This window comes from Atractosteus spatula, chromosome 2 (genome assembly GCF_055471065.1).
Source record: "Atractosteus spatula isolate fAtrSpa1 chromosome 2, fAtrSpa1.hap1, whole genome shotgun sequence".
Lineage (NCBI taxonomy): Eukaryota > Metazoa > Chordata > Actinopteri > Semionotiformes > Lepisosteidae > Atractosteus > Atractosteus spatula.
Window position 1 is genome coordinate 44,964,062 of NC_142707.1, and position 72,089 is coordinate 45,036,150.

Here is a 72,089-nt window from a genome sequence, read left to right on the forward strand (position 1 = left end):
GTTGCGAACTCAGCAACCAGAATTACTCCTGTTTTGGAGACCTTGCACTGGCTTCCAGGTTTTGAGTCAACTTAGTACCTACTGTCTTTGTATTATCTGTCTACTTGTGACATTTATTCAACTGACTTTGACTTCTGTTTGTCTCCCAATCTCATTTATGCTCTAAGCCATTACAAGGCCTTCTCTTGCTGTGCTGTAAAGCTCTGGAATTCTATCCTCAAGGATATCTGAAAGTCATGCACCCTGTGTGCAGTTAAATCTAGACCTTTCTTTTCAGAAAAGCTTTTACTTAACTACTGTCTGTGTCTGCTCCATTTTCTAATGAATAGGTATGTTCGGCTTCACCTCTTTTTGATTGAGTTTCTTATATGTTTCTTCTGTAATTTGCTCAGGAAAAGGGTTGTCATACTAAATCAGGATTGTCTGGAGGTATTATCACCACGAGGAGTAGGGTATCCCTTGGTAGCAGCAAATGTTTTTCCTGCAGCTGAGAATAAGGAGTCTAGATGACATACTGTAGGTCGAGTCCCAAGTGCTCTGTGCCTTGACATCAGACAGAAAATCTTCATAGAGTCAAATAGCTTCCGGTTGATTACTTCTGCTTACCTTGATCACCCAGGCATTCCCACCTCTCATTCAAATCATCGGAGTTCCAGAAGAGGGAATCGGATGGGCATCTGGAGTATATATGAACTTCATCCAGGGAAGGTCAGGGGGAACAAGTGTTCACTATTCCTCTGCCTTGTTACAGTATGTTGCACACAGCTGGTGCTGGGGAGGTAAAACAGAATCGTTTAGTCAAGCCTGGATGTTAGAGACTGCCAAGGTAGCGTGCACAGATCTTTTCTTCTTGGGTGCAGGAGGAGGAGGCAAGCCTGGATGGCCAGACTGGGCTGACTTGGGAAAGTGGTGCTTGTGGAAGATGGTTTTAGGGGATTGCAGCATGTAGGTAATGGGGAGAGAAGAGGGACTCTATGGTCTGCACGGAACGTCGTTTCCTGCCTTGCTTCAGTAGTGTAGGGGCTAAAGTGTTTGCCTCACACGTGAAGGCTCCCTGGATAAAGAAGAGAAATTGCTACACTGGAATCTGTCCAGAGAAGATCTTCCAAAATTCCAGCGCTGAACGAAATGTGCCTCACTGACAGACTGAAAACATTTGACCATTTTAGGCTACGTGCGGACCTTACGCAAGAATTCAAAATCCTCAAAGGCATTGACAAATTCACCTTAGTGTATTTCTTCAGAAACCAGTGGAAACTACAACTACATTCAATACCTGGAACAAGTTGTCCAACATTACCCAGAGGGTAGTATGTATGGAACAAGCAACCCAGCCATATTGTTGAAACTGATATCCTGGTTCCTTTTGAGAAACAACTGGATGATATCCCTGGGTCAACTAAGTTCTAACAACTCCTTTTCATTTGAGAAACATGGATACTTATTGGAATTTCAAATACCCTGTATTTTTATAATAAAACTGTAAAATAGTTTTGCACTGGAGGCTCTGAGAGAATTGATACCCTGTGCAGGGAGAAGGATCTTAGCACCTGTAAAATTACTAAGTGGCCTAGTCAACTAAAATACATTACCTGCAAAATGCCAATATGGTGGCACATTCTGTACCATGTTTTCTACAGATGAAGAAATCAGAGGGGTGAAAAGTGTGTATATGTCTTTTATGTCAACATTTGCACCAGTATCTTATTTACAGCCTATGTAGTTTTTTGGCAACACATATTTCCTCTGGTTTGTAATTGCAAACAAATTTACCTCCTTAGCTCACAGGAAGTTTTGTGAAAGCTGGTTGTATCATTGAGTCCCATCAGTGAGCTCTGCTCTGACAAGTTCAGAAACCTTCTGTTTACGATCCCTGCCTCCCGGCAACGGAGGCAGAAGTAGGCGTAGCCCCTATCCATCAGTTCACCTATCAGTTTTCCTATTCACCACCACACCCCCGTCTCATCCTACTTAAACACCTGTCTTTCCCTACCTCTTTGCTCAGTATTGGTTTTTCCTTTCGAGCTTCCTGGTTGCGCTACTCCTACTTCTACCCTGTGTTCGTCTTGGCTTTCGGTTTTCGGTTTTTCCCTTTGGACTTCGGCTTTTCGGATCTCGGCTTGGCTTGGTTACTTACGCTCTGTTTCGGATCACTGGCTACCCCTGGATTATCAGATTGCTCTATCGTCTACAACTTCGGATCACGCTTCGGCTTCGGTACTCGTTCCCTTTCGGATATCTGGCTTCCCCTGGACTCTCGGCTCGTTCCTTCTATTACGGATTGCTTTTGGATTACGGCTTGGCTTTGTTCACTCCTGCAAGTGGGTTCACTCACTGGTTTCGGTCCCTCTTACCGAATCCTTAACAGAATACTGAGCCTCTTAACATGGACCCAGCGGAGCAAGAGGAGATTCGCTCGGCTTTGGATCAGCACGGGCAAGCCTTACTCCAGCTACAGGCTTCCGTCCAACAGATCTCTGCGCACCTGTCTGCAATGCCGCCCATCGGCAATCGAGGAAGCAACGCTGGATCTGCCGCTTCGGCTCCGCCCCCGCCAGCTCCTACACCTTCCCCTCGACCTCTTCCACTAACTCCACCTGACAGGTTTGACGGCAACCCTACGAAATGTCGGGGCTTCTTAGCACAGTGTGCGCTGGTTTTCAGGCTCCATCCGGAAACTTTTTTTTCTCCTCAGGACAAGATCGCCTTCATAGTTTCACTGCTAACTGGCCGCGCTTTGGAATGGGCTACTGCTCTGCTTGATCGCGGGGCTCCTGAAATTCAGGATTATGATCTTTTTTTAGGAAAATTTAAGGGTTTTTTTTGTCGTCCCGTAGTTGGCCAAGACTCTGCCTTCCGCCTCTCCTCCATCCACCAAGGCCGCCGGTCTGTACATGATTATGCTATAGATTTTCGAGTAGCAGCAGCAGAGACTCACTGGGACGATGAGGTCCTTATTTTTCTTTTCCGTCAAGGACTCAGTGAAGAAATAAAGGACCATCTGGTAAATATGCCGCAATTGGGCAATACCTTGGAGGAAGTTATTTCACAGGTATTGGAATTAGAACTCAGAATTCGTCATAGGAGTGCTGAGAGATCTCGGTCCCCAATACTAGAGGCTCCTCGGCTATCACCTTCCAGATCTGTCGACTCGGAACAACCTATGGAAATAGCCCGCACCCGGTTAACCCCTGAAGAACGAGAGAGGCGCCAACGAGAGGGTCGCTGCATGTACTGTGGGAAATTTGGACACTTTAAAGCGGCCTGCCCTGCTTCATACTCATCCTTGAGGCGCCGCCCACCTTCTCAAAATCCTAAGGTGAGTGAGAATACTCAATTCCCTCAGCTTTCCTCAGGATTTTTTATTCGTTCTACACTATTCTGGGGTAATGAAAGGAGACCTCTTCTTGCTTTTATAGACTCGGGGGCGGCAGGAAACTTTATAGACGCCTCCATCGCTCGAGCTTGGAAATTACCCTTGACCCTGGTGTCTACCCCTCTTCGTGTTCAGTCTATTGATGGCTCCCCCGTATCTCCAGGACTTATTAGGTGGCAAACTGAAATTATAAGCCTGCAGATTGGCGCCACCCATGTTGAAGACATCTGGTTTTATCTCCTTGAGACCCCAACACATCCTCTGGTGCTAGGCTTTCCTTGGCTACAGCAGCATGACCCTAACATTTCTTGGTCCCGTAAAGAAATTGTAGCTTGGGGACCCAGATGTATTAGAAATTGCTGTTGTCTACCAGTGAAAATTGCACTCACGGCGACGTCCCCTTCAGGGGTTCCTACCATACCCCCTCAATATTCTGATCTACAGGAAGCCTTTAATGAGCAGGAGGCCTTGGCCCTCCCCCCTCATCGACCATACGATTGTGCCATTGACCTTTTGCCAGGTACTATACCTCCGAAAGGTCGTATTTTTCCACTCTCCAATTCTGAGTCTGAGGCCCTGAAAGTCTATATACAAGATTCTCTGAAGGCTGGACTTATACGTCCATCCACTTCACCAGCATGTGCCAGTTTTTTTTTTGTGGAAAAGAAGGATGGTGGGCTCCGTCCCTGCATCGACTATCGTGGCCTCAATGAGATCACAATCAAGAATCGGTACCCTTTGCCTCTAATTCCAGCAGCACTTGAGTCTGTGCATGGAGCCAAGATCTTTACCAAGCTGGATTTACGAGGGGCCTATAACCTAATCCGCATTCGGGAGGGGGATGAGTGGAAGACGGCATTCATGACAACCCATGGACATTACGAATATTTGGTCATGCCCTTTGGTTTGGTTAATGCTCCAGCAGTGTTTCAGTCTTTTATTAATGACATCTTTCGTGATCTCCTACAAAGATTTGCCTTGGTTTATCTAGATGACATACTAATTTTTTCTGATTCCTTCCAGGATCGTGTTCTCCATGTCAGAGAAGTACTCTCCCGGCTCATTAAGAATAAACTTTATGTCAAACTAGAGAAGTGTACCTTCCATGCTTCGAGGATTCATTTTTTAGGGTACGTCATCTCTCCAGAGGGGGTGGAAATGGATTCGAGTAAAGTCTCGGCGATTACTGATTGGCCCACTCCCAAGAATCTCAAACACATACAACGATTTCTCGGCTTTGCTAACTTTTACAGGAAGTTTATTCGAAACTTCAGCTCGGTGGTCACTCCCATAACCTCTTTGACCCGTAAAGGACCAAGACAAGGCAAATGGACCCCTCAAGCCAAAGAAGCATTTCAGCGTCTGAAACACCTGTTCACAACAGCCCCCATCCTAAAACACCCTGATCCAACTTTGCCTTTTGTGGTCGAAGTGGATGCTTCTGGCCATGGTGTGGGTGCTGTTCTCTCTCAACGTCATGGAGAAAAACAGATTCTTCATCCCTGTGCCTTCTTCTCTAAGAAGTTATCCCCTGCCCAAATGAACTATGACGTTGGTAACCGTGAGCTCTTGGCCATTAAGCTGGCATTGGAGGAATGGAGGCACTGGTTAGAGGGTGCTCATCACCCTTTTTTGATTTATACTGATCACAAAAACCTGGAGTATCTGCAGTCGGCCAAACGTCTTTGTCCTCGCCAGGCTAGGTGGTCCCTTTTTTTTTCCAGATTTAATTTCTTGATCACCTACACTTCAGGTTCTAAGAACATCAAAGCAGACGCCCTCTCACGGATCCACGACCCCCCTGAGGCCGAATTGATTCCAGAACCCATCATCCCGTCTGGTAAGTTCCTGGCAGCTGTAAGATGGGACATTGAGGTAATTGTCCGACGAGCCTTGGTTGGGCAGACGGTACCTCCTCAGTGCCCTCAGGACAAGTTATTTGTCTCTAATCCCGTCAGATCGGCAGTTTTACAATGGGGACATGACTCCCGTTTCGCTGGACACTCTGGATTCCAGCGTACCTTGGATTTCATCTCCAGAGACTTCTGGTGGCCAACTATGGCCAAGGATGTCAAGGAGTATGTCCAGGCCTGCTCTATCTGTTCCCAAATGAAGTCTTCCCGGATGAGGGCAGCGGGCCTTCTTCAACCCTTACCCATCCCAGACCGTCCTTGGACCCACCTCTCAGTAGATTTTATTACTGACCTTCCACCCAGCCATGGACACACGACTATTATGGTAGTGGTAGACCGTTTCTCCAAATCTGCTCATTTTATTCCCCTACCATCTTTACCTACAGCTCGAGAACTAGCAGAATTGTTCGTACTGCATATCTTCCGACTGCATGGCATCCCTAAGGATATTGTTTCAGATAGGGGCCCTCAGTTTGTCTCCTGATTTTGGAGGGAATTCTGTAAGTCACTGGGCGCCTCAGTCTCACTTACCTCAGCTTATCACCCTCAGGCCAACGGTCAGACAGAACGCATGAATCAGGAACTGCTGACCTATTTACGGACTTATATCTCCTCTACCCATGATAATTGGGTGTCCTTGCTCCCATGGGCAGAGTATGCACACAATTCATTGTATACCACATCTACTGGCATGTCTCCCTTTAAGTGTGCCTTAGGTTATCAGCCTCCTCTTATCCCTGACTCCCATCCCAACACAGAGGTACCTTCGGTTCAGGACTACATCACTAACCTGCAGACCTTCTGGAGGAAGGCCAAAGCCACCCTTCTTCGCACCTCAGCTCAGCAGAAGAAGGTGACTGATCGGCGCCGTCGTATCCCACCCAGACTTCGACGTGGTCAGTTTGTTTGGTTGTCTACCCGTAACCTTCCTCTTAAGCAACCTTCTGGCAAGCTTGCTCCCAGGTACATTGGCCCTTTTCGTGTCCTCGCCCAGATTACCCCAGTAACTTACCGGCTGGCCTTGCCTCCTACCCTTCGGATCCACCCTACTTTCCATGTTTCCCTCCTTAAACCCTTTCACAGATCCACCCTGTCTAAACCGCAACAAAGACCCCCACCGCCTCGAGTAATTGATGGACTCCCTGCTTAAACGGTCAATAAAATCCTGGATTCCCGATGGTCTCGTGGATCCCTACAATATCTAGTCGATTGGGAAGGCTACGGTCCGGAGGAGCGCTCGTGGGTTCCGGAGAAGGATATTCTGGACCCCAACCTCATCCAAGACTTCCACCTTAACTTCCCGGATCGTCCCGCTAGGGCATCAGGAGCCGCCCGTAGAGGGGGGGGTAATGTTACGATCCCTGCCTCCCGGCAACAGAGGAGGCAGAAGTAGGCGTAGCCCCTATCCATCAGTTCACCTATCAGTTTTCCTATTCACCACCACACCCCCGTCTCATCCTACTTAAACACCTGTCTTTCCCTACCTCTTTGCTCAGTATTGGTTTTTCCTTTCGAGCTTCCTGGTTGCGCTACTCCTACTTCTACCCTGTGTTCGTCTTGGCTTTCGGTTTTCGGTTTTTCCCTTTGGACTTCGGCTTTTCGGATCTCGGCTTGGCTTGGTTACTTACGCTCTGTTTCGGATCACTGGCTACCCCTGGATTATTGGATTGCTCTACCGTCTACGACTTCAGATCACGCTTCGGCTTCGGTACTCGTTCCCTTTCGGATATCTGGCTTCCCCTGGACTCTCGGCTCGTTCCTTCTATTACGGATTGCTTTTGGATTACGGCTTGGCTTTGTTCGCTCCTGCAAGTGGGTTCACTCACTGGTTTCGGTCCCTCTTACCGAATCCTTAACACCTTCACGTCCAAATAAGGAAGAAATAATTCATAAATTGTGTGTGCGTTTAGAAACACCATATTTCTACAGAACTTTAATTTCTAAATGATGTTGAGCTGTAATATTTTGTTAGTCTTTTGGACACATTAATAATGAATACGCCCCTTTATCCTTGCATACTCTTGTCATGTCACCCAGAAATAAATCTGTGTAATATGTTTTTTGGTGTGTTTTCCCTTCAAACATGTTATATGCCTCACAAAATACAGACCCATTTATGTTATTTTGATATGGACTAATAGTTTATATTACGAGACTAATATTTAATATTTTACGAAAATATTGAGCTATCAATGTAATAAGCAATTATACTACTTGTATGAGCAAAATCGTTGGGACCGGAACACCAATAGAGTATCAGTACATACAGCAGATACAAAAATTATTTGTTTGCTTGCAATATTTAGTAAATGTGCTTGCAAGAGTTGCTGTTTCACCCATTGGTGTTGAGTGTGTGTTTATATTCCTAGCCCTGATGATCAGGGAATGTTACTGTAGCAAATATACAGTAGGTATTAATATGGCAGTTTTAATAGACCGGCCAGCTGTGTGCCTTGTCATTGCACATGTAAACTGAACTTGAGAACAGTGAAACCACAACCTAACTGTTAACCACAGCACTAAACCAGAATGTTTCATACTCTCTAGTGTTTCTTCAAACAGTATAGCTCTTTGCAGGGTAAGCTGCAGCTTATTGGGAGTTAAGCTACAGTTAATTGGGAAAATGAAGTAAAACCTGCAAAACTAAAACTTAACCTGCAATTTGGTGACCAACGAAAGTTGTTTTCAATAGCTGCTTTAAACATTCAGAAGTCTGAAAGTGTTTCAGAATACCAACATTTCAAAGAAATGTTTGAAAGGTATCAACAGTCCAAATATTACTTTAGCTCAGTGCATCTTATGATATCCATTGAATTGGCTGATTCCACACAAGAACATTACAGCCTCATACTGTATCATACACCAAAATATCATATCTATCATCATCTCATATCTGTCATATCACATCACATATCATACTCACTTACAAACTGAGCTTCTAGTGGCAAACAAAACAAAGAACACTGTACATTGTTGAACATACATTGTTCTTTATAAGCATGCCTAGCAGTTTTGAACTGAGAAATAAAAAAATAAAACTGCTGCCATGTTGTGGTGCTCACACAGAGAAAGGCATTTGTTTCAAATGTCAGAAAGCGAATCTGTGTTGTTTAAATATTTAAGGTGACTGCAACATGAAACTGCTTTTGCAATTCTTATACAGAAACATGAATCAGAATCTTGTCAGATGCGAAGTATCTATGATATATACCTCAGAGAGTAAATCCCCAGAAACCAATTGAAATTAATGAAAATAAGACAGATATGAGAAAAACCTACGCTTTTCTTTTGTGTATGATAATGTAGCTGCAGCAAGTTAGTAATTCGAATGCATAGGACCTTATGAGGTTGATTTGGAAATGTAAAGGCCTCTTTTTCAGAAACCTTTATTTTCAATAATGTGCATCGAGTTTTAATGTTTTTGATGACAGTACTTTGTATTATGTATACCTACTACTTTCTTTACGGTGTGATAATTTTTGTGTGATAATTTCTTTTAGACTGAAAATTAATTTGTGATACCTTTAGCACCCTTATGTGCAAACATGGGCAAAAGATGTATCCTGTTGTTCTATACAATTTCTCTTAAGAGAAGGACCCTGGTGTGAAGTATGGAATATGAAAAATGATTCACTGTAGCCATTTCTGTTCATTGAGACAGCCAGTAACTTAATTCTTTAGCTTTAAAGAAGACCAGTAAAAAATAAGATATTTCTTGATACAAATGGCAAATGTACATTTCTAAGAATATGTACAGTGTAGCATTGTAAAGAGCCAGGCTGAATTACCATTAAACTAGTTTCACTAATGTAGTAGCCTTGAAAGCATCTTTAAAACACACCAACCATACCAACACTGAAGGAAAATCCAGTTATTTAATTTTAGTTTTTTCAGTTTCTGTATGGACCTGCTATACTTGAAACAGAGGGAACTAGGAAATAGTACAGTATATTAATAGCTTTAATAATTTTAATTTTAAAGTGCCTTTCAAAACCCAAGGATGCTGTGAAATGAAGTATATTGGCATGGTATATTGAATAAGTGAGTACACCTGATCTTTTTCTGACTCTACCAGGCATGCTTGAATGTACAGCACATTTGTTGCCTATGCCATAGGATGAACTGAATTTTCTTGGTTCAAGACAAGTTTTGGCACAGTAATTTTGTTTTCCAACCCTGAATTGCATGAATGAGAAATCCGATAAGCTGAAGAAAGTTGTTTTTCCAGTAATTTATTCAGTTACAATAAAGTGAGCATTTACTCCCTGATCTCATTATTCACACATAATTACAGAAAAACATTAATAAACAATGCTATTTATACAAAAAATATAGGTATATTTTAAATCACACCAATTTAACATTTTTTTTTTACCATCTGCAGTTTCTTATCCAGTACACTCTTAGAGCTGTGTACAGTACAGTTGATTTTGGAAAAGGCAGAATGCCACAGAGTTCCCATAATTTTTGTAAAAGAAAATCATAAAAAACAAAATGATCATAACTTCCTTGTTATTTAAATATAGTAGATAAATGGTAACTCGTAAACCAGCCCTTCATTTTTCAGATTCATTATATTCATACTTATATGTATATATAAGTGACTATTGAAAACTAAGGAAACTCAAGGCTTGGCAAGGCAAGGTCTGTATGTAAACGTTTATATCCCACTCATATTTGGCCATAATATTTACATTTAATATGAATTCTATTCAGTTAATAATTAGCTACTATCCTTATGATTCTTTTCAGTTTAAAACAAGCATAGGCATTCACAATCAGCTGTTCATCTGCTGCCTAAATAAGACGACAATAACATGCTGTACACAGGTGAAAAAAAGAGACAAGTGTCCTTTGCTGGAAACAAACATAAAATGAGACAGTCAAATGAGCAGAGTATGTACATCCTTGATCCATGTCCTGAACTTTCCGTTGTCAAGCAACTGAGAAGTCTGATGGTACCTTTTTCTGCCTTGTTGATCACCAAGCCTTGTTGATGGGGTAGAGAACAGCCTGATACCTTTAGAGTTAAGACACTTCATTCCTCAAAGTGACACTCCTCCTGCTCTCTTTGTAATCTGGATTTTGCAGGCTCTTCCTTCACCATACCCCCCCACCCACCACCACAGCCCCACCCCCACCCCCAATTCAGAGACTTCTCCTACAATTCCTGTTCATATCACTTGCTCTTTGGATAATTTTGTTTCCATCTTCACCGTGGGGGATGTCAGAGTTTTGGGTGTCTCTCGCGACTGCGGGCTTTAACAGCGCAGGCGGAAGATGGAGGCAGAGACAGCGAGAGGGAGGAAAATGGAGAAGGTGTTTGACTGCAGAGCGTTCCCAGCCCCCAAGGGGGTGGTGAAGTTGCCTGAGCTCGCGCTGATGTAAGTGCTGGTGGTGGCCGTTGTAGAATTTCCATTCTGAGCCAACTGGGTAGCTGTGCTGACTGTTGTGGTGGCATTAGTAGTAGCAGTAGTATTAGAGTCAGCCTGCAACAGACAAAAACAGAAGAGAGAAAGAGCCAGTTGACATGTGTGGGTTAGCTTTTTCTTGCATGTACTGGCAATGCACTTCAATTTCAATCTTTTACTGCCATAACAACAACTAGCTGCATGGAATTTGGTTCAGTGACCTCACACAGTTAAAGACATACACTAGAATGCATGTATACAACAAAAAGAATAACAGAATGCAACACATTCACACACTATCCCAAACACGCTCCAGTAACAAAATCATGTAACCAGTAAAAAAAGTAACGGCCTCTGGGTAGGTGCTGTTACAGAACTGGTAGTTCTTGATGGACCTGAGCTGCCGACCAGAGAGGAGAGAAGTAAGCAGAGGTTGGGCAGGGTGGGAAAGGTCGGCTTTAGAGCTTTGCCTTTCAGTCTAGACAGTTACAGTATGTATACACATGTACTGGTGGGCTTTTGTGAAAACAGTCCAGAGAAAAAACATTTTTGCAAGTTTTCTGCCTAGCTGTGCACGCACATTACCAGTTTGCCATGGCCCTTGCAAATGCTTCACTGGGAAAGTGCATTTCTGTATGAGATTTGGGAAACGCTTGTGAAACTTATGCCAGCTCTAGTGTACATGCCAATTGCATGTGGGGGTCTGGAACTGCCCACCCAGCCGTGCCATCAAAGCTAACACCCTGGCATCTTTCAAGAAACCGGATGAAAGAAATGCATCTTAGACATTGGCTGCAGTTACTTTAGGAAAACTGGATGAGCCAAAAGGACTCCTCACTTGCAAACTATAACTTAAACTTTACCATGTAAAGCCTTGCTTTGAGTAATTGGTAAGTACCCTGCCAGCACCACAACTAATTACATCTTAAAACCAGTGTGGACAAAAACACTCCCACATATTATTAAATAAACAGGCACAATGCATCAGCAAATCTGAGCTTTCCTTTTCATTTACATTAAAACTTGGGACACTAGGATTATCTCTTCTGAAAGCCTTCTCTACACATGTGAACAGTTCTTTGGGGATTTGCAAAGTAAACTGCATTAGAATCCAAGTGGGCGGTACACGTGGCAATTTTAAAAATTACTTCCCCCTGCTTGTTTGCTTGGCAATTATGGAAAAGGAGACATTTCAAGGAAAATGAAAGGCTTTGCATGTGAACATCAAAATGTATCAAATCTGCTTATTTTCCATTCCATTTGTTTCTATCTGCTTTGTCCAATACTGGGTCACAATGTTAACTCTTAAAAACTGAAAGAAGAAATCTAAATTACAGCTCTAAAGGTTTCTGGAGTGTGATTAAGCTCAAGGTTTCTCCAGAACATAACATTTCAATCATTATTATACAACTAAACTATTATATTACTTTTATAACGCCCTTCCAAGCTATGTGCCTCTTAATGACTCAAAGTACACTTTATCAGACGTAACAGTGTGTTCAGTATCAACCAATAAGAGCAATACTTGATAAGCAGTAATATGAGCTTTAATTGTCCAAATCTCATTCATAATCATTAATCATGGCTTTATTATTGAATAGGCATATGTCAGTAACTTACTTCTAATCTTTCAAACCTTCATTTTAATATCATTGTGTCCATAACATATAAGTAGTGTAGATCAACAGGCTAGATGGGTCTAATATACTCCTTTCCTGTGTAAGGTTCATGATTTTTAAATCCTTTAGAGTAATATCTCTAATACACCTTTTTATATTTCCATTGTTAACTCTGCAGAAATTAGTCACGCACAAGCTGGCTATACTGCAGTAAGGTTTTGGCAATCTATTTCTGGGTCCCTTTAATAAAATCCATAGACCTGTAATTTGCATGATGCTTGAAAAATGCCATAAAGACAGGAATCAACAGTATTTACCCCTCCCGCCCCGAGCAAGAAGAAGAAGTCATCACCAGAAATCGAGCTTTTCTTAGTCAACAAGACACTTCCTTCTCATTTTACGTATTACACCCCACCCATTTCTGGGCAACACCTGTACAAATTTATTTTTTTTCCAATGGAACTGGGTCCTGCGAGTCCTTGCTCCCCTGGTATAAACTCCAAAAAGAACACTTGAAAAAGACTGTAGGCTTATTATTATTGGCAAAAATAACAAAACTGACAGCACAGCTCAAACAGCTATGATGTCACAGAGGAGCAGAGAGCCCAAGAGCCTCACCCTCTTTTCACCAGAGTTCCAGTCAAAAGGTGCATTTGAGACGTACAGTAAATCATACCCCTGGCCCACGAGCACAGAGCTCTTTATGAGATTGCCATGAATGTGGAGATTGCTCTACCCCGTACTAACAATACAGTCAAGATTTAGGTCTTTCTGCTTAACTGCAACTGTGAAATAGCTGGTCAAGCTCTTGAAATGACCTGTCACTGAAACTAACCAACACAGTAAGTGAAATCCAGACCCTTACTGAATCCTGGAATCAGAAATTGCAACCCTCAACATTTCTAGCAGAAAAGTAGGCAAATTATCAACAGCAGACACTATTAACTGGATAAATAAATAGAAATGTTTAGCCCAAATAATTTGTACTCTCCTGAACATCAAGGCACATAGAATAGTGATTAGGGAACATCTCAGCTGGATATGTAGCATTCAAATGCTTCTGTACAGTAAATGATTAGATTCACCCACCCGAGAATGCACCAATGGGAATGTAACAATTGAATTAAAGAGGGCAATATTGCCCTCGGGCCCTTTCGCATATCCCTACACACATTATACAGTATAGGAATGCATCAAATATTCCACATACTGTACTCACATCTCAAACCTCAACTTTTCCTAGATCGCCTAATTTTCCTTGCCAGTGCACTAGTTGCTGTACGTTCACATCAGTTTTTCCTTCAGCCGGGAGGAGGTCATCAAAAATTCAGTTTGCTGTGGGTACAATATATACTGTAGATGTTTTGCTTCCTAAAACAAGAATAATTTACTTTAATTCAAACATTATAGCGTCTATTTTCAAATAAAAATGACTTTTTTAAGAAAAAAAGTTTTCATCATAAAGTTTAGGGTTTCCTGTTCTCTTCATATTCTACTTCACAGATAAGGTACTGTGTGAGATTCTGACAACGTCACCCGCCATCAAATTTTCCTTCCCTGGTCTTTTCCAGAGTTGGAAAGGTGACTCAGCGAGGCGAAATTGACGAATTTCTGTAGCTATGCGTCTACACACTCAAAGAAGCAACTGCACAATTATATCCTTCAACAGGTTTTCATTGGAAACATTTAAAATAATATAGCAAGGATACAGTACTGTGCTATATAGCAGAAGATCCGTAGTCACTGCCAAGCACCTCGTCTTTAACAATTTTAATCCCACCACACCAAACCAATGAAAACCGATGTCTGTCTTGGTGTGTTGCTGTCGTTCATCAGATTGATTTATTTTTAGAATTCACATCAAATCAAAATGAAGACAATTCAATCGAAAAGTTACCAAAGAATGGTCGATACCGTTGCTATTATAGTTTTCAATTGGTTATCTACTACACAGGCAAATGTATGGAAGCCCGTTTTCGCCAGGGAGTAAAACAAAACGCGCTATGGTATCTCAGAATTGCGACTTAGCATCTCAGAATTCCGACTTCATATCTCACATTTGCGACTTCGAAATAGCCCACATTTCATTGTCTGTCCTTTTATTATTGTAACGGATTCGGGTTCTAGGGCTTGTGCCTCACTGCGTTGGATCGAACCCAGGTCTTGCCAGCTGAGCTAAAGAAGACCTTAAGTAAAAAAGAACATACAATGGAAATATGTAAGAAGTATAAGTTTCAGCTTTTATAATTGTGAATTCCTCTGGATGTGAAGTGTCTAGTTCTGTATCTTATTTCATATTCTGTCTCCGTTTTTGTATTTCTGGTGTTTAAATAAAAACTTTTTTAAAAAGCCCACCGTCCACTGTTCCATCCAGGTACTATGGAAGGACATATTTTACTGTCTGTCCTTTTGTTATTGTAACGGATTCGGGTTCTAGGGCTTGTGTCAACGCCGCTCCTACCTCGCCTCACTGCATTGGCTCGAACCCAGGCATGAACTAGGGTGGGAGCGGCGAGGGCACAAGCCCTAGAACCCGAATCCATTGCAATAACAAAAGGACAGACAATGAAATGTGGGCTATTTCAAAGTCGCAATTCTGAGATACCATAGCGCGTTTTTTTCTTACTCCCTGGCGGAAACGGGCTTCCATACAAATGTGATATTCAAGCCAAACGATATCGGTCAAGATAGACCGCGGGATCTGTACTCAGGTTTCTCTGTGCTAATTTTACAAAGTAACTATACCATTTGTGTTAACTAGCTAGGCAGATGCGGTATATTATTTGTCCAATGTATTGGAAATGTAAATTAAAAACTAATATAATTGATATGTTTAGGGTTAAATCTTACAAAATATGTTTTTTTTAATTGCATTCACAATAACTGAATATCAGCAAATAATAAACTTCAGTTGCTGGTGGTTATTCGGAGATGCGAGCATGCAAAAAAAAATAATTGACAACCTTAGAGTATTGCATTTTACGCAAAACCGCAAGTCCAATATACACTTCAAAGAAACTGAACAGTTAAAAATAATACATTTGTAGAGAAGTACTTTGTTATTTTTTGAATACTTGAAATTAGTTATGAAGCTGTATTTTGTGTTTATATTGCATTTTAATTCCCATTAAAAATATATACTTAAAAAGGGCAATTTAGTACCTACAGTCGTACTTTCCAGATGTTTGTAGTCTGACAAGAACATCACTCCTAAAAACTCAGCAAACAAGCTCACCGCATAAATTTGACTTCTTTACTTGGGTATTTCTTTTAACATTTTAGCAATATAAAACTTTAATTAAAAAAGCAATAGGAATCATACCTGTGTTGATACCAAACATACGACAAGCACGACCGCTCCAAAACACGCAGCTGTTATTTTAGTCATTTTGTTGCTTTTGTGGCTGAAAAGTTGCCCCTTCACCAACGCAGTGATCAACGCTCCCGCAGACCTCTATACAGGATGGAGAACCTGTTGGTTTTTATATCACCAGCATCTGTGATTGACATATCACGCAGGCAAGGGGGCTGCCCCTAGACTTTGAGACTTTGAAAACGGCAAGTGGGAGGTCATATGCGGTCTGTGTTTACGGTTTTGAAATCAGAAGCAAAGGTGTTTTGTTTGTAATTTAGGTCACATATAATCAACTTTGTGTGTCCCGCAAAGCGCACCAGGACAAGTGAATGGGAAATGCATGTGCATGGGTTTGGACGGACATGCCCTGGCAGCTACTCCTAGCAGTAGTACAATAAATGCGTAATAGTTACTTCATATTTACCATGTTTAATGTCTTCTAATGTGTTGTTTATACAAAAAAATGTTATTTAGCAAGTTAAGTTAATATACTGATATCTAAAAATTCCCCCATGAGCAGACGTTTAAAGACGATTTTGAAAAGGACGATTACAGCAGAGCTCCCTCTGACTTGTGTATCTATATTTAAAAAATATTACATTATATGTTTCACTTGACAATGAATCTAAGTTTAACATGTACATTTTTCAGAAACGTGTTTCTCGATCTTGTTGCGACCTCCAGTGGTTAAAACACAGTACTACTAGTGATGAAGAACAGGCGAGGTAAATAGATGATGAGAACTATCGTTTTACAAAACGCATTTTCTAAGCTTTAGACTTAGCCGTAGCTTTTCTTTTTTATGTGCGTATGTCCCTGTAATTCAAACCTTTCCATCCAACCGCTTTGTAATCTTACGTTCACTCGCCTTAATGAAAACTTTGCTAGAGGAAGCAAATCAATATTGCATCGACACTTACTTTAAATAACTGGAATTTAAAATAATATAGTTTTACAGAAACGTAAGGAGAAAGAACATGTTAAAGCCCTTTACAGTCAGTACTGATAGGTGGAATGTGAACGTTTGAATGTGTTTTTCATGTGTTTAGTACGGGGAAACACAAAGTTTATAAAAGTTTTAATTTGTAATTTTTTAGATTAAATACATGATTAGCCCTGAGTCGAATAATAGTGTACAGCAGATTCATTTTTAATCAGTAGTGGTATTAAAAAATTACTAGTGCTATTACAGAAATAGTTTAGGTTACATTTTAAATTATCACAGGCAATATAATAATGTCGTTTTCAGATCTACTATGTTCCTAGAGTACAATGTACAGTGTCGGATACTGCATTGTATGGGTCCTTTTGTAGTTGAGTATTAAGCGCTATTCGAAGACTTTATTTTTGTGTGTAAATTGTTAAAAATGGTCGGCAAGCTCACATTATGTCATGTGCTATTTACGTATTACTTTCTGGTAATTGTATACATTTTTTATGTTATTTTATATGTCTTTTTGAGCCATGTCACCCTGCAACTCACAACTGGCAGCCCACTGAAGCTAAGCAGGTGGGAGCCTGGTCAGTACCTGGATGGGAGACCTCCTGGGAAAAACTAAGGTTGCTGCTGGAAGAGGTGTTAGTGGGGCCAGCAGGGGGCGCTCACCCTGCAGTCTATGTGGGTCCTAATGCCCCAGTATAGTGACGGGGACACTATACTGTAAACAGGCGCCGTCCTTCGGATGAAACGTAAAACCGAGGTCCTGACTCTCTGTGGTCGTTAAAAATCCCAGGGTGTTTCTTGTAAAGAGTAGGGGTGTAACCCCGGCGTCCTGGCCAAAATTTCCCATTGGCCCTTATCAATCATGGCCTCCTAATAACCCCCCTATATGAATTGGCCTCATTACTCTTCTCTCCTCCCCACTGATAGCTGATGTGTGGTGAGTGTCCTGGCGCACTATGGCTGCCGTCGCATCATCCAGGTGGATGCTGCACATTGGTGGTGGTGGAGGAGAGTCCCCATTACCTGTAAAGCGCTTTGAGTGGAGTGTCTAGAAAAGCGCTATATAAGTGTAAGCTATTATTATTATTATTATCCTGTGGGACTAGGCAAGAAGTTCAAATAGTGCCAGAGATGCCGCACATACACCTGACTCTAGGGGGCGCTGTAGCTGCGGGCTCAGTTTCATTACAGCAACTGTAACTCTTTCACAGCTGTCCTGTTGCTCTCTTTGGTTGGTCAAGGTGAAAGAGCGAAGAGAAGGAGAGAGGCAAAAACATATTAAAGGTGGGAGGGAAAGTGTGCTTGCCGCCTTAAATTCCAGAAGTTATTGAAGTGCTGCCGTTTTCGTAGCTCTGTAAGTACACGTTAACTATTTGCGTGGACCGATATTTTTATATAAATGTGACGCAAGTGGGTTTAATTCATATATGCAGCGTGTAGGGGACTGCATGGATTTATGGGAACAGAATTCAGGTGTGCTTAGGATCATGCTGAACTCAGGTTCAGCTGACGAGAATAAAAAAATGTTTTAAATACATTTCCAATAAGCGTCTTTTGGCGAGTTACGAGTTATGTACTCAGGTGCGTCAGAAAATATCAGTAAGTAACCATGATGTAAAACAGCAACAAGAACGACATAGGGTTAATAGTCTGAGAACAACTACTGGAAGACTGAAATTTAAAAGAGCTGTCATTGTCAGTGAAGTATAGTTTAAAAAACATTATTCATCTGTAGAATCGAGGTACCAGTACTTGCGTTGCATTTCTTTATTGTGTTGAATGTGAAGGTTGCAAATGAAATGTTGCAAAATTATTGATGTTTTTGAACATCTCTGGGATTATGACTAATTCCTCAAACTAATCTGCCTATAATTAAGAAAATCCTTTAAAAGGTAACAAAGATGAACTGAAATTAAAACAAAAATGTGGGAAATCCACATGCTTATCCAATCATTTGTATGCATCTATACAGTATATGCCTCACACCCATTCACTTACACTAATGTAAAGTAGATTTGTTTTAATAGGGGCTTCGTTATTTAGCTTCTTGAGTGACAGGCTCAAGTTGTAAGTTCTTTCTTCTTTTTTTCTTTGCATATTGGTCCTGGCTGATTTCAGTGGATCTGATCAGCTCCTGACATGGGTGGTATAATGCTGGAGGCAACTGATACATGCTGAAATCTGGTTGTCAGGAGCCACTGCATTGATAAAATCAAAACTTGGCAGATTTCATTAATGGCCCGTTCTGTTTTAGACTTGAAGCTCAAGTGTTTTTAAATTCTTGTTGGAGTGCAAACAGTACCTCTAACATCTGTTGAAAAGCTGGCTGGCTAGCTGATTTCACACTTGGTAGGTCATTCTTATGACAATAAAATTTGGAAAAAAACGGGCAACCTGTATAAACCAAAATGTCCACTATTTTATTTTCAAATGTCAGACTACCTTGCCTCCAAACTGGTTTAAGCAGGTGAAATCTATTTTTGACAGACCTCATCCTTTGCACATTATATTTTCAGTTTTTCAGTATGGTCTCGCATAACAAAATGGAGGCATCAGAACCAACCAGATTGTTGTGTACACTTCTTTAGGCTGGTGGGCTGAGCTCAGTCTTTGTAGGTATAAGAGGTGGTTATGGGTAAACTAAGATGACCACCTGACTTGCCATTGGTCATTGGCACTTTTGTACTCTCAATATTCAGACTGCTAGTGACCAAACATTGTCAACCAGTTTGCTTTAGAGCTCTCAGGAATCATTCTGCAACTGTATCAAACTCTTCATTTTCACAAATGTTTTAACCAGTTCTAACAAATATCCACAGCTTTCACTCCTCCATCAGCATGACTCAGTATCAACTGTTGTGATAACATCTGAATATCTGTTTAACCCACTAATTAAACTTAATCATTTTACATAGGAGCATATGCAATTATATTACTGCAGAATTGTATATTTTTAATTTAATTAATTTACGTAGTTTGTGCTATGATGCACAGTCGAATTCAAATATTCAAAACCTGAACCTTTTTAGGAAAACCCCATTTTGAAATTGATAATGACATGGGATATACAGTGGTGTGAAAAAGTGTTTGCCCCCTTCCTGATTTCTTATTTTTTTGCATGTTTGTCACACTGAAATGTTTCAGATCATCAAACAAATTGAAATATTAGACAAAGATAACACTAGTAAACACAAAATGCACTTTTTAAATGAAGGTTATTATTATTATTAAGGGAAAAAAAAAATCCAAACCTACATGGCCCTGTGTGAAAAAGTGATTGCCCCCTAAACCTAATAACTGGTTGGGCCACCCTTAGCAGCAACAACTGCAATCAAGCGTTTGTGATAACTGGCAATGAGTCTTTTACAGCGCTGTGGAGGAATTTTGGCCCACTCATCTTTGCAGAATTGTTGTAATTCAGCCACATTGGAGGGTTTTCGAGCCTTAACCGCTTTTTTAAGGTCATGCCAGAACATCTCAATCGGATTCAGATCAGGACTTTGACTAGGCCACTCCAAAGTCTTCATTTTGTTTTTCTTAAGCCATTCAGAGGTGGACTTGCTGGTGTGTTTTGGATCATTGTCCTGCTGCAGAACCCAAGTGTGCTTCAGCTTGAGGTCACGAACAGATGGCCGGACATTCTCCTTCAGGATTTTTTGGTAGACAGCAGAATTCATGGTTCCATTTACCACAGCAAGTCTTCCAGGTCCTGAAGCAGCAAAACAGCCCCAGACCATCACACTACCACCACCATATTTTACTGTTGGTATGATGTTCCTTTTCTGAAATGCTGTGTTACTTTTACGCCAGATGTAATGGGACACACACCTTCCAAAAAGTTCAACTTTTGTCTCGTCAGTCCACAGAGTATTTTCCCAAAAGTCTTGGGGATCATCAAGATGTTTTCTGGCAAAACTGAGACGAGCCTTTATGTTCTTTTTGCTCAGCAGTGGTTTTCGTCTTGGAACTCTGCCATGCAGGCTATTTTTGCCCAGTCTCTTTCTTATGGTGGAGTCATGAACACTGACCTTAACTGAGGCAAGTGAAGCCTGCAGTTCTTTGGATGTTGTTGTGGGGTTTTTTGTGACCTCTTGGATGAGTCGTCGCTGCGCTCTTGGGGTAATTTTGGTCGGCCGGCCACTCCTGGGAAGGTTCACCACTGTTCCATGTTTTCGCCATTTGTGGATAATGGCTCTCACTGTGGTTCGCTGGAGTCCCAAAGCTTTAGAAATGGCTTTATAACCTTTTCCAGGCTGATAAATCTCAATTACTCTGTTTCTCATTTGTTCCTGAATTTGTTTGGATCGCAGCATGATGTCTAGCTTTTGAGGATCTTTTGGTCTACTTCACTTTGTCAGGCAGGTCCTATTTAAGTGATTTCTTGATTGAGAACAGGTGTGGCAGTAATCAGGCCTGGGTGTGGCTAGAGAAATTGAACTCAGCTTTCCAAAGATGTGATAAACCACAGTTGATTTATGTTTTAACAGGGGGGGCAATCACTTTTTCACACAGGGCCATGTAGGTTTGGATTTTATTTTTCCCTTAATAATAAAAACTTTCATTTAAAAAACTGCATTTTGTGTTTACTTGTGTTACCTTTGTCTAATATTTCAATTTGTTTGATGATCTGAAACATTTCAGTGTGACAAACATGCAAAAAAATAAGAAATCAGGAAGGGGGCAAACACTTTTTCACACCACTGTACTTTTAATTGCTGCTGTGGAAAACCATCTAGCTATATGCTTGACCTGTATAATCACAGGGAAGTGCAATTTAAAAATGTGTAATGGTTATGTTTTCTATATTCTTTTATCACAATGTGAAGATATCTTTACAATTAGTGTCTTTCTGTTCAACTATTTCCTTCTTTCTTTACTGCCCTCTTGTGGTTATTGAATTGGACCAGTTTTACAACTGGAAAGATAGATGCTTTATTGATCCCGTGAGGGAAATTGCAGATTTTCTCCATCACATTTTTTAAATCAACTTTTGCTTCAAAAATCTTGATTTGACACTTACCGCAATTAATTTTACACATGGGCCACAGCCACATTGCGTTCATGTTTAGCATAGCCAATATCAGTGTAGTGATATTATTCACTGCTATTATTGCAGTAATTGTCAGGTTTATTTTGGAGGAAAAAAAATGAATTTGTATAGAAACCTACCTGCAATTTTTGCTTTGCTATGGTATTTCGTAGTGGAGATTTTTGTTGGTCGTGATTTTCATATTTCTGAAGACAGTTCTTATCCATTTTTTTCTTTGCTGCTAACATCCATGTAATAATATTTTAAACTTCTTTGCTAAATTTATTGACTGTGGATGTTTCTCTTAGTTGTTATCAAACAGTTTTCTGGGCAAGGTCCTTGAATGTGTGTTTAATGCAAATCATCAGCTTTTATTCACAGCGTTCACACATCATAGAGAGCGGCACAGTGGTGCAGTGGTTAGCATTGCGGCCTCAGTTCTGGACCTGGGGTGCTGTCTGCATGGAGGCTATATGTTCTCCCTGTGTTTGTTTGGGTTTCCTCTGGGGGCTCCGGGTTCCTCACACAGTCTTAAGACATAGTGGTGGGAAAACTAGTTTCTGGGAAGACTGGCGTCTTGTCCAGGGTGCATCCTGTCTTGTGCCTCGGGCAAGGCTCTGGTTCCCTGTCTCTGACTCTGAATTGGAGGAAATGGTTAGAAAATGGCTGATTGGACAAATCCCTTAAATGTGTGATCCAAAAAACTGAATAAATCACTGCAACTGTGTGTGTCTCCCGTGCTTAGGTTTGATCATGAGGGGGTTGTGGCTGCAAGTTCACACATGGAGAAGGTTGAATGGACTTTTTTCGCTGTGGAAGAACACTTCCTGTCATGTGACAAGCAGGGTGCGATGTACGGGTGAGCTGCACAGGACAGTACATGATCGCCGGATTTCGAGCCCACGTTTCTTGCCATCATCAGTTTTGGGGATACAGGGTACAGCCCAACTTGGAGGTCAATATCAAAGCTCGTTTGTGCTCCCTGTGAGGTTCAAAGGCAGCAAAAGTGCAAAGAAGAGCAGTAAAAAGAAGACCCAGGAGGTGGAAGAGGAGGAGGATGAGGAGACTGACCCAGAGGAAAGTGACTATGAAGAGGAGCTCCAGGATGACCCTGGCCTGCCCAGAGACTACAGAGATTTAGAGAAAGCGGTGCAGTCCTTTCGTTATGATCTGATCATGAAAGCTGGTTTGGACATGGCTCGCAAGTGAGTGATCCCATCACAAGGGCTCAGTAGAAAGCTAGGGAGCACGTGAATCAAAATGCACAGCACCAAATAAATGGCCCTTTATATGCGTGTCAGTGCTTTTCAGGTTTTATCGGGAGTCTTAAAGGTAATGAGTTTGAAAAATATCTAGGTCCCAGTATCCCCTGTGAGGAAACTATATGATTATTAATTATTTATTAATTTCTGTGGATTGAGCAGTTTACCCGCAGGGAAAACCAGTAGATCCACTCGTCTTTTAAAAGTATTTAGATAATTTTACAGGGGAACATTTTGTGCATGTTGCATGGCTTTTATGACAAATGGAATCTTTAAAATCATGGGTTCAGAAGGTCTTATTTTTAATTTTCTAATTTAATTGATGATTATTTCTATATCCATACAACTTTAATATATAGTATATAAATAATTGTATGTAGGTGCAATATGCTTGAAATCCCAATCTTGAAAATACTTTATCTATTATTCTAGTTTTACATTGAGTTATTGTGTAAATTAATGTCAGTATAACCTAGGATGTTATTAACATAACTTCTATCCCTGCTTTTTCAGCAAAGTTGAAGATGCATTCTACAGCACCAAGTTAAGGCTCAATGGACAAAAACTTATTAAAAAAAGCAAAACGGTGAGTAATTATTTCTTATTATCAAGCAGTAGTTATTTTACGTATTTGGCATTCGATTACAAATGTATCTCATGTTTGCCGTGAGCATCTTAACTGAAGCATGTTTTTATGTTTTAAAGTTCCAGATTTCTTGATAAATGTCACTTTTTTATAAGCTGGCATTTGAATGCATTAAATGTAAAATGTCAAATAAAAAAGATTTACATAATCATATAAGGTGGTGTCATCATTTGTATATACTGCTGTAGTTTTAGACAATGATGAGTTAGAATACACTGTATGTAATGAGCATCTTCAGTTTACTTAAAGCTTCCACAAATGTTTTCAAAAATTTTAATATTTTTGACTATTAGAATAGTTTACTGTAAGAGGAAATCATGCTTGTCATTTAGCAGTCTTTAATTCCTATTAATTGCTGTCTTCAAATACCTGTTTACGTCATTTAAAGGTATACTGAATACGGTATGTGCAGCTAACATGAGTTGTAGTAGATCTTCCATCACATTTATAAAAAAAATCTGTTTAGCGTTTCTCCTCTTTAATTATCATTAGTTCCTCTCTATACATCCAGAAAGTGGAAAGGCTGCTTTCGGTTTCACAAAATATTAGAATTACAATTATAGATTTATAAGGATTAAATACTCACTTAAAACTAAATAGCTATTTTTTTATTTTCAGTGTAAATGATTCATTTCTATGTAAAGAAGGAAAAACGTTTAAGTGAAAAGAGTAGAACAATGCCAGTTCTACTCTACTTCTTCTCCTAAGACTTTTTACAGTATTATACAGTATGCTTAAGAGTTTTCTCTAAGGAGTAAATACAATTATGTTGTTACTGTGCCTTTAATGGTATCATGATAAATGAAATCACTTCTTAGTCTGTGTTTCTGTGTGAAGGAATCTGTCTGTATTGACTGAACATAAATCACGTTTGCTTTAGTTCTGTTTATGTTTATAGTAAAATCTAAATTCCGGAATGCTAATTTTGTTGAACCCATGAAATGTGTGTATGAAATACAAAATCTTTTCCCCATGAACCTTAGAAAATGTTTCAATAATTATGACCTTTTCTCCCAAACTAAGCTCTGGATCTTAATGATTAGGCTTAATTCTCAACTAAGATACAAGAGACATTGAAGCTCCTGGGTTCAATAAGTATCCTGCAGCAGCAGACTAACATAATTTAATCTTTTTAGTTCTGAACAGAGACAACTATGAGGAGACCTGATTCAAGTATTCAGAATTCTCAGAAACACTGAATGGAAGTACCTTTGAAACCAAGAACAGGAATCACTTCTTTACACAAAGGGCTGTAGAAGTATGGAACAAGCTAGCCATCCATGTTGTTGAATCCGATTTTCTGGGCTTTCTTCCAAAAACAGCTGCATGGCACAGCTGCACCTACTGAAAAAAAAGTGAGGCCTCTACTCATTTGTAATTATTTTAATATTGCTTTCACTACAAAAGCACTTTGATTTATATTTAAGTCACAAATGTAAAAAGCTTATTGCATTTATAGCCAGGTGTACTAAAGAGATGTAACCACATGGGGTGGGCTCTGTGCAAATGAGGCTGCTCAAAAATTAGATTCAGCTATAGGAACTGTCGATATATGACTCTTCATTTACACAAATGGTAGTAATTCTTACCTGTGTTTTCATAGATTAAGCATTTCATGTTACTGTTACGAGACGGGCTCCTGTAAAGCATTACCAAAATTCTTTTTTTCAGATAAGGAATTTACTTTTTATTACATTTTAATGTTTTTTTTATAATAAGGGCTTGTATGTGTTAAGTGCATACTGTACAGGATAGTACCTAACATTTACTAATGACGCAAAGGAACAAGTAATAGGTTTATTCCATGCTGAAAAAAAGAAGAAAGAAAACACAACGTTTCGGCCGTGGAGCCTTCTTCAGGTGTGAGGAAGAACGAAACCTGGGGAAGCCTGAAGAAGGCTCCATGGCCGAAACGTTGTGTTTTCCTTCTTCTTTTTTTCAGCATGGAATAAACCTATTACTTGTTCCTTTGCAGCCTACGCATGCTGACGCAGCTACCCACCTGATTTACTAATGACTGTAATAATTACAGGACTGTACCGTAATGAGCAGGAGTTACTGTTTTCCTATCCGTTGTTTTTGCATCAGCTGATGATTTTAAGCATATTACTCAAATTGATAACCAGGAACGTTATTGCTTTCAAACTTAGCAACCATTCTGTGCTATATTAAGGTAAAGTCTGGGTATTGGAGAGAAAATGTTCTGTAACCAATTGCACATTATAACGTGGGAAGTAATGGGAATTTTGTTTATACAAGTTTATACTGTGTGAGTAGTTTGTTAGGAATGAATTAAGCTCATATAATGAGAAATTACAGAGTATATAATATATTAAATTGCAACACTAAAAATGACAAATATTTAAGAACTTGAAATGCATATCCGATCAGCAAACCTTTAAAAGTCATTGTGATAATAACATCTCCTGGCTATGTCTGCTTTAATTGTCAAATGAAGGAGACATTGACTTTGGTAACAATTAGTGCATCCTAGTACAACAGATGAAATAGTGTTCAGTATCCTTACCACAATCTTCCAATTATGTGAAGACCAAATTAGGAACGGGCACAGACTTGCAAGCCACGTGATGTGCAGTGTCCAACTCAGAATGCGTTATCAATACTATCAACCCAATGCCAGCATGTGCTGATATCTTCCAGTCTGCATTGTCTTATGTTTTATCAGTTATGCTTATTTATTAAATGCAAGCATAGAGAATACAATACAAGCCTTGAAAAAAAAATACATTTCTCATTACACCACTATAAAAGGAGTAATAAGCTACACATGCAGCTAAAACCTCAAGCAGTTTCTCAGAATCTGTACATAAATAAGAATCAGTCCTGTTCCGTGAATGTACATGTGGTACATGATTCAAACATGTAATTAAAAACATCATAGCCAAGCATTCGGGGTTAGTCCATGATATGTTTACTCCTAAGTACAGATGTTTGTTTTTAACCTTCTGAGGGAAGAGAATTATGGGATTTCCAATTTCTTCTCTGAAAAGGAAGCATTGTAGAGGAACATTTTGAAATGCCCAATAGGGCACTGCTGTTGTACCCTTCAGAAGAGTACTTCAGTTGAATTGCTTCAATGAAATCGCCCAGCCTTATGGAAGTAAGTTAAATTGGATAAAAATGTCAGCCAGATAAATTAAGATATGTTAGAAAAAACTGTTGTCTTTTCATTCCTCCCTTTTTGACATTCATTTCAGGTTGTGGTCCTGGTGTGATAGACTGGGGCATTGTTTCAGACAGGAGCAGTGTAGCAGGCTATACACATCCTGTTAACAACATCGCTCATATATTGTTTCCAACAGTCTCTCACACTGTTGTCATCACTTGCTAAAATCTCACAATAGATATTTAATATTTTAAATGTAAATAGTATTTTGCAGCTCTTCAGTACTTTCTTGGACATAGCAACCAGTGTTTATAAATGTGCTGCAATGCACAGTATGGTACGTTTCAGCTGCAACGGGTCTGTTTTGGTACATCTGGCAGTTAGTGTCTTAATAATGGTTGTGTTACAGTAGTTCTGCAGCTGAAGTATTGCAATTCAGAGCTTTTGTTTTTATCTCTTTTGTAGGTGAAGGTTGGAGACATATTGGACCTTGTTGTTGAAGAAGACAAAGATACTGACACCGTCACGCTCATGAGGGTGATTTTCAAAAAGGTGTCGGGAGAAACCAAAGACAGTGAAAAATACAAGGTTATTTTGAGGCGCTGGAAAAATCTAAAACTTCCAAAAGAGGAGGCTTACAAACAATAAGGTTCTTCCAGAACTGTTTCTTATTGGTTAAAAGCAATACTTGCAAGTATTGCTTTGCAAGAATGTTGAAGATCTCTAAGACTAAGGTGCAGATATTTCAGTACCTTTGTTTACAAAGATGTGCTTAAAATTAGCAGACATTATATAAGGGGCAGAGATTTCAATAGAATTGAACTGGTGATTTTTTTTAAATATTAAGGTGATGAGTTATCCCTATCCACTAAATGTTTTTTTTTTTTCCCCACTGAATGTTGAAAATGCTTTTCTATTCATACAGATGGTTCGAAACTAATGTGCATACCATCACATAAGCTTTGTCTAAATATTTTAGAATAATAAGATTTTATATTAATACTATATCTCATAATGAATGAATGTTCACAGAAGGTTTAACAACCTTCTGGTTGATGTGAGTATACATAGAAGACGGAGACAAATAGATGACTATTCATCTCAAATAAACAGTATGTCCTAAAGTATGTCCTGTTTGCAGTTTAACTGAGATAGAGTATTTGGTGTGCTGCTTTTTAAAGTCAGTAAGTTAGTCTAGGCCACTGCAGTGTATCCCCACGGAGGAGACTCAAGTGATGTTAGTTGAGGTCCATCAGATTAAAGTTAAAAAAACATGACATCTGTCATCAAGTGATTTTGTAATAAAATTCTCCGTCTACATTCTTTTATAGTAATACAGCGAAATTAAATTTGAAAATCTTTTATAAAGCACAGAAAATATGCTTTGGAACAGTCCCAGCTCAGCTGCAGGGTCGGAAAGCTATAAAAATAAGCTTCAGTTCAGTAAGATACTGGGAGTTTTTTTTATTCATTTAAAGATTTTTGCAGGTATACAGAAGTGTGCCTGTGATTTAAACATTGAAAAGTCATACTTAATTTAAAAAATACGTGCAGTCTGTCCTTCTCTTTTTAATTCTACAGTCCAGTACCAAGTGTTGTTCACATGGAAATTTTAAACCCACTGTACTTTGTGGATTAGCCTAGACTACTACTGCTCGCAGGCATGTCTACAGTTAAAAAACATGGATTGGTGATATGGTTGGCCAATATAGTCCTCTAACGTGGACATAAGAGAAGATATTAAAAATAACTGTACTGCAAAGATTTGTATGCTGAAGGTTGAGAGTGCCTCGTGAGTTTCAAAGTTTCTGTGGCTTGGTGTATGTCTTTTTTTACCATTACGCATGAAATAAATATGGATGCATTTTTTTGCATTTATGTGTTAAGTCTTCTGTTATCTTGAGGACACCTACCTTTCCCTGAAGGCCAAGTAAATGGGGCAAGATGGAGATGAAGGGATATTTTAATTGGCCATCTCTACAGCCCGTTAGTATTCTCTTGGAACTCATCATGAGTCTCCCAAACAGTTTACGTATATTGTGCAGAGCAGTGTTTTGCAACACAGAATCCACCTTATCAGGGTTATTTATGTAAATAATGAATAAAGAGCAGATTTTTTCTAGTTTTTTTTTTTTTGGAGTGCTGTTGGTTTTCAGACATTATTGGTAAGAGGATTAGTAATTAACAAGTGATCTGACAAGCTTGTTAAACAGCAAAGGTTGAAAACCACGTTGGAGCAACTGGGTAGAAATGTTTTGGGTCCAGATTCAGTGATCAAAGCGACTGTAAAATGTACCTAGGTTTACCTTAATTAAGTTCTGGGTAAATTATTAAGTGTCGATCAACAGGCTAGAAAGACACCATAGAAGATCAGATCAAGACACGAGAGAGTGGAGACAGAAAAAAGAACATAAAGCGTGCCACGCCAGAGGTTCTTGTCCAGATAGTCCGAGAAGACCCGATTGAAGCTATCTGAACCTTGCTAAGAGAGCTTGCTATTCTGTAGTTTTTTTTTAGAAAACTTGGGTTTCTCGAGTCCCCGGGCTTAAAACGGCCCCTCTAAGTGAGTGCATTTTAGAATATGGAGATCATTTCCCATGTATTTTGTGGCATCCAGGTTTGCAGAGAGATTTAATCACTTTAGAAGGTAGCTTGCGTCTTATTTCGGCCTCTGTAGGCATTACATGTATTTAAGAGTCGAATACCTGGTAAGAGTCTGGGATTTTTCTGGGTGGTTAGGACATTTAGCCTCTGGGACACCTCGTTTGTAAACTTGTATTGTACATACTGTAGGTTAACGTGTGCGTCCTCCGTTAATGTTGTGTACGACCATTGGGTACCGAGATTTATTGTCTGCTTCTAGTACCCAAAACACTGCTGCCTCCTCTGTTATTAAAGAACTTTGTGTAGTGTGTGTATTGTCATTGTCATTGTCAATAAATATTTGTTTAATCAACTGTGCCTGAATTATTGGCCTTTTTCAGCAAAGCTGTGCCAGAGAACAACAAATTCATGTGCCTCTAACAATACCAACTGCTCAGGTATAGTCTTGGCAAAATCCTTACACATTGGGGGTTATGATAATTTATTTTACTTAGTTTATCCACTCAGTTATTTCCAGATTCTTTCCTCTTATATTTCTAATTTATTTGTTGCATCATTTGGGACACTTTTTTACCCTTTGATTTTCTTTGAGAATCTGTGTAAACTTTTGCTTCCACTCTCCACATATTCTGTATCTTACCACATATTTTAGCTCATAAACTGTGCTTTAATTCCTTTAAAAGAATTTCCTCAATTGTCATTGTAAGCTTTAGACATGGGCTTAACCTGTACAGTTTCACGTATCCTTCAAAGTATAATCAGTTTCTGAATGGTTTTGTCTTCTTCATTCTGATTCGATTGTTTGAAAAGACAATTACTGTATAAATAAAATACTTGTAGATCTTCTTGCAAAAGTTCTGTCAAATTCAGTAACAAAGAATTCATTACCCAGTCTACCATTTAAATTTCTGGTCTTGACATTCCGTTAGGTTTTTCTCAGGCTATGTGGGGAAAATTGAAGTTTCCCATAAATACTATTGATTCTTTTCTACCAAAATGTGTGATTGTATAATGCAGTACAGAATTACAGTTAACATATGTATTTGGCTGTCTATAGGATGACCCAGACGGTTTGCATCAACACATTTTACATCCATCTCTATAGTTGTGATTCTATAATTCCTATTATATCATTGTGTGCTGATATGATTGCCTGTGTCTTATGTAATTTGTTTCTTACATACAGCTTTATAAGACATATAGTCTTATAGTTTATAGAATTTAGGTATAAGCACTAAAATACTTTGTTTTATTTTGTCTTCTCCTCCTTTCCTTTTGAATGTAAATGTTTCTTTCCATATCCTTGTGCCCAGATGAGTGGTGCCCATTTCATTCAGATGTCATCTGTCATATCTGTACAGACAGCTGAAGTCTTCCTCTGGACTCCAGGTCCTCATCCATAAGGATGTTGTGTTGACTGATCATAATTTGAAGTTTTTCAACTATGCCTGGTGCTGGTTTAGTCTTGCAGGTTCAACCAACCATCAGTTGCCAAGGTGCTAGAACGTCTTATGGATGGAAAGTGTGCTGTATATATCAACATTATTTGTATAACAACAGCCGATGGTATTAGACACTTCTGCTCCAGGCATGCAGCTTACTGTTCACGCCTCACAGTCCCTGATGCATATTTCTGTAGTAGTGTTCTGGAGAACAGAGTCTCCACTACTTTTCTTCTTTCTTTCTACTGGCATTAATTGCAGTCAAAATCAGTGTCAACGATGATCCTCATCCTGGGAGCCACTCTTTTGAGTTCCCATGCCCTGGCTGTCCCATTCCAGGTGCTACAGTGGATCACCTTTGTTTGGTCAATTTAATGTTCATATTTTTATATTGTGTAGTTGTATATCCTTTGACTACTTGGGATCAGCTTATCTCCATTTCTTTGTCATTTGTTGATGTCCCCCTGATATTGATTCTATTAGACGTTTAATCTCGTGGAGCCCTTTGAGTTCCTTCTCTAGTGCATTAATTACACTTAAAATGTAATTTGTATTACTATTAATATTATTTAGATAACTGTAAGAGCTGCACACAGCACAGGGGCCACAACCGGATTCCTTTGAGTATTCACTGTTATATGGACATTAATAATTAATGGTCCGTATGTGGAGATTAAGCAAGAATGTCTGAATATTTTCAGTTTCATCAAGAAATTAAAAAATTAAAACTTTATATTGAGCAAATATATTAGCAAATGTACTTAACACATTAGCAAAGACAACAAGAAACAAAAAGTTTTCATTTAATTTTCTTAATGCTGTTTTTAAACAGCTATACTGTAAGCATGAAATTAGCTTTAAATGTTCTTTTTTATTCACACTGTATGATACCATCTTGAATACTAGATATTGCACCTCATTAATGGGGAAAAAAAATTCTACTGACACTATACGTTTGAAGCGCACATTATAGTCAGGTGGAATTAAGACCAGTCATGGTGCACATACTGTAACTGAATGAGTTGTATTGCATGTGTATAATAAGATTGTGCACAGATGTAACAGCTGGTGGGGTGGCTAGCATAGCTGGCTCACAGAGTCCTGGGTTTGATTTGGGGCTGGAGTGCCTTCTGTGTGGAACTTGCACGCTGGAGCAGGTTGCCCTGCTCAGCGGACAGGATTAGCTGCTTAATTCTGTACAAGATCACTTACTGTGCCAATTGGAAAATAAACTTTCAGATGGTCACTCTGAAGAAGAGGCAGAAACAAGAAATGTTCAACTGGATTTCATCTAGATGCAAGTTATATTTAAAATATTCCTGGAAAAAAAGTCATAGCTAATGTAGTCATGTGGTACAGTTTATACTAAATGCCTAATTACTTTTAAATTTTTTAATACAATGTGTTTTTTTTTAACTGGATCTTCAAACAAAATTAAGCAGAAAGATTTGCTGGACATTTAAGAGCTATTAGTAAATCTGCCACAACTGTACGTCTCATGTCATGGTGTCCACTAATGGCTTTTTTATTGTTGTTGTTTTTATGAGAGCACAAGTTAATTTAGCTAGGGGGAACAATTACACCAAATACTGTATGTATGTGACATCCTCAGACAGAAATGGTTTGGAGTGTAAGACTCTATGCCAACCTTTTTTTCGTGCATGCATTAGAAAAATAAAAGGTTTGCAATACATTTTATAACAAAATGACTAAGCTGTAGTGTTTCTATGAAGGGGTATTACACCACATCACAGAGGGATGAAAACCAGGAAGGGTTTTTGTATTCTAAAGGTAAGGTGTGCAACAATGTCGTTTTTTTCCCCTCATATATCATATGCAACATAAATTTATTAATATGTGACTCTTTTTACAGCAGTTAGACTGAGATTCTTTTCAGACAGTAGTCTGACCACAGGTTGTTTCCTGAACTGTTGTGCAAAGTTCTAAGTTGTTTGCTGCAATAAATCTGCTTAAAACATCCTAAGATTTTTTGACATACTGACAAGATTAGACTATTTTTTAAGATGTTTTAAAAGGCTTGATTTTCCTTTTAAATGGAAGAGGAGATTCATAGCATAGAAAATTCAAGATTTTGCAATTACTGCCCATAAAATTCCAGTGATGGAAGTAAAAATCTTTGCCAAGGTGTCTTTTAAAAACAGTTCACAATGTGTAAACCACAAATGCAAAGTATGATTTTTTTTACAGTTTGTTTTATTCTTAACACTTTGAGAAAGTATCTAGGAAATTATCTGCTTGCTTCGTACAAATGAAACCACTTAGTTTCTACAAGGAAGGGTTTTTACTGTAATAAGCAGGGCCTTTAAACCAAACAGACACAGGCCTAAATGTCAATGGGATTATCACTTAACTAATCACAAAGCACTACAATAAAACTGACCATATCCACCACTTGGTTCAGAATGAGCATTCTAACTTCTAACTTTTTAATAACAGCTTACCATTTCAAACCCACATATTTTTGTTACAATTACTGTCTTCCTGAAAAATACTGTATTATCATCCAATTCAATGCAAGATCAATTTTAATGCTTTTGCTAATTAAAAGCTGGCCAGAAAACAGAAAGGAGCAAGGGTGAGGCCACAAGTCACAGCAGAACTTCTGACAAAGATGCTTTCAGGCAGCTTCAATAGCATAAACAAACATATTAAGGCCGTCATGAAAGAAAATTCAAGCTTGAACATCAACGATGATAAGTATTTTAATCTTGGTTTTCCAAGGGAGCTTACAAGTAAATAAAGTCGAGTGACAGAACTGCGCCACATAAGTATTGTAACGCTCCAGGGTTCACGTGGGTATGCGCCCTCGCCGCTGCCGCCTCAGGTCGGCCCCCCACTGTCGGGAATTCAGACCCGGGCCTCCGGCATCACTCAACAGGGACCCAGCCTCTTGAGCCAAAGGGAAATCTCCCGGCAGACGGACGGCTGCGGTCCCTGCTATTCACAGGGAAGGGCGGTGACGTCACCGCTCTGGTAAGCCGGCTCGAACAACCTGCAATGGTGGCCGTATGCGTTACAGTATTAAGTCGAAAAAGGTTAATACGGGGATTTTATGTGAAGGGCATATGTGCTTGACAATTCGGTCCATATAGCAGTGTCTGAATAATATAACTGCAATATACAACTAATTTCTTGCTGTTAATTTAACCTAGACCATAATATTGTAATTATGTTTTGATAATACGAGAAAGGAGCTAACAATATCTTAGCTACACATCAGAAAATATTCATAAAGCTCAGTTAAGGCTTAGGACCCCCCAAATTCTACAAATACAAAAACTTTAAAAGCTGTCATCACGTAAAGTAAAAATGTTAAGATATACTTTTTTCTAACTGAATATTTACCAAATTTAGGAATATTTAGGAAGATAATTTTGCATTGATTCATTCCATATATTTCTGCACTCCAAAACAGTTTCTTCTCTTGGCCTGCTGTCAGTAAACAGGCTCACTCTGAGCACAAGATGTCCGCGGCACAGTATCGCCTAGATCAGTGCGAGGATCAGTGAGCCAAGACACTTTTGGGCTCCTCCCAAAATGGCATCCCCCGACACAGAGAGGGACGTGTCTCCCAGCCAATCAGAGCTAAGCCTCCTGAACATCGCCGTGGAGCTTGTGACATAGCAAAGGATGATTGGTCTGATGGGCGGGACTAAGCAACTCCGCCACCACGTGGGTACAGCGCCCATCGCGTGAGCCAAGACGTAAAGAAAAATTGGCGAGTCTGAATTGTGTGGGTGTGTGATAAAAAAGGCGATTCTGCTTTTTAAAAATATATATATATTCCTCTTTTAAAGGAACATAATCAGTGGCAGCAACAAACAACTGGCCATACTGTAACAATCATAAGTATGTGATGTATTAATACTTCTGTATTACAGCTGACAGAAAAGTTCTTGGGCAAGTTTTATTTCACACAAGTTGTACAGGCATGGGATTTAATACATTAAACTAACATTTTTGACTATGCTAATACTAAGTAATTAATATTAAAATTGACTAAATATAAACTAGTTAATAAATACATATAGGAGGGTGAGTCACTGCTGTTGAAGTTAGCTTATATGCAGCTGATCCTTATAAGATAGACAATGACTCAGTTATCTAAATTAATTTCCTAGCTGGAATCCAGCTTCATATATCCTAACAAATCCACGATATGGAAGAAACATCATACAACACTAAGGCAAAATAATGTTTTTTTTTTCTCCTGTATAAGAATAACCCAATGCTTGTTGCATTATTAATGTCCATAAAAACTAAAAGTTACTCCAGCTTCAAGTCTGACAATAGCGTAACAAGGACACATAAAATACTAGACACATAAAAGGTTAGAATTTGCTAAAACTATTAATTTGGCATAAGATTTCTACTATAGATAAAATGAAAATTATAATACTCTGGCATTAGCCATTGTAGTGCTATAACTTTCATTTAACTCACACTTAAGCTTATGTACTTGTGCATTTTGAACATGTGCAAATTATATGTTTTATATAAATATGTTGACATTCATAAATATGAAACAGTATTGGCTCTCTTAGCTTTCTTCAGTATATCACACTTTTTTCTATTAGGTCTCCTACACCTTTCGTCAATACTAGGTATGCACTCGTAATGCCAGACCTCCTCCATCTTGTCCACAGGGTACACAGCTTCAACATAGTGGCGGATCAGCCTCAGTCGAACCGGGTCCAGCTGTTTCTTGTTACAGGCACCAGAGTGGTTGTACTGCAGTCTGAGGTTTTCTTGCGTGAACAGCTCGGGAAAGAGTCTCACTAGAAGACGAGCTGCAAAGTTGCCAACAGACAAGCTCTGCTGGACAATCTCCCTGATCTCTGTATCCGAGAGGAGGTAAACGGGAGGCACGGGGAAATCGGGAGAGGGCACAGCCAACTCCTCCAGGGGGATTTTGCAGAAATCTTTCGTGCTCCTCTCTGGGGGCAAAGGAGGCACCTCAAACTCCTCTCGGAATCGATCTGGGTTCAGCTGGCAGCCAACAAAGTCTTGGTGTTCCGGTTCCGGAATGTAGACCTTGCGTTGCTGCTGATATGAGCGCCTCTGCTCGGTATCTCTTCGACGGCACCTTTCATCCAGTTTACCAACAAACTCTAATGTCCACACCCGGTCATTCTTCGCTCGAGGGTAGAGCAGCTGCACGTAATGTCTGATCAGTTTTATTCGGACAGGATCCAGCTGCTTTTTGCCCAGGGACCCACTGCAATTGTAGTGCTTCCTCAGGTTTTCGTAAGTGAAGAGCTCAGGAAACATCAGAACTAACAAGCGGGAGGCAAAGTTCCCAATGGACAGGCTGCATTCATAGTTATTCTTAATCTGTTCTTTTGTAAGCACGTATTGCAGAGGGACTTCGAAATCCGGAGGTGGTATTTCGATTTTATCGAAATCGATTGGAACCAACCAGATTTTCTTGGATCTTCGACCTGGTTTCTCATAATCACAGAAGTCCCCAACTTTTACAACCGATACGTCATCAGGTAAGCTGGACGAATCGTAGCTCTCATCCCTGGCATTTTCAGACTCGCTCCCATTTCCATGTGCATTTTCCAACTCCTCCTCCATCCTCTGCACACACAGCTGAAGCCAGCTCTCTTCCTGAATATCTGGAAAGTACGCCTCCATGTACTTCCGAATTATTTCGAGCCGATCAGAATCGAGAATTTGTTTCCCCATACCGCTGTAACAACTGTAGCCCTCCATTGTTTTTCCTTGTTCAAAGACCTCGGGGAAAAGGCGGTGCATTAAGAAAACTGCAAAATCCCCAGGAGAAGACACTTCATCAAGATATTCCACAACGTCCTGGGCATCCAGCATTAGATCCGAGGCGGCAATGTTGTTGCTCGAATCCAATGACAGGCTCTCATCCTGCCCTTCGTCATCAATGTAGTGACAGCTCTGGCTCTGATCGGGCTCGTAACCATGAGCTCCCGGAGTCACCTTCTTACACACTTGTCCACTCTCCATGTCCTTCTGCGCCCAGAACCGGTTGAAAAAATCATTGATTTGAGGCAAGCACTCCACCTGCCAGACGCTGCCGTTCTTGACCAAGGGGTAGCAGACTTCCACGTAGTTGCGGATTAGCTGCAAATGAAGCGAATCCAGTTTCTTCTTGCTCACTATCCCACAGGCGTTGCAGTTCCTGTTGTAGTCTTCCACTGTGAAAAGCTCAGGGAAAAGCTGCACAAGCAGCCTGCAGGCCAGCTCCCCTGCCGACGAGGTCTGATCCATGATCTGCTTCAGCTCCTCGGTGTTCAGCTGGTACTCGGCGGGGGGCTGAAACTCGGCGACCAGCTCGGAGGGATTGATCCGCTTCTTAATTCTCGTCACTTCCAGCGAAAGCAAGTCTACCTTGCTATGAAGTTGGGTCATGCTGGAGTTCAGCGTGTTGAGAATAAAAAACATTTTTTCTATCAAAGAATAAATGTTAGACTCACTTTCGCTCGTGGCAGCCATGGCTATGGTGGGCTCCCTCCTGTTCGGTTCCCCAGTGATTTTGGGAAATAAAAGACTGCTGTAGTTCCCTCGGTCTCCAGCTTCGTGCAGTGAATGCTGATCGAGGCCAGAAGTGTTTTTCTTTTCTGTGATTTTGTGTGAAATGCTGTACAGAGGCTTTCTATAAGATGCTATTGTTTTTTCGGTAGAAGAGTCCTTGTTCTCACCAGGTGACATCACAAGTGAAGTCTTCGATTTGCCTGTGTAGTCTGCGCTTGTCTGAACTTCCTGCAGGTGGTCTGTGCTTTTACTCCCCTTCAAAGTTAAAAACAAATTAACACTCTAGGACAAAAACTGGCTTTCTGATGCAAGCTGAAATCATTAATGTGTGTGTGTGTGTCGAAGTGTTGCTTTATGGTACATTACCAATCATCTTCAATCAGAATTATTTTTACGCTCTAAAAGACAAGAGTTTTCATTTAAAAGGAGTGTGATTCCAGATGTGTAATTCATTATGTTGTGGCATGAAACATTTCATTTACAAGGACAACTTAATGTGAAGCTTATCTAGCATGAACACACATCTCTGCCGATTATTTCTGTATAATCTCCCATGACTCTTCTGCTTTTATCTAGAATCGGCATAAAATAAATAACCCTGACCAATTCTGAAAAGGGCTGCCAGCACAGCCAGTTTCCTTTCTCTATCACTTAGTTCTTGTGCAACACTATGCAGCATGAAACCACTGCTGAAGACGTGGAATGACTGAACTGGTGTTTTTCCCGCTTACCTCTGCTGAAACTTTCTGTCTTTTTACGCTGGTGGGCTGTTCTTGCTCACTGCTCGGGCTGTCTGCAACAATCTGGGTGTTGGCCCTCTTGCCCGTCGTCTCCACACTGCTGCACAGCACCTTTTCCATGCTGCCTTCAGGTATATTACAGCCTGCGGACCACTCGATAGCTGCCTCTTCCATGACTCTCTCCATTTTCACACAGCGCAGGGGTCTTCTTTCTGACGAGAAACACACAAACACAGTCATTCTTTTCCTCAGTGGGCAGTACCTGAACACGGGGCTATTTCAGCATTAAAGAACTGCTTTCATTTTAGGAACCATGTTTTATTGGCTATAGGTTTTGGACCTTAAAGTTTAACATGATAAAACTACGAGTGCTTGATGCATCACAAGGAATATGTTTTCCCCGGGTTTAGCAAAAACGTGATTAGAAAGCAGGAGGAACAACAGTCCTTCACAGCCATGATCCTTCTGCTGTATATTCAGAGCAGGCCGCTTGCAAGAATCGCTTCGTCCCTTTTTTTGGCTCATTAGGTGTCCCTGCTCTTGATGATCATATTTCATAGTGAGGCTGCACCAAAGTAATTGTTATAAGGAAACCGTTTGTGTTTTTTAGTGTTTAAACAGGGTTAGTACGAGAAAGATTTTTCCCAATGCTTTTCTTTGTATGCAACCTCTTCTTATATTAGTTCTTAATTCTTAGAAGCAGAGTGCTCTGTATCTTTTGTTTTCCAAAACCTGGAAAAATAACACAAATGTGCTGAGAACGGACAGAAAACAAGGCAAAGCTCCCAGGGACAGTAGTTGGCCACTCTTGTTATGACTGTACTATACAACACAGTCAAATACAAGTCTATTAACCTAGTCAGTCCCAGGATTGAATAGTTTAGACAATAACACACTTAGGCCATTTGGTGCAAAACCAATTATTGGTCTGGCATATTAATATAACAGTCTTGCAAACAGTAATGTTACATGCAACACTCAAAGCATAACGTCATCATTATTTTCAAACTATTCAAATAATTCCACAAAATAACCGGCACAGTTGAAGTGAACAAATTCATCCAAAATGTCAGATTAAAATACTGTTCCTGCCAGCAGTTATGCAAAGATTTGAGTGCTTTTAATATGTGTTTTAAATGAAGTTTAAAATTTATGAAAGCACTGCAGTTAAAGATTTTAAGGTACAGTATGAGGGTGCAAGTCAGAGCCTGGACAGAGGAGATCCCAGTTTCATTGAAATTATTTAAACAGGGGGCTGCATGGTGGTTAGCCTCACAGCTCTAGGGTCCTGGGTTCGATTGAGTGCCAGTTTCCTCCCACTGGCCAGACATGGGGGATGATTAACTGGTGTCTCTGAAGCTGGCGTCAGACTACATGACTCTACACGACTTCTAGTCGGAAAGCATGTCAAATTTCACGACTGCAGTTGCTGAATCTCGCTGCCTTTTCTATCCTAGAGGGAGTCAAATTATATGACTAGGAATCGCGGGTGGTGACTAATTACACGATTCCCTTGCAACTTTTTGTCACGGTTCCAAATCTCATATTGCGCCACGAAATTACCGCGAGGTCGCCTCATTTTGGCAGCCAAACAATGTGGAGCACACCGGAATAAGAGGAGGAGCACCGCACAAACAACACGGAGAACAAGCATGTAAACATCTTGAAAATGTAACATCGTAACATCAACTTATCATAGCGAGTCGCAGAGAGTCATAGGGGCTGTTAAGAGCACTATGACTGAGTCGCTGGGGGTGTCGCACTACACAACTGACACAACGGGTGCGCGCTGCGACTCTAAAACTCGCTGTGATTTTCTTAGAATTCTGTAAATGAAGGCTACGACTGGAAATCCTAGGAAAAGCCATGTAGTGTGACGCCGGTATTATCCGCCTCTCTGAGTCCGAGTACCCTAAGATGAACTGGAATCCTGTGCGGGGTGTTACCCTGCACACACCCTTGGCTTCAAGGAGTGGCCTTCTGATAATGGACGGATTTCAAAAGGTTTTTTTTTATTCCAATGAGGATCTATCCCAAAGGATTTAATTTAAATCCTACCCATGCTTTTCGTACAATCTCTTGACAAACAAGGATGTGTATCCCCACAAGCTGTGGTTTGAATGATGAATCCTTATGCAGTAGCCGGTCCTTGTATTGTAGATTATTTGCATTGTTTCTTACTGGCACCACTGAAACACCTACAGCACACAGGCCTTCAGTCTTGTCACGCGACTGGGTCAGATGATGTACATGCTTACCTGTCTCTGATGCCTCACCATCTGAAGTCTCCCCATGCTCAGAACAGTTCATAACCTAAAATGACACCAACCACAAACGCACAACACTGAATCACAGTTCGCCTACAGGACTTTACTGACATTTAACTACGTACTATAGCCCCTTTCATCTTAATCTTCATCACCAATGTGATCAAGGTTTCAGGCCTTTTGTAAAACCACATTCATGTACTTCTCACTTATGACATAACAGTACTGGTGTTATGCAGGGTACAATGCTAAATTCCACATCTGGTAATCCACTTTCATGCTGTATTTATGTATGAAATTAGGCAGAGAATTAACATTCAATGGTGAGAACTTGCTGAGCCTATTTTGTGTGTGCGCAAGGGGCGTTAATCATATGCATTTCATTTTGGAGTGCTTTTGAGGATCTAAAACAATATCTATGATACCATGGCCTTATAGATGAATCTATAAAAATAGTGAGGTACAGGTAAAGGTTTATTCCATACTGAAGGGAAAAGAAAAGACACAACATTGTTGTGTCTTCTTCAGGTGTCACCTGAAGAAGGGTTCACAGCCGAAACATTGTGTCTCTTATCTTTTCAGCATGGAATAAACCTTCAGTTTATTGAATTATGTTATGTGCTTATTTATTCTGCAGTAGAAATGCCAGAAATTTCAAATTGCTTTCAAATTTAACTTTCTCTGTTAAGGCCTTCAGACTATGCCCACAAATGCCTGTGGCAGATCTTTACTGGACTCAATTTTTGAAGACAGTAACAACAAAGACCTAAGAGATACTACAGTAGTTCTGTAACCCTATGTCAATTCTCTTCAATCATGGGTTACACACATCACATGGTTTTAGTTTTAAAGATTTCTTTATTTATACACATTTTATGATTTCTCTCTCCCTGAACTCAAAGTATTTTGTAGTAATGCACAATATAATCCAAGATAACACAAATATGTCAACAGCAGATTTGCATACAGAAAGTCGGTTACACTATGAGTGTGCATGGTTATCTAAGCAGAAACATTTTTTGGACTACTGTCATTCTTAAACATAATTTTTATATGTTCCAGAATGAGAATTTATTTCAATTATGACTAACTCCCCCTAAACTGCCAACACAAAATGGTGCATCTCAATGTAAGTCTTCATCATCGTGCATTTCAATATTTGGGTTTATTTTGTACGTGACCTCTGTCTTTAATAACACAAAAATATGCAGCATTAAAATTTTCAACTGTTTTTTGGGGGACTGTGGAATCATAGCAAAAATATCACACCTGTTAATAGTAACAAAATGATACAATACAACAGTTCTTGCCGATTACAGAAATAAACCGGTTCACACTTGTCTGCTAAGCTTACTTTCACAACTCAAAGTTTGACAACTCAGCTGGCATAGAATTTGATAATTATATTGTTGGACTTAATTGTATGAACGTGTTTTACAAGGTAATTTATTACATAGGAAAAATACCGTTATCCTCGTTAGCATGGTATTATAATTCTATTACCTAACAAATAGTTAATTGCAAAGTATGTTTTTAGTACAGGAGTGTTTAACGAGCTTTTTGCTAATGTTCATTATACAGTTTGGTAACTGTAAGCTTAAGTCGTGTGCTTCTGCTTCTGTTTTGAATTTAAAATATTTTTTGACATTTTAAGCATATCAAAACATGATGTCGACTCCTTAAACACGAACCTCTGTGTTCGACGCAAAAAAGGATATAAAATGTTCTTCAAATTAAGATTTGCGATATATTATGCACAGATCCCCTAAACCCAGAAATCGGTCATAAATTTGACTTTTTTCCTCTAGTTACGCTTATTTAAATGTTATGAAGGGCTCCCTAACTGAAACATGACCATTTGCAGTACCAGTACGTTCTATTCTGTACTGGCGCTGCAGTAAGCGGATCTCCTCAGCAGAGCCGTGGAGGCGCTGTGACTCCACTCACACGCACACAGATGAAACTCGCCAGACTCCAGACCACTCCACTTCCTCATTCTTCCACTAGCAACCCACGAACCGCAACAACCCGAGAGGGATATCCTCTCATCGCACTTTTTCATATTTTCTACGACATAAAACTTGGGATACAGATGTTCCAGAGCACGATCCGTACCCAAAACGACAGTGCAGAAGCCCACCCCACGCCCACTTGGTCTTTTTTTGTTGTTGGGTTCTGTTTTAATAATGGAATTCTCTTTGCGTGACGCGGCAGGAAAAAGATCTACGGGCGAGTTTTTTCCCCTCTTTGATTTATTGCACAGCGCTAAAGCATTGAGTAGTTCCAAACTCACCTTCGAACACTGGCGTAGCCTGCAAACTAATAAATTCGGCGAGCATGTCCGATTCCTCGCATCACGGTATATTTTTTACACGCCTGAGTGTCGTCCGTGTTACTGTCCGCCGTGTTTTTCTTGTCTGTGCCCTCTCGAGTGACGTGACGGCACTCGCCTGCTGTGTCATTTCCGCACAGCTGTGGGTTACTGTGGGCAAGCCAAAGTTCTGGTCACGTTTGCGTGTGGGAAAGAATAAGGATGCTAAGTAAAAAATGTACATTTTTTTTTCTTTTTGGGTTTTGCTGCATATCGTTTCGATATAGTGACACGCCAAATATGCATTTTTCACATTTCTCTGAATAGTTGATGCAGAAGTTGTTTTCATTTATGAGATAATCTGACTCAAAAATTGATATTTGCCATCACTTCATGTCTGAGCATCATGCAGCGTGCGTTCAGCTGTGTTTGCAGAGAGGAAGACATCACTTGGGGGAAATCCCTGTCATTTTGACAGTGCTTACGCGTTTGGAAAGATAAGATGTGTATTTCAACTATTTGGACCGACTTTTTCACAACAGGTGTTCTGCCTTTCTTGACACGGAACTGATTTAGCGGGAAATGTCTTACCTCTCTTGTCAAGGTGAAAATTACTCTTTAATCATTTACGGGCGTCTTAAAACCCTGGGGTTTTGTATTTTTCTTCTTATCGACGCACATCTTTCTTTTTGAGTCGTCTTGTTTAAAAAATATCATTCAAATACTATAGTTAAATTAAAGAACTAGAATGGCTTGCACATCGAGACTTGTATATGGAATAACAACTAAAAGTAAAAGTAATTAGTCTACACTGTGGCTGCGGAAAAGGAAAATCTAGACTCCATGTGCCAATGTAGGTTCCTCTTCATAACATAACCTGAGATTGTGTGTGTTTGTTTATGCAATACAGTAGGAGATCTTTTCAGGCTTCTAACACACTAAGGTAATACCTTAGTATAGGTTATAAGTGTTAGTCTGTATTTAAATCCTAGATCTTCAGAATGGATTCTTCAGCCTATACTGTATTATTCCTGTATATTGAATGTTTGAGTATACCATATCCTTCTTATCAAACACACAAATAAAAGAAACCTTATTTGAATTTCAGACACAGCTGACTGAAATATGCATATCAAAGCAAAACTGTGATTTGGCGATAGTGTATTGCCTGTGGGTGTACATATTTGTTAAATAAAAAGAGTTAGCCACAGAACGTGTCCAGATCAACATGAGTTAACAGCTGAGAGGTGATAATGGCTGTAGTGCACAAAACAAGACCCGGCCATTTTTCTTTCTTTTCGGAACCAAGTCGAAGTGGGGATTCCAGGCAGGCCAGTCTCCCTCCACGCAGTACAGTGTAATTTGAGCTGCTCTGCCTGTCATAGTCTTCCATTCAACATTCTGGCAGTCTGGCATACAAAGAGAAGGATAGAGTGATGGTATCTAAGTCAATTGAATTTGATCATGAACAGTAACTCAAACCTGATGAATCAAATGATGCTTGCAATATTAATTATGTAGCATAAACATGTATTTTCTTATTAGTTATGAATAACATTAGTGGTCTTATTTGAATTTTGGCCTGGTGTTACAATTTCTTAGTCATACAGTAAATATGGAACTGCTTGTTTTATTTCAGAGCAAGATACTTTGTGACTGCTGTACAATTTCTCTGTTGTTTTTTTTCTACACCGGAAAACCTAGTTCCTAGAAGTGGAGAATGAATCCCACGTCATAGACAAGACCCAATTTTTGGAGATATGCTGCATTTATCTTGGTCTTTTTTTAGCTCAGTTTGTCTTGTTCAACTATGCTGCAGTGCCCTCCAAAAGTATTGCAGAAGCAAAGGCAAAACTGTTATTTTTGTCTTATAGTCAATACATTTGTACTTTTAATAATGATATTAATGTGAATAATATGTACAAGATAGTATCCATTTTTCTTTTGCATAATTTCATATATACATTTAGTAATATTAGAACAAAAGCATACTTCACATTCATCCCAATGATTTCAATAAACCTTTAGATTGGGGTCACAATAACTTCAAATTTTAAAATTCAAAGTGTTAAAGTAGTCCAAGTAGTTTTGAAGAGCATTGTAAGTTAAAAAGATATGAAAATTAGTTAGTTATAGATGCACTGTAATAGACTATGATCAGAAAAACACAGGCACATTAAAATCAAAGAAACAATCACAAAGAATTAGATACAGTAGCTCACAACATTGTGGTAAAGCACATTAGTTTGATTTGTAGGTTGGGTTATTTTCCATATGTATTATATAATATAAATAAGATAATACCATAGTGGTAGATTTCTGTCAGACAATTATGTCAATATTACAAAAGCAATTTGTATTGAGAAGGCTGGGCTTTAAAAAAATATATTGACATACTGGAATGAGCTCATGAAGGCACTTCATGGTAGGTCCCTTCATTGTTAGAATTTCCTCTTCTGTTTTCATGTTCCCAATTTATTTAATTCACCATTCTCCCACTCCTCTCTCCCACACAACTACACATCTGCATTTTTGTATTCCTACGTTAGGAATAAAGCAAGAGAGCATCATAGTATAGTAATGCCTAAGTGTCTGTCATCCATTTGTCCCTTTAATCATACGTCTAAATCACACTATGGTTTCAACCGCAGATAAACACGTCCTTTTTCTTCAATCCCATTTTCTCGTAACGGCCTCAGCAAGGAGAGACAGTAGTGGTTTAATCGTTTCTCATACTCAAAGGGATTTTCAGAGTCCATCATCCACAGCATCCACTTGGGTTGCTTTGCTAGGTGTCAGTCTGTTTCAGGCTGCACGCTGAATTATAAGATCACTTTATTGGCCATATATAATTCCTTGCATGAGGAATTTGACTTTTTGCATACCCCAACTTGCTCTCCATGAGACACACAGACAGGGAGAGGGAAGCTTGTGGTCAGAGCACAGGATCAGCCATTTATACAGCACCCCTGGAGCAGTTGGGGTTGAGGGCCTTGCTCAGGGACCCAACAGAGCAGGATTCCTCTGCCGCCTGTGGGAGTTGAACCTGCAACCTTCCAGCCACAGACACAGATCCTTAGCCACAGTGCCACCGCTCCGCCCATGGCTAAGGAATTGGCAGGAATCCTATGACAAATGGTCCTCCCTGGCGCTACGCAGCCAAGTCAGTCAATACCTACTGTACGTGTCATGTAAGAAACACTTTCAGGTCATGTATTTGTATATGTTATGTTATATGGTAGTGAGAAGCCTTCACTTTCTTGTAGTATATAAATTGGTGTTTTTCTTCCTAAATGAAGAACAATCAAGCTTATTATAGATTTGTGTAAATCTGAACTGAATCCTGACTTTAATGAATTGCCACAGGACATAATGTGATAAAGAGCCTTCCTTCAGTTTATACATTTTGTATGATTTGCTAAGCTTTTCCCAGAAAGAAATCTCACCCATTGGTTTTCTGTAGAGAATCCTAATGTTGACATAGTGTCCTTTGTGTTCTTAGCTAAAGTTTGGAATAATGACAACAAATCAGTCTCACCCAGCTGTTCTAAACCATAATGATTCCCAACATTAACTGTACAGTATATCTATCTAACTCAAACACCTCTTTTTGCACTTTGTCTCATGCATCCCTCCTATACCCCATCTCCACCTTTGCAGCTCCCCCTTACATAGCATGAGGGTCACAGCCTCCTTGACCTATGACCAAGCAGGTTAGGCCAAAACTAACTGTTACTCAGAAAACACTTACAGTACATAGTATCTGATTTTTGGAAGTTGTTATTCCTTGTGAACGTGTTTTCAAAAGGCAGTGATGTGACTAGTAAGAAGGTTGCCCTGCTTCAGGGAGGATTGAGAAGACCATAAGGATAATATATTGAAATCTGATCCCTAATGCTAAGTACATAAAAACACAAGGAAGATTACAAATGAGAGGCAGCAATTCAGAGCATTTAGGATATTTGCTTAGCTGCTAGTAGCTGATCTGAGGATCTTATCCCCCTGTTTCCTGAAAGGTGCCAGGAAAATCAGCTTCAGTGACATACTGGGTATCAGGTACCAAACTCCCACAACCCTCTGCATGCAGACATTCCTTCTGTTCTCAGTCTTCATTCCTCTTCAGCCTAGAGTTTCCTGAAGAAATCCACTGACTGACTTTGTCAGTGCCTTCAAGGAATCTGAGCAATTGAATTGAATCCTCTTGTAGTCTTCTCTGTACAAGACAAAAAAAAGATTCAATACCTTTAGCCAATTAGTGTAATTAATATATATATATATTTAAGTCCAATCATATTGTATAATTAGTCATTCTTGTCTGTACTGATTCAAGGGCGGCAATGTATGTTTTGAAATAAAGATGCCACAACTGTATACAAAATTCTAAATGAGGTCTTACTAATAGATCGTAACTTCCATTGATTTAAATTCTACACTTCTCACTGTACATATTAACATTTATGTTGTCTTTATAGTGCTCCCCCTTCTTTGCCAAGAGGAGAAAAATGGTGCATCAGCAAAAACACAGAGGTTTCAAAACATGATTAGACCTTCGTTTCCTCTCACTGCTCCCTGAAGTGCACAAAATTTTGTGAAAAAGCTAATGCAAGTTTAAGTGGCACCTTCATGAGAAACTTAGTGGTTATAATTTGAAGAGCAAGCACAGTTGGATCCATTATGGTATAAATCCTGTATTTGTCCTTTTTAAGACTTCAGGAATAATAAAAGTTTGTCTATTCATAAGGGATAAAGATAAATTAAATTAAACAGAGGCATTTACCGGAGGAAACCCACTTGTAGCTCTGTGTTTGAGATTGCACGGGAGCAGATGTGAACTGATAAATATCTCAGTGGGTAGATAAATGGTTCAGAGAACTGAAGTCAGCAGCAACTATATCACATAAAGTGGTAGGCAAATGTCTCCATCTGGTGGACAGAGAAGTCACAGTTCGTGCTAGCAGAGCCAGAATATAAGTTTAAACTGAGAACATTTGGAATACAGGCAAAATAAATCATTTGTAGTAGGAGATACACACAAATATCCTGTGGAAATCAAATACAGGAAATATTCTAAAATCAAGTTTATTTAATGGGTTCACTAATACAACAGAAATACAGAACTGTCAGCTGTCACTTGGTATGAAGCATTAGCACAGCAATTTGTTTTGCTGTGATGAAAATGTGTTCTGATGTGTTGTCGTGCAGAATGATTTTCAAACGGCATTATACATGGATCTATGAAGGAATAAATATGAAGCAGTAGATGCATTTAATATCACATGCTTTAGAAGATTTGTGCAACACCTTTGATAGCAATAATAGTTACACACTAAATATATTTACACACTAATATTACAGCACATTTCACAGCATTAATGGCCTGGCTGCACCTACACACTCCCCTCTAGGAAGCAGGTCAGTGACAATCCTTTCGGCATCAGCACGGCCCACTAGACATCCTGACCATGGAAAGAGGGACCAGGGAAATATGTCTTTATCCAGCAGTGAATCGGCTGGAAAATCTGTAGCTGCTTATTTCCTGGTGATTTTGCTGTGATGGGTGGAACGGATTTTAACACCTATGAACCTCCTGTGAAGTTTAGCAGGCGTTTGGTTCTGCTTCTGTGGTTGTCTTTGATCTTCTCAGCATTACTGAATGTTTTTCTCTCTCTACACAACAGTATATAAGACTGACTTCAATTAGCCATTGACTACTGGGGGCAAACCTAACAGGGTGCCAATACTTTTTTTCAAGTGATTCACCACAGGTGATCTTCACCGGCAAGCCTGTGAAGTGCACACAGCCATTTCTATCCATTTATTCTGCACTCATTGAGATAAAATGCAGCAGGAGACAGAGGTGCATCAACTGCAGTAGCTCTGCTAGGTACATTTGAGAATTTCTAAGCAGAAAAGTACCAATTCATTAGAAAGCCAGCAAATAATTATTAGCAACGGAATTAGCAGGAGAATCTTCCATCACACCGTGGATTTGAAATAACAAAAAAGCAAATAAGATTTTATCAGCATACAAAAGTGTCACCCCATGATTTACAATGATAAACAATCTGATCAAAAGCAACAGAACTTTTTCCGGGTACGACGCTAAGTTCCTTGGATATGACTTTATTTTTAGTGGAAATCAAACAAGGCGAATTGGAATTTTACAAGTAACTAGCAAGATACATAAGTACTTTAAAAAGAGCAGCAACTCGTTTTAATGGGGGTTAAGAGTAGCAGAACCATTACTCAGTTAATGGTCTGTTTCAGTGGCAGCAGAGGTGGCAGCATCCAGATACTTCAACTGATGAGGCATGAAACACGCCAGGTACAGGGAGACGGAAATTACACTGATGAAGCTCTATGTTCAAATGCTTGTCATCCAACTAAATGATTAAACGCATATTAATTACATTTAATACAAATATACTATATAATCTAGATTGCGACACATTTATAGATGCTTGTGGCATTTCTCCATATCGCCTCCTTACAGAACAAGTAAGGGTTAATTCCAGGCTGAAAAATGGAAAGGAGAAACACAGCATTGTGTTGTAGAGCTTTCTCCAGGTGTCACAAGGCTGAAACACTGTGTTTCTGTTTTCTATTTCTCAGTGGTGAATTACCCCTTACTTGTTCACACGTACGTGCCTATGCTCTGGTCTCTGAGGCTTAGATGCCCATGTTGTTGTCTCAGATCATCCCGAAGGCGTTCCACATGGCTCAAGTCTGATGAGCATCATGTTCGCATCTCTCAAGAAAAGGTAAACAGCACAAGGACGTGCATTGTCCTGCTGGAACCTGTCATGTCAGGGGGAGCCCGCAGGAAGGGCAGCAGATGAGGTCCCAGGACTTGATCAATAATGAGCCGTGCAGTCAGGTTGTCATCAATAATTACTCGGCACTCCTGGATAGTCCGTCACAGTTGGATCTCCCCACCAGCCTTGGTGAGGTCAAGGCCACTCAGGTATTTAGCAAGATCATTTAGTGTTTATGCAACAAAGTAACTTGTGCATGTCACTGTCAGTCAGGAATGATCAATTGATCAAAATAGCCACCCAAAACTTTTAATCAATGGTCAGATTATTAATTTCTTGACAAGCGCACATGCTTAGAGTGTTTTTTTTTCTGATCCTCAGAAAATTTGCTTACCACTCCATAATAAGCTGAACAAAGAAGGAAAACCACAAGGAATAACAAAAACCTCTATCTCTAGTGTACAGAATAAACAGGCCATCGTGCGCAATTAGAATTCGACAACCTGCAGACTAATTTATAATGTCGAACTATATTACAAAAATCAGGAAATAAAAAGAAGCACCCAAGGAGTGTGATGGGTGAAGTAATGCACCCATCTGATTGCAGGTTTAGAACTGGAGCAAAAAAACATCCACAAGTTAAAATATGGAGATTTATTTCCTTCTCATGTTTTAAATCATTCAGTTAGTAGTAACACTGGAAGACGTTTAAGGAACAATGCATCCCTATGACGCCCTGGTCCTCTGTTGCTCAGAAAGTAACCCCTCGAAGTGTTTGAAGGAATAGTGTAACAAAATCTGTTTGCTGTGCTAGCTGTCTCCAGATTGGGCTGTAATTACACCACAGAAGGAAGAAAGGTAGCTGAATCCCAATCTAGATCATTTATGTAAACTCAGCCTTCTTGTCAACGTTCCTCTCAGGTTGCATGCATGCAAACCACAAAAATCATCTCTATGAACAAAATAGAGACAGTGTCAAGTTGCAGACTCATGATACACCTTATAGTCTTTCTGTCATTGGCGTTCTATTGTTCAAGACTTTTAAGTCTGCATCCTAACATTGAGTGTATTGTGTAGAACAAAATCGGAACTTCTCACAAAGCAACAGAAAAAAACAAAATCTACAAAAATGCCTTCTACTAAAAACGATTTACTTGGATTTACTTTGTTAAGATGTGGGAACAAAGCAGAGCATAAACCTAGACCATGTATACACAATAAATCAACAGCTTAAACGTTTCCTGGGTCATCCAAAAAGCAAAACTTTGTTTCAGTGTAGAACTCCTTTAATGTATTACTGCACTTAGACATCCTTAGCATTTTGTTTTTTTTTGTCCTTTTTTGTTTGTACCATTTACAATTCATTTACATTTCCTAAGTTGCCTTAAGTCAGGGAATAAATATTTTAGCAACTGCCCGAGGCTCTTTTTAAGTAAAGCTACATGTTCCCCATTGGTATTAAGCAAAAGCAGTGTAGCGTAACTTTTACAACTGGATATATAAAGGCACCAGAACAGAATGGTACTTCTTAAAGTACTTTTTTAACATCTAAAGGAAATTGCTGAAATTATGTTTGAAAGCACCCGATTATTGTGTTTTTTTTTGTGGTTGTAAATTCTTCCTCCGTTCATTCATTGAGCTGTCCTTCATATTGATAAGCGCAGCTGTTACCACAGAGCAATGGAGGGGAATGAGACAGGTTAGCGAGTGTTTCCAGTGACACCTGCAGCTTCACACTCGCTCTGTCCTCGTGAGTGCAAGAAAACCACAGGCCACCACACTGGCGCCAACCCGGGCTGTGTCCAATCAATACGGACTTATTTCCTGTCCATTTGCTGAGGTCACAGCAGCGAGTCTCATTAATTATTTCTGCCGGTGCAGCTTCAAGTGTGCTTCTGGCATGACAAGTGAAAGCTGTTTGACCTTTTTTGTGATTTTGTTGGCTCCCACATCAAAAATAAAAGCTATACTCTTGCACGGCCTATTGTTTAACAAATGAAACAAAAAAGAGAGAGAAAGAGATCAATTTATTTATATAAACATTTTGTATTTATTTTAAAGGTCCACTGGAAAACACATATACACAGTATACATCCTCTGCATTTTTATAGAGGTGGAGTTCTCCCCTGCCTCCATCAAAATCTGGTGACAGCACAGGCAATGTTTTCCAAAGCTGATCTGGCCTCAGAGGGAGGGAAGCACTTTATGGCCTCAAGTGCCTTGTTTCCATGGTAACAGCACAGGTCGATAACTGCGTTCACACCTTGGCCAGCCTTGATTGCTCCCCACAACTGTCACAAAAACAAAACGAAACATAATTAGAGAAAAAAATGTTGCATTGTGCAAAGTATCAGGCAACGTGCAAACTGAAAGTCTTCAAGTAGATGATAGCAGTCTGTATCAAATTACATATTTTGTCTTTAAAAAGAAATAAAAAAAACACTTTCTAATCTGTCCAAAGCGAAATGTCCTTTAAATCAAATGTATTTTAAAAAGTATTTATTCTTAGATGCTTTGCAGGACAGAAAGGTTTAGTTTAATAAAATTGGTAAAAATAATGTTTGAGCTCAAACTACATTTCTATTTATTAGCATAAGTACAGTATATTCATGACTATAAAGCATTACTATTGCTTATAATAATATTGCTTAATATAATACATTATTTTTATTCCTGCCTATGAATATCATCCTAAAGTTAAATAGCAGAAAATAGCACCTGAAGAAAGGTGAGGAGTGCCAAAACAGTGGAATGAGGATGTTACAATCAACACCTACAACTTGAACCTACTATTAATTAAAGTAACTTGAGATTCCTTTTTGCACAACAGATTTCAAGATATTCTGGAATTTTATCAGATATTTTTTTAAAACGTCTGCAAGTGTGAGAAAGTACACAACTAGCTTAGAATTCCATTCACCAGTTACGTGCCTTCGTAAGTGTTGAGGGAAACACTCATATTTAGCAAACACAGAAGTGAGTCAATGCAGAATTTAATTAAGTCTGACAAATAACTTGCATATGTTGTGTGTCTTCCCTATTCTGTCACACACGTGACGACCCCCATGAGCATTGTTCTTCTTGGTGCGCTGATCTCTTGCACTCTATGAAGGCTTCTTCTTTTAAATGTGAGGTACATGGAAGAAACCTACTTCCTGTTCGTTAAATTCCATTCCTGCCTTGCTTGCTTTTGGTGAATAAAATCAGCCAGTCTCTGATCTTTGAGTTTGTGTCTCCTACTGTTCTTGTTACACTTATACCTAAAAAATCTAACCAGGTCACTGAAAATTTAAAACCATCACAGGCCTGTTTCAGATTTGCCTTTGTTGGCTAAAATGTTGGAATGCATCACAGCATTATATTAATACAAATAAACTTCATGTACCTTTTCAGCTCAGGTTTCAAGCTCTACATAGCACTGCAAGAGTCCTAGTCAAAATCACATTTTAATGGCCCCTGCTCCTGGTCCTCCTACTGTTTTTGTATTAATGGACCTTAGTGCTTTCTTTGACACTCTCAGTCATAATATTCTTCTTGTGCAGTTAGAAAGTGTGCTGGGGATCTCTGGTACTGCTCTCACTTGGTTTAGATCTTATCATTGTAAGAAAAAGCCATTTGTTTTCTCACACTAACATGCTTAGACCTCTTTGACTGGCCTGTTGTGTGTAACAATTAGCATGTCATTCAGCACATCTGCACCACAGACCCATGACACAAAGGCACTGTTCTCATGAAAAGGGGGCGTATTTGTTCCTTTATGTGTTTTTCTTTCTTCCTTTTTATCTGGTTTGATGGGTTAAATCACCTCAACACCCATGTGAGGCTCACAAGTGAAGTGATCTAGAGTTCAGTCAGAGTCACTTGAGTTTGATCAATTCATCAAAACGATACCCAACACAGTTGATCACAATCCGCAATCTCTATTATTTTTTCTGGAAATATAACACGGCTACATATAGACAGTGGTTTCTTCTGAGGTTCAATATATCTTTCATTTGTCAAATTAGAAACCATCATGTAAATTTCTACCTTTAACATATAGATACCCTGATCTATTACCAAAACCTGACACTGATACAGCTGATTCAGTTCTCACTGACAACAACCTTTTGAGTTAAATAGCGACAAGACTGAAGTGATGTAACTAGGTTATCCACATCTACGACACAAGTTAGATGGTTTCAGCCATGGCTACCAATGCGCTAAAGCTTGGGTTTTTCTTAAAACCAAAATCCTGCGGGTCATCCTTGAGCCCAATCTCACTTTCGAACCTCATGTTTGGAAAATTTGGCTTTACTTCTTCCATCTTAGCAATATTGACCTACTAGGCCCTGCTTTGTCAAAGCCTCAGTAGCCTATGGAAAACTACTAAACGCTCTTGGTCTCCTCCAGAATTGAATACTGTAAAATCACAGCACAACTTCACAACTCAGCAACAAGCTCTTTAACCAGGATTCTGTCTCATTTTCATATAATCTCTGTTCTTGAATCTCTGAACTGGCTTCCTGTTGAGCATAGAATTGAGTTTAAAATGTATGTCTGAAATTCAAGGCATGCCCTTGTCAAACTATTGGCCAGTTACACCCCTGTTTTAATACCTATTTTGTACTGGCCTTTACTAATATTTTTTTCTTTTACTTTTTTACTCCTTTGTTGTTTTCTATATCACATTACAATATTTCCCATGAATGGCTGTTTATAAAACAAAGATGATAATAATAAAGCACTTCAGAAACATCTTGATCTCTGGAGCATCTCTTGAGTCTAGTCATTACTTTCCCTATAAGGAACCTTTTTATGAAACAGTTGTTTTGCAAATCATTCTGTGTTATACTTAACATCAGCTAGTGAACTTTAATGTGCTCAGTTTCTGATGACCCTTTCTCTCTCTTCCATGTTTCCTATACTGGAAATTTCTCATGTCTAGAATGGCTCATAGACCTCTGTGTTCACACTAGTACACTTTTAAAAATGTGTTCATTTAGTTTTGATTTTGGTAATTTAGTTATATGTATGAAATAAAACAATCATACAATGAACTATAAAACAAAGTCATTTGCATGTGTGTAATCCACTTATAAGGACTTAAATTTTTCTCTGACAATTTACACTTTTGTTTCTAAAATCCAAGTGCCTCTGTTCCTGGAATGCAACAGAAAGACTTCTCTAATGTAATCATTCAGTGCCTCTCTGTCTCTTCCAGAAATAGGTTCAGTGCTTTGTAACCAATGATCCAATTTCAGATGCTATACTATATCAAACCATTCGTTTATGTTCTTCCTGCCTATCTGTCCTCTTTCTTGAAGAGTAAAGACATATTTAACTATAGAACCCAGGTTCTCTTTCAACTATCAGTTACACTGTATACATTCCCCCCAGTAAACGAGTAAAGGGCCAGCCGAGAGACCCACATCCACATTTGCTAAAAGGCAGAAGATCCTGACTGGTCAAATGCTGGAAATCTTGTTCTCTATATACGAACACTGGAAACAAATTCTACTCCTAATTCATGGGCGTAGTGCCAATAGAATGTCTTTTGAAATCAACGAATGTGTCTCTTTTGTTTAAAAGGATTAAAGCAAATTTTGGGGATGACTCTGCAATGCGAAGGTGTTGCAAGATGAAACCTGAACAATACTGCTTGTCCCAGAATAAGTGGTCATTTTATTACTGTAAAGAGTCTGGAAATATAGAGCTTTTTCTATTTTTTCCCCCCTAAGTTGCACTGCCAAAAGGCATAAAAAATGCACTTAAATCCACTGCCCAGAGCCATGCAGGGTCACTGTGTGTGTCCATTACTGACCGCTGCAAGCACTCAGGAAGAGCTCTGACACCAAGACAGCACACACAACAAGCATGACAGACCTGTACAGATTCCACTCATTTGTTTTCACCACATGGGATGTTTATTGGATTTACATGTGGCAAACGCTGAACTGTTAGAAAACATCCTTTTTGTTTTCTAAATGGTGGCTTGTAAAAACACAACCAAAACCAACTGCAAACTCTGTGGTGTTTAACAAAAGCCAACAAGCTATTATGCTACAGTGAAATGAAAGACTTTGCATTTTTTCTCACCTTGGGGTAGTCCAGTGGTCGTCCCTGGGGTCTGGCCTTTAGAAAAAGAAAAAGAGGCTGATATATTGAATAAAATGTAGATGATCAGTGCCGCAAATCTTTAAAAATCATACCATTCACAGTACTGTACATCACACACCATGGTCCAGGAGACAGTAACTGCTTTAAATTAACTTTTCTGCCTTCACCAATGAAGGCGATTCTCAACCTCTTTATTTGTAAAGAACTTGCAGGGTGCAAAGGCTGTAAAGGGATGTTTCTTATTCCAGTGTGACTCTGAAATGAGAGTCATCTAGAGAACGGACATGCTAGATGGACTGAATCACATTTGACACGCACGTCTTAATTAAAGCCGGAAATACAGTCAAACTGACGCATTCCAGAAAATAAAAAATACTGAAAAAATGCTTTATTCTGGAAAACGTCATCAAGCAGTCCTACAAGAGCTAGTTAGTGCACCTATAGAGTTGTCTTATTTACTTTTATTTACTGTTTTAAAACTTTTATTTGATATCTTGAATTACTTAAGAGATTTGCTGTTTTTTTTTTAAATTTGACTATATGCACAATTGGCTTTACAAGCTACTCAAGATCCCTAGTCCCCACGCATGTTGTGAGTCGACTGTAATAACGAGCCAGTCTTAATCTTGAGAACATAAGTAAGGTTATATATGACAGGATCCATTTTGGACTGTCTGACCATTCTACAAATCCTGCAGAGCTGTGGCATCTAGCCTGTGTGAACTTGAAATCAAAAGAGGGGGTGGGGATTTTTCACTCGGGAGGGCCCAATTTGTCACAAGAACGCTGCTCCTTATTTCTTGAATTATGTGTCACAAATATTGTGAAATACACTTCATGCTCTCCTCCTGGTAGTGCAAATGTTTCCTCGTGTCAAGTCAGATTCGGATAAATGACAAGAAATATGCTAAAGCCAACGGAAAAAAAATCACAGGAGAATTAGATAAAAAGCTAAGGAAAAAAAGGACTGGGGGTTTCGCCGTACCTGCTGGAGCTGGTGCATCCAGCCCTCTCTGCCAACAAGCTCCTGATGAAACACTACAGGAGCAGAGTTCAAGCTGAAGGTCCCAAGTTCCCCCGCACTCCCCTTTACAAATGGCAGCAGGTCTGAATTCATCTGCAAGAGAACAGAAGATGGCCATGTCATTCAACAGCTCTCTGAACATCATGAAAGGTCTGCAGGTATTTTGGAAAGCCCGTGATCATAAAGTGACACAGTTCTGAGAAATGGTTCACAGACACCAAAAAGTTAATGTGGATGCAGAATAAACAAGTTACAAGTACTGTATATACTGTATAAGAAACCCTAAAAGGCACAACTACAGTATATCATTTTGAAAAAGAAAAAGAAAAAGAAAATGGCTCTATCTTTTGTTTGACTTCTCTATTTGCTTCAAATTGTTTGTAAATTATTTGTTGGTGATACAAAACATCTCACCATATTCTTTAAAACATACGGTATCACTGATATTTTCATATTGACACTTTTGGTAACTTATGATCTTATGATTCTCCCAACATTCACACATGGTTTTAACATGTTGTATTTTTTGTTGTTGCTCCTAATGTATTGTTACTACCAGTTCTTGTGTGAGAAGTGCAGTCATATTTGTCTTCTGCAAAGTGTGATATTTCTTGTCCCATGTCTGCCTTTTTTTCTTCTTCCATAAATTCTGAACCTATCACCCTTCACTCTCAAATCAGTGAAGAATGTGGCAACACACATTTCAAAACCCACTATCTTCGAAATGACAGCATGAGAATGACGCAGGGCGTGTATGTCTGACTAGAGCCTACTTTTATCTCACAATGATCCAGTACTGAACACCTTTGTATCTGGAAGACTGCAAAGCAACTTGAACTGCATTTGGAGGATAAATGCTGAGGCGCCTCTCAGAGAAGGCTTGTAAATAAAACACTAATCAATGATGGGGATTTGGATTATTGCTATCTTTTATTTGAAAGCCATTGGTCATTAAGTCTTAAACACTCATTCATTTTTTACAATCATTTATGATATGAGTTCAAAGCCATGGAAGATTGAATCAGCCAGCAAGTGTCCATTAATTCCGTGCTACTGATATACACCCATGTCAACGTCATTAAAACATGCTGGATGGGTGCATGTTCCTTCTTGTTCACTGTTTTTTTATCCCTAGGATCAAAAAGCTAGAACTTCATTTTTGCAAAGAATAGCTGCGATCAAATTAAAGGCAAATACAAAATAAATCTTACTAATGACGATAGACTTTGAGTGCTTGAAGATGCAAAAAAAAAAGAACTACAGCAGATCCAAACTGCTACACCTTAGGGCATAGGATCATATACACAAAGAGAGAAAATATCCCTTAAGATATTTCATCTATATTCGTACTGCTGAGAAGTAATTATGGACATAAAAACATTCTTCTCTGTGGGTGCCCATTTTTTTCGGTTAAAAGGTATTGGTACTGTCACCCATAATTGATGTGACGAGCTGAAAAAGAAACAACAGGAAACAACTGAAACTGTACTGTACATTCATCTGGTTCCTGTCACCTTCAATAGACCTAACAGACCAGAAAGATACAGAGAAAATAAAAAGTCAACCTTTATCTTCAGACACTTTTCCCCTAGAAAAACAGAAATGACTGGAACTACATTATAGAAAGTCACTGAAGAAAAAGCTACACCACATATTTGCCAGAGAATAGTCAACTATTCCTAATGATACTTGCTTGTTTATATATTTTTTACATCATTACGATTATAGTAAACAATCATATTTTATCTCATTTGTCAATCAGTTTAAGATTAGCAGAGCAGATTTTCTTTCCAATGAAAAAAAAACATGTAGGTCCATAAACTTTACTGTGACCGTAATGATATAAACATGATGACATACTTAATAATGACTCCTGATTTGCATGTGTGGTGTCCTCTAAAAGATCACTGGAAAGTTTATGTTCTCTTCCCCAGACTCTCTCAATCTACTCTAATGCCTTTCAAGCAGTGCTAAATTTCTTCCTGAAGGAAAAACCCGTCACCTTGTGTCCAAGGGCCATGTGCTTGCCATACTGGAATGCCAGTGCCTGAGACTCTTCGTCATGCTTAGCCAGCTCCATAGCTGCCTGACAGCTCTTTGCCAGCAAAGCACCATGGGATAGAAAGGTCTGCTCCTCCCACGAAGCAACAGTGATGTCTTCTGTCACTTGGTCCTCCTGAAAAGTAAACAGATACACCAATCCTTCCCCCGTGAAAATGTAAAATCCAGTAAGACCATCCACTGCCAAAGCCTTTTTTGTCACTATTACACATAAAGGGAAGTAATCAGTAACAGTAACACGATCAATTTTGCCACTTAAAATTGAAAAAGGGTACTAAGCATTGGCAGTTATTAATTGATTGATGATAACTCGGGTATGGATTGCATTATTTATATGGGCTTATCAAAAACTCAAAAAGTTTCACAGCTCATAACTTCAAGACTTGAGCTCCACATAACGTCTATATCAGTTATTTCTAAATGTACTGAAACTGACAGAAATGAACAAATGCAGCTTTCTACTCAAAATCTGTTTCTGTGAAAAATCCCGACAGTAACTCAAGTCCAAAATACAACTGACTCCAAGACTAAAATAAAAGCACAAACTCAACATTAGTACTTCCAGACATGTGTCATAATTGAGCAGCTTAGCACAAAATAGCATTTCTAAATATGATGTTATCGCCTGAATATTTCATATTTCCTCAGTTTGTTCAAATGCACTTTAAGCCCAACTATCTCAGTTTTGATTTCCACAATTTCACAAACGTAAAGCAGATGATTGATGACAGGATTCAGTTATTAAAAATGACATAGTGTCCCTTTCAGCTCAAGATGAAAAATGAACTCTCCATTTCATTTTATTAGAATAAAAGAAATAAAAAATATTACTGTTAATACGGTAAAAGGGAGAAAACAGCGTTATTAAAGGACTTGGTTCCATCATTAAGTTAAAAGCAAGTCACGTACTGACCTTGAATCAATCAATCCACCAATCAAGTCAGTTTTATTCTTATTGTATATAGTGCCGGGTCTTCCAAATGTAATAACTGAAATTAACGCAAGCTTTTGTCCAGTAAATACCAGTCTGATAAGCAACCAGCGGAGAATAGTTTCCCCAACTGTTAACACCTATAGTGAGATCTCTCAAAGAAGCAGCATATGGTTTAAGCCGTCAATTATCTTTTGCTTGCATTCTGATCTTCCTGTTTTTAATTAATCTTTTTACCCACAAGCATAAGATATTCATGCAATTTTGTCTTCCAAAAAGGGGTCCATTTTAAATGTGTTAATTTTGTTTGAGAGTTCAAGAACAAAATTTAATATCAATCAGATATTTTTAAAAAATAATAATACAGTGTATGATATAGCAGTCATATATCAACTATATTATTTTATTAGGCAGCCTTTCACAGTCTGTGAGACAGGCAGTTTTCCTGGTCTGAGTTTACCCAAATGATATTAAACTAATGCTGCCTGATGTCAAGGATTTGCAAATAAAAAAGACCTGCAACGTTGAATGGGTGAATGAATAATGGCTGCTGAGCTCTGCGCGCTTGTTATCCCACACATCTCTTTATTATTACCTCACTAAATGAAGCATTACTTTTCATTCTGATGACCTGCTGGAATAGTGACTCTGGTCACTGTGGTGTGACAGAGCCCATCTTCAAATCCTCCTTTGCCAAATGACGCGATCATCATGCAGTTAAAAAAAATGTTTAAAAAAATTGAGACGGTTATAATCTTCTAAAGGCAAAAAAGTTAGCATGTGAGTGTTCTATCGGACTTACTGTGTTTCTGAGTTACTGTCCATGTATACAATGAACGTGCAGTCTTCAGGAAGTTTCCCTTTATTTCCTTTTTATTTCCATTTGTGGGTCTTTTTGTACGTCCCTTAGTTTGGTTTACTTTCACCTATTCAGAGATTTCATGAAGAAGACGGGTGGTCTATTGGCACAATCTCAGCCTGTTCTTTTCTTTTCAAGAACACCACTCATGTACTTACTGTATAGTGATTGAGTCCCGTAAAAAGCCTAGAAGAAAAAGTCAGAATGGCGTTTTTCTGGACTCACCTTAGCCGCACTGGTGTTCTCATAATAAATGCCTTGCACCAAGTCACCGATGGCACTGGAGATGAGTTCAACTACCTGCAGCACAAGCATATGAAAAAATATTAATTACTAAACAGATAGTTATTTAAGACCATTTAGGCAACCCACATCTAGTGGAAACAGAATAGTAAGCTGACAGTAAATATACAGTATCTTTTCATCATACTGTAACTTGCCAGAGATAATATCAGAATGCAAGTAGAACACAGCTCCTCTCATCAATAAATACTTTTGGGCCCGGTCAGTTTGAGCAGACAAGAAAGACTCTGTTTGTTCTGCCTGTAGTAGACATTATAGAATAGGTGGGTAGCTGCGTCAGCATGCGTAGGCTGCAAAGGAACAAGTAATAGGTTTATTCCATGCTGAAAAAAAGAAGAAAGAGAACACAACGTTTCGGCCGTGGAGCCTTCACACACCTGAAGAAGGCTCCACGGCCGAAACGTTGTGTTCTCTTTCTTCTTTTTTTCAGCATGGAATAAACCTATTACTTGTTCCTTGACATTATAGAATATGTATTTTAAGATCATGATACCACAGGGAACAATGTCGCCTTAATATATCCCCTACAGTGCACCATGGAAATGGCTATGGAAACTCTTTTCTAAAGCCATTACAGAACATAAGAATAAAAGAAAGATTTTAAACAACAGGAGGACATTTGGCCCAGTTAGCTCATTTGGTTGCTAGTACATAATTGATTCAGCTGTTTCTTAAATGAAGCCAAGATATCTACTACAACAGCATGGTAGGGTAGCTTGGTCCATGCTCCAACATCCCAGGTAGTTCATGTACAATTCACACACTTTGGTTAGCCCAGGGGGCAAACAGATTTCACATACATTATATATATATTCTAAATTGCAGATCAGACGTAAATCACTGATTTTCCTACTCACACTGAATAGAGGAATACAAGATGGTCTTTCATGTGCAATAACTGAGTTTTATTAGTCAAAATGCTAGCATGTTTTAACATCTATACAGACCACCTGATGTTTCTACAAAACACATTTAGAATCCGCACTAATTTGGCGTTTTATTTATATCCATGTCATGCTAGTGCGTTACACCAATATCAGGTTGCAGGCTGGTGATGTTGCACAGGCTGAGGCCATTGGAAACTTCAAACACAGAAATGCTCCAAGTCAAAGGGTTAATTAGAGTCTTGTGAAAAGAGAAAAGGGCTGCTGACACACCTCTCCCCCTCAGCCAAATTTAAAATGAGGCAGAAGGCAAGGATGCACTTGGAACTCCGTTTGAAACTGCCATTTTCCAGAAATACAAGGAGATTTACCATGTAATAAAAAGCCACTTGATTTCATTGTGTCGGTATCACTCATAATCGGCTCTCCTGAGTGATTTAGTAAACAGGGCCAGGCTGTTTTCCTCTCAATAGGTAGTGTCAGAAGAAAGACTCTCTGCCTTCAGTGCTCACCTCCTATCCACTCAGACAGGACCCTATTAGCTCTGTGAGAGTACAACACAATTCAAAAGCTCTTGAAGCTTTGACAAAATTTGAAAAGAGCACACCAAACTAATAATTAAATAGGACATTACAAGTGCCTCTTCTAAATGAGCACTGTTAACATCATCTTACAAATACCATTTATCTGAAGAATAAAGTAAAAATCAATTAACTTAATTCAACAGGACTGACTTACAAGCTACTTACTAGCACGACAGTTCTCCAAATAACACTGATTCAGAGCCCAGAATGCAAAGCTGTGACCTACATTCCCAATCAATAAATCAAATATTAAATTTTACCCCTCAAAAAACACACAAAGATATGAAGCTTTTATGAGCCAGCCCCTCTTTTTCTTTGCAGTTTAGAACAGCCACTTACTTTTCTATATACTCCCATAACGTGGGACCACAAATGTAATTTTTACATCTTATCTCTTTTACATCATAAAAGAACTTTCCTGTACCCACATGGGAAGAAACGAGAAAAATATAAAGAAGGACAGGGCAAACAATTTTAAAAGTGATGACCTACTGAGAGCTAAGGCATATGTGCCTAAATATATCCACAGACTTTCGCCGTTCGATGTGCTATAAGCTCCACAGAGACTCGCGGGAGGTTGAAGCTCTGGTCCGATGAGTAAAGCGTCATCCCTGCAAGCCTAGCCGTCAGGTTTCGCCAGGCCAGCTCATCCCAGCCCCCGGCCCAGCTGAGTGCCAGTACTTGCAGAATGCCAGCCGCAGTGGGCTGGTGACCTGGCCCAGGCCGGAACTTGCAAACTTGTACAAAAGCCATGTACGGGGGACCATCACAGCCGCAATGCATGTACAACTAAACTACGGGTACTTCAGGTAAGTGAAAAAATGAATTTATTCACACTAGGCAAGTCAATATCATACATACACTAGACTTTTATGCGGATTTCTCTAAGAGCAATTAAACGGTCTTGCTTGAGCATTCTCATAAAGGGGCCTCTTTAGAAGGAATTAGAAAACAGATTCCTCCTACAAGGGACTATTTATCAATTTTAATAGCTGAAGTCATTCCCTATGATTGGTCAGTCATTTCTTCTTTTCCCCAAGCTGATGATGGAAAAACTCCCGTGTCACATCGATACAGAGAAAGTCATGTAAAATCACATTTCTGTGTCGTGCTTTGATATTTCTCTCCTCGTATTTGCACTGGTTTCCTCCAGATGCCTCAGTTTTTTAGAAAACGGATGGATGGTTTCCAGGTAGCATACAGCACCACTGGTGGAGATACACTGTAACTGCTTCAAAAATAGATGCCGAGTCTACACAGGATGCAGAAGTCTGTTTCTTTGGAAAGCCTTCAGAACGTGTGCAGACCTCGAAACTAATGTACACATTTGCCACTGTTACACTATCTGACAGTGCATTTAACAGAATGTTTGAGAGTTTAATTCCAAGACTTATTTTACAAACTAGACACATTAATCTTTGCCTGAATTCCTGCATAGTAAGTGCCAAGTAAACATTTTTAACTACCCAGCTCACAATGGTTTTAATCAGATTTGTATTTTCATCTTTCTTACTGAGGATAAAAAGTGATGTTAACACTTCATTGCCAACACTAAAGTTCTAAACTTTTCTTTTAAACAGCAAGGTGGTTTCCAGCATTAATATTCACACCGTTCTGCAGACTAGAATTCACACACCCCATTTCCCACTGATCTCTTCATCTGGTGAAGCTGCTGTTTAACCTACAGAGCTTGTTGATGACACTGCATACATTTGATTTCATTTCCTATTATTTCCATACTGTAATTAAAAACATTAAGCTGAAAGACTCAAATAACTTAAATAACCAGATACATCGCATTATCTTAAATAGCCTGGCTAACTGCTCAGCCGTACAGAGGATGCCTAATTAGCCCAGTCCCTCTTTTTAAAATGGTTTCCAATTATTTTCTATACCAGTAAAAGGAGCGTCCTTATTCGTCTTTTGAAAACTGCAGTGAGAAGCAGTAAAATAAGAATATATTATACACCAAAAAAACACCCCTTTTCATTAAATCCAGAAGGTTTTTATTTGAAAGCCTGGTATAAACACAGTTCTTTCTGAGTCCCCTTGCCCTTTGGGTAACCAGATCCTTGAGGAAATATTGAAGCAATCTGAGCTCTTGCAGAAACCAAAAGGACAATGCTCCTACAGTGTTACCAGATGTGCTGTCTTAGTTAACTTGGGAATAGAGAAAATGAGGGGCTTTTTTTGGAAAGTATCAGATAAGCCCCATTCCCAAATCCAGGCGGATTGAGTATCGCCAACAGGTCTATGAAGGACTGAAACTCGAGCTGCGCCTCCAGATTGTATTACAGTTTATACAAGCAACATCCCAGGATTCCTCTGATGGCTGGGACACATAATACAGATCAATCACTCACTAAAAAATGTTATGGTTTGTGAAACGGTCTGAGCCAGGAGACCAGCAGCCTTGGTAATACGAAGAGGAATGCACGAAGACACCAGGTCTCGCGCTAAATGTCAAAGTCATAGCATGAACTTTTAATTCTTGTGACTGTGTACGGATAACTATAGCAGCCAAAGCCCCCTTTCAGCACTCTTTTCTGTCCAAGACACCACTCCAGTGAAACAGTTTTTTTCTGCTTTGCTTCGCTTTAAACATTAATTACTGAGACTGCGGTCCTGATTACTTCAACCACAAAATTTTACTTGTTCCTCTGGCACAATAGAAAGATAGAAAGAGAATCCCCCTCCCCTCCCTTTACCCTTTCCCACACTGACGTTGACTGTTGTATCAACAAAAAGCTGTCAAGAGCCATCTCGTAGGGCTGTTTAGCACATCTGTCAGGAGTGCCAATTTGCGGGCTGATTGATTCAGAACTTGTCAAAGGCTGTCATTCCTCTAAAGAGTGAGATGTATGTGGTGAATCTGCAAGTCACTCTGCAAAGAAATACCGGGGATTCCAAAGACACAGCATGAAATTTCAAGTTCAGCAGACGACATTATTAAAAGCTATGGTGCACCAAAGGCTTTGCCCACCCTCTTGTCCTGCAATAAGATGTTTTAGCAGATACAGAAAATACATGGCTAAGGTAGTGAAAGCCATTCACCATTTGGAAATTGTACATCACACCTTTGACAATGCCCCAGGAAATGGACAATTATATGGTAAACACTGTTTTAAATACCAGGGTAATGTTTTGATAAAATACAATTAGACAGCAACATAATACTGTACTGTATGTAAAAAGAACAGAAGCTTAGTTTCCTGCCTTGAGATTGGCAAATAACTCGACAAATGTTTTTTGAGCTCAGTTCTTCAAGAGCACAGAAGAGGCCAGAATACAGTTACATCTAGAAATAAAGCAATATGGTATATTTGTTTTAGCCCCAGGTTTGATTTGAAGTTGCAACTATCTGAGTAGCATTAATTAATAATAATTATAATTAGCTACAATGAGAACTACAGAAAAAAGCTCCTCTTGAAAGAAAAAGTCGTACATTTTTCAAAATAGTTCAAAACTTCTTTGATTTCTAGACAGGACCTCACTTTTCCTTAGGGGTCCTGTCAAGAAATGATTATTCTTATCACAAAATGTAGGAACGGAAGCACTACAGTGTGCGTTCAAATAAGAAAAGGTGCTGCACAGCAGCTTTAACACTGTTGCTGTAGTGGCTTTTTCTCCACTGACAGCCTTGTGGTAGATTACTCTCATTAACTCGGTGCCCCAAGCCACTGAGCCTTCTCTCTCAACCAAGGTGCTCTACATTGGAGTCCTCTGCACTGCACTTACCATAGTGGAACAGGTACAGGTATCTCTCCTAGGAATGCAGTAAGATGCTTCCAAAATGCTACCGGACAAGTTCTAGTTATGAATAGAAATATCCTTACTCATAAAACAGTAAATATACCATTAAACCTTGACAAAACACAGACCAGGGGGAGGACTTCTTGAATGTTACACAACAACATCACAAATTGTTTCAAAAGGCACATCTTTGTTTTAACAGTCACATACTGGGCCTACACCCTGTCAGAAAAAAAAGAGCAAAATATACTGTATAATGATGTATTTAACTATCCCAAAAATCTCAGACAAGCCAGCATACGTATGAAGATAAAGCACCTATTTAATTTAATTTAGCTTTGCGTGGCTGTGCCACTCAAGGGATATTAAATGGGTCTGTAACTGAGCCCCACAGTGTTATAATTCATTGCCCCATTTTTCTTTTGCTCCAAACTGCCTGCTGTGTCTCGGGATCGGCTTTCAGCCTGGCCTCAACGGCTGGTGGGGTGCCACCTTGCACACAACCCCAACCCGCTCTGCCAGCCGGATCTCGCCCTGGAGCACCCAAAAAAGCACCAGCCGCAAAATTAAAGCAATAAATAATCTCGCAGGCTTGCGCGCTGCGTGGTGTTGTTTTTATAAATGAAGTTCCTGAGAAACAGGACAGATTAATAGCACCGAAGAAGCAGGCACCGCAGCAGCAGGCGGCCACAGTGTGGGCTTCCAGAACACTCTGCCCCACACTCACTCGCACACTGACTGTGGCGGCGAGACGCCGTGTTGTAGTGCTAATGAGGTGGCTCAAAGTCCCTCTTCTTCTATAAAGACTGCGCTTGCGGGGCATGGCTTGCCCTGGACGAAGCATCTTTTGGGTTTCGTCTGCACAATATAACACACAGCTGGTGGTGGCAATTAAACCTCTGTGAAAAATCAATTTTTTTTAAAAAGCACCTTCAAAGAATTGCAAAAAAAACACATTTAAAGCACTGCATTAGCAGACTGATAAGATTCAGAGTAAAAAAAAACTCTTACACTCTAGAAGTGCAACATGGTTGAGGTCAAATACAAATTTTTATAATTGCTGTGTCATTATCATTATCTGTGTCATTATCTGCTACAGATTTCAATATCCTGAACACAAGTAACTTGAATGTTTTGTGGTTGCAATGGACAGCTAACTCCTACAGAACAAGTGCTCACTTTTCACCAGCAGGGGGAGCTTTAGAATGGAATGATAGCTTTAAACTAAATAAATCAACCTTTATTTGCCTTGGTTTAGCTTCTGCAGGCTATGACAAGGGAATATCCATCTTCTGGATGTCTGTGTTTATTCTAAATCCATGAATTGTTAGAAAAGGACTTCCAATAACAATAAGGAATCGCATGACCTTTACATTCTATTAAAATGGAACAATTATATTGTGTAATACTTTGTTGCTCGACTTGAATACAAGAAATTAAAAGTAGAAAAAAAATAAACACATAAAAATCAGAATTTACCTCTTGAGGTGAGCAGATTGTTGAAGTTTTACACATAAATAAGTCCATCAATAGGCAGTTTACCTCTTTGTTCCTTTGGAGCAATGTTTTATTAACAGTATAAGCCTTAACAAGCATTAAAATAGAACCTGAGGTTCATAAAAGTGATACTATTCTGAATGACATTTTGCTTTCTACATGGCTGCAAGGTTAGTGCCTTTTAACCTAACCTTTACTACTGTAGTTGAAATTTCTAAATCAGGTAGTAATCTAAGAAATTCCAAACAAGACTCATGGATATTTTAAAAAAATAACTGGATAATAATGCAAATAGAGCTCTGAAACGTTCCTGGTCAGCTGTGAAAGAGTTGTCTTGGAAGACATCAAATGATGAGTCTTTGAGTCCTAATCAGGCAAATCCTGGCAAAAATGAGTCACAGAAAGTCAAGCTGCAAATCCTGTATAGGAAGTTCAGTTGACAAAGAAACACAGATAACACTCCCTTAAGAACTAACTAGTAAAGCATGCTGCACCTAACATTTGCTACTGCTTCTCAGTTTTCAGTTCCCTAATACTGCATCATTCTCTGTCTTTTCTTCATTTCTGTCTTGCCATTAATTGGTCTAAGAGTATGATTCTCACTTAGGGTGCAAGAGGTCCCAGGTTCAAATCCCAGATGAGCCCTTGCGGGCTCTTCGCAGAAGCCATATCACCCTGCAACCTTATTTCCTTTTTGTTAATCAAGTTCAAGTTTATGGTCATTATACTCATATACAGGTATATGGTATATCGAAATGCTATTTAGCTAGCTCTCAGATGGTAAGAAGTATAAAAAAACAACAACAATACAATTGTATAAGAAAAGAAAGACAGAGACAACAGGCAATGTGCAAAACAACAACAGGTAACAGGTAATGTGCAGAACAACATCAGATGTGCAAAATCATACATCAACAGAATGAAATAAAGGATAGAAAATTATGGGGAGTGAGCTTCTTGACACGTGAGGTAGAGGTAGATTTCAATGTGTGTTTGAGCTTTGGTAAGAGAAAAAGCACTGTGAGGTTCAGATCGTGGGTGAGAGAGGCTGGAGTTTAACAGTTTGATAGTGCAGGGGTAAAAACTGTCTCTGAGTCTGGTAGTCCGGGCCCGAATGCTCCGGTACCGTTTTCCAGATGGTAGAGGGTCAAACAGTCTGTAGCTGGGGTCTGTGGCGTCTTTGATGATGCTTAGAGCTTTCCTCAAGCACCGTCTTGTCATAAATGTCCTGGATGGATGAGAGAGCAACCCCAGTGATGGACTGGGCAGTTTTCACCACCCGTTGTAGGGCTTTGCGGTCAGCAATACTGCAGTTGCCATACTATACTGTGATGCAACCTGTCAGTGTGCTTTCTGTAGTGCATCTGTAAAGGTTAGTGAGGATCTGGGGACATATCTTAGCCTTCTTCAACTGTCTTAGGAAGTACAGGCACTGTTGCGCTTTCTTGATCAGACAGGTGGCGTTGAGAGACCATGTGAGGTCCTCGGTGATATGGACGCCAAGGAGTTTGAAGTTACTGACCCTTTCCACTTCAGTCCTATTGATGTGGATAGGGGCATGTCCGTTTTGCAGTTTTCTGAAATCAACGATCAGCTCCTTGGTTTTGCTGACGTTGAAGGTGAGGTTGTTGTCTTCACACCACGTTGTAAGGAGATTGACCTCCCTGTAGGCCCTCTCATCATTGTCTGTGATCAGACCTACAACTGTGGTGTCATCGGCAAACTTGATGATGGAGTTGGTGTTGTGTTTGGCCTTACAGTCGTGGGTGTAGAGGGAGTAGAGCAATGGACTAAGTACACAACCCTGGGGGACCCCAGTGTTCAGAGTTAGTGTGCCGGAGGTGTGGTTTCCAAGCCTGACAGCCTGAGGTCTGCCTGTCAGATAGTCCCGAATCCAGTTGCAGAGGGAGGTGTTGAGACCCAGTGCACTGAGTTTCTTGACTAATTTTTCTGGAATGATAGTGTTAAAAGCTGAGCTGAAGTCGATGAATAGTAGTCATGCGTATGTGTTCTTTGTACTCAGATGGGATAGGGCAGTGTGTACGGCAATGGAGATTGAGCCATCTATGGATCTGTAGGGCTGGTAGACAAATTGGTACGGGTCCAATGTGTTCGGAATGATGTCCTTAATGTGCCTCATGACCAGCCTCTCGAAGCACTTAACGATGACAGGTGTTAGTGCCACCGGTCGGTAGTCATTAAGACATATCACTGTGGTTTTCTTTGGTATTGTGATGATGGTGGTTGTCTTGAAGCAGGTGGGGACTACGGCTTGGGCCACAGACATGTTGAAAATGTCTGTGAATACATCCGCCAGTTGATTGGCGCAGGCTCTGAGGACGTGACTGGGTATGCCATCAGGTCCTGCAGCCTTGCGGGTGTTCACTTTTAGCAGAGATCTCCTCACCTCATCTGCAGACAGTGAGAGCAGCCGATCAGCTGCGGAGGGAGCAGCTCTGTTGACAGGTTCTGTGTTGCTGGCTTCAAACCGAGCATAGAAGGTGTTGAGCTCTTTAGGCAGGGAGGCATTAATGGCACTCACCCTGCAGTCTATGTGGGTCCTATAGTGACGGGACACTTTACTGTAGAAATGCGTCGTCCTTCTGATGAGACCTAAAACCGAGGTCCTTACTCTCTGTGGTCATTAAAAATCCCAGGGCATTTCTAGAAAAAAGTAGGGGTGTAACCCCGGTGTCCTAACCAAAATTTCCAATTGGCCCAACAATCATGGCCTCCTAATAATCCCCATCTATGAATTAGCTTCATCACTTCGTTCTCCTCCCCACTGATAGCTGGTGTGTGGTGAGTGTACTGGTGCAGTATGGCTGCTGTTGTATCATCCAGGTGGGGATACACATTGGTGGTGGTGGAGGGGAGTCCCCATTACCTGTAAAGCGCTTTGAGTGTGGTGTCCACAAAAACGCTGTTTAAGTGTAAGCAATTATTATTATACACATCTTTCGGTAGTTTAATGTATGTGGTAGCTCATACATTTCTCTTTAGTTTTGCAGCGCTGGCATTCTATTGGCTTCTCTGCCAATTCATTACTCTGCATTGTTTTCATGCTACATCTCTCTCACGCACCAACCATCTCTCCACCCAGTGAGTTGCTCAGTTTTAGTTTTCCTACATTGGCATACATGTGTCTTTTCAGTGTTCTCTTAAGCATATTGAGTTCTTTTGTTGTCATTTGTGCTGTAAACAAATTCATCCATGGCCCTTAAGAGTTAGTTGCCAAAAGGGCAAGAAATGGAAAGAAACTAGAAGGGTTAGATAGGTTTTCGTGGAGAACCTCGTGCCTCAGCTGGGAAGTTTAATGGGTGTAAAGGAGTCAGCTGTAAGGATTGTAAGAAAAAGTTTGGCTTGACACAAAAAATACACTGTTCAGAAAGGAGCACTGCACCAGGACTTAAACAGAGATTTAATTGCTCTGATTCCCGAAAAAACGGGAAGACCCCACTGAGATCACAAACTGTCGCCCAATGTCATTAATTGACACTAATATGAAATTGTACTCCAGAATTCTGGCCTTACGTTTGGAAAAATATGTGGGGAGCTTATTCACCCAGATCAATCAGGTTTCACTTAGGGAAGATTTGCTGTAGAAAATATCAGCTGCCTACTACATATGATACATACATTTAAACATTACTTGTGTGGTCCTATCATTAGATGTAGAAAAGGCATTTGATAGACTTGAATGGAATTTTCTCTGGCTGGTATGAGAAGGTGGAAAATGTATTAATATAAAACGTACAATATACAGTATGCTAATCCTTCTGCTGTAGTCTCAACGGGCTCCTTACACTCCAAACCATTTCATATCTTGAGAGGAAGCCAGCAGGTGTGCCTCCTTATTGCCAATGCTCTTTGCTCTTACACCTGAACCACTTGCACAAAACATCAGGCAGAATACACTACTATCAGCAATTAAATGTAAGTCTTCAAATCATGCTATATCTTTATATGCAGATAATATTCTACTGCATATTGCTGATATTCAGCATGCAATGCTGAAAAGCCAAACAGCTTTCAATGAATGTAGTGACTTTTGGGGTTTTAAAAATCAGCTTGATAAAATCTGTACATTAATTCTTCTTAATATAGTCATAGGGAACACCACTACTGTCCCCATGCAAAATCAGTCTGTGTACCTGGGCCTTATTACTCTCTCTTCAATCACTGTCAAAGATAATGATCCCAGAATACTAAGAGAGATAAAGGGAGATGAAAGAATGATGGCCAGTTTTTCCAGCTTCCCTACCAACTCAAATTGCTGCAGTCAAAATGAACATTCTCCTGCAAGTTAATTTTATTAGGGTTGTGATCCCACTTCCACTTCCAAATGATAACTGGGCCAAAACTGATTAGGCATTTCCTGTGGAATGACAAACAACCCGAGATCAAACTTACCACACCACAGTGTGCAAAATTTAATGGGGGCTTGGCTGTTCCTGATTTTAAGCTGTACTACTGCGTTTTTGAGTTACAATCCATCAGAGTTCACGCTGCCTTGGAAAGACATTGAGGAAGAGTGCAAGACATTTTGTTTGCAGGTCTCACAAGAAATGTACTCTCCATTATGGTCCTATCATTAGAAACTATATCTATCTCACTATAACTATTTACAGGGGTAAAGAAAAACACATGGGCAGTACATGGCACCAACACCTACCTGTCTGGAATCACGCCACTTTACGGTCGGGTAACCATCCCTTTGTGTCCAGCCTTAGGTCTAACAAGGGAATTGATATCCTTAAAGA

At 39.6% G+C, this 72,089-nt stretch overlaps 3 protein-coding genes across 6 annotated transcripts in view; 1 reads left to right on the plus strand and 2 right to left on the minus strand.

The window, feature by feature from the left end:
* The first annotated feature begins 17,873 nt into the window (after positions 1-17,873).
* Positions 17,874-29,637, plus strand: mtres1 (mitochondrial transcription rescue factor 1). Its single transcript, XM_088909582.1, has 4 exons — positions 17,874-17,971; positions 22,392-22,851; positions 23,422-23,494; positions 27,147-29,637. Exons 2-4 carry the CDS (start codon positions 22,400-22,402, stop codon positions 27,327-27,329), a joined length of 708 nt encoding a protein of 235 aa, XP_088765708.1. The 5' UTR covers positions 17,874-17,971; positions 22,392-22,399; the 3' UTR covers positions 27,330-29,637.
* A 3,799-nt stretch (positions 29,638-33,436) lies between these two features.
* On the minus strand, positions 33,437-42,718 carry bend3 (BEN domain containing 3). Of its 4 annotated transcripts, none has more exons than XM_088938023.1 (4): positions 42,559-42,718; positions 40,257-40,311; positions 37,990-38,210; positions 33,437-37,513 (listed from the first exon to the last, which is right to left on the minus strand). In XM_088938023.1, exons 2-4 carry the CDS (start codon positions 40,306-40,308, stop codon positions 35,261-35,263), a joined length of 2,526 nt encoding a protein of 841 aa, XP_088794149.1. In that variant the 5' UTR covers positions 40,309-40,311; positions 42,559-42,718; the 3' UTR covers positions 33,437-35,260. The 4 variants fall into 4 exon arrangements, with proteins under 4 accessions (XP_088794149.1, XP_088794167.1, XP_088794158.1 ...); XM_088938041.1 differs by having other exon boundaries at positions 37,990-38,206; positions 42,559-42,570; XM_088938032.1 differs by lacking the exon at positions 42,559-42,718 and having other exon boundaries at positions 40,257-40,876.
* An 8,648-nt stretch (positions 42,719-51,366) lies between these two features.
* pdss2 (prenyl (decaprenyl) diphosphate synthase, subunit 2) overlaps positions 51,367-72,089 on the minus strand; it is a 71,464-nt gene continuing 50,741 nt past the window's right edge. Inside the window, exons 4-8 of the mRNA XM_088938063.1 lie at positions 60,531-60,605; positions 58,457-58,630; positions 56,416-56,547; positions 55,410-55,445; positions 51,367-51,622 (exon numbers count right to left, since the gene is read on the minus strand). Of these exons, the coding sequence (XP_088794189.1) occupies positions 51,467-51,622; positions 55,410-55,445; positions 56,416-56,547; positions 58,457-58,630; positions 60,531-60,605 (573 nt within the window). The 3' untranslated portion in view covers positions 51,367-51,466. The remainder of the gene's footprint in view (positions 51,623-55,409; positions 55,446-56,415; positions 56,548-58,456; positions 58,631-60,530; positions 60,606-72,089) is intronic.

Coding starts and splice junctions, on each gene's coding strand:
- mtres1 (XM_088909582.1), top strand. CDS start 22,400: ATGAGGGGGTTGTGGCTGCAAGTTCACACATGGAGAAGGTTGAATGGA. Junction 22,852..23,421: donor GGTTTGGACATGGCTCGCAA/GTGAGTGATCCC, acceptor CTGCTTTTTCAG/CAAAGTTGAAGATGCATTCT. Junction 23,495..27,146: donor TTATTAAAAAAAGCAAAACG/GTGAGTAATTAT, acceptor TCTCTTTTGTAG/GTGAAGGTTGGAGACATATT.
- bend3 (XM_088938023.1), bottom strand. CDS start 40,308: ATGAACTGTTCTGAGCATGGGGAGACTTCAGATGGTGAGGCATCAGAG. Junction 38,211..40,256: donor TGGTGAGGCATCAGAGACAG/GTAAGCATGTAC, acceptor GTTTCTCGTCAG/AAAGAAGACCCCTGCGCTGT. Junction 37,514..37,989: donor GACAGAAAGTTTCAGCAGAG/GTAAGCGGGAAA, acceptor TTAACTTTGAAG/GGGAGTAAAAGCACAGACCA.